The sequence below is a fragment of the Macaca mulatta genome, chromosome 1 (assembly GCF_049350105.2).
Source record: "Macaca mulatta isolate MMU2019108-1 chromosome 1, T2T-MMU8v2.0, whole genome shotgun sequence".
NCBI classification, from domain to species: domain Eukaryota; kingdom Metazoa; phylum Chordata; class Mammalia; order Primates; family Cercopithecidae; genus Macaca; species Macaca mulatta.
Window position 1 is genome coordinate 209,109,136 of NC_133406.1, and position 66,584 is coordinate 209,175,719.

Below are 66,584 nucleotides of genomic sequence, written 5' to 3' on the forward strand. Positions count from 1 at the left end.
ACACTGAGTGACTCAAGGCTGCCTTTATTCTCTGGGACTTCTGAGTCTTGGCCTTCTTCACCCCACAGGGTCCAAGACCCAGGGAGAGGTGGAGTTGTTCGAGTGTGGGGTGTGCACAGACTTGCTGAGTCTCTGGGTCAGGGGGGTGTGGGTGTGTGCACTCCTGGGTGTGCACTGGTGGGCTTGTCCATGAGCCCGGTGTCAGGGGCCTATCCCAGACTCCTGTGCTGGGTCATTTGTGCCGGGCAATGTGGTGTGTCTGAATTATGGCAGTGTGTGCATGCATCTGCTCAGGGATGGCGCTGCCTCGGACCCGGGTTGTCCCTCCTGCGCTCTAGCTTGAGTCTCCAGCTCAGCCACAAGACAGCCAAGATCTCACAGTGAGCAGGCCCATTGCCGAAGACTGATGAACTGCCCCCAAGCCCTCAGCAGAGCGAGAGCGTGAAGCCAGAGCCACTCGGTCCCTCCCGCTAACGGCCCATTCTCTCCAGCCATTGCCTCCGGAGTGCCCATTGAGTGCCCGTGGGTCAGCGAGCGGGACCTCTGGAGGAAGGGGCGGGTGTGCCCAGGGCTGGCGGTGGCCCGGGGTCTCTGGGAGGAGAGGGCCATTCGCTCAGCTCCCTCCTGGCGCCCAGAGAGGGCCCCTGCTGGCGCAGGCACACAGGGGCACATAGCCTCAGGCGGGGGTTGGGGGGTGGGGGCGGCACCGTCCGTGGAGGGCGTGGGCTCGCTTAGCCTTCCGCATCTGCACCCCCTCGCGCAGTGCCCCTTCCGCACACTCACACACACTCATTCCTACAGCTACACACTCTAGCACCTGCAGGCGCAAACGCTTGCAGGGACACGCCACGACACAGACACCCAAGCACACACACGCATCGGCTGGAACACAGACACACAAAGGCACAGGCAGGTTCATAGACTCGTCCCTGAATCACACATTGCCCAGACTCAGATGCACACACACAGATGGGAACGCTCGCCTGCACGTGCACAGACACACGGACACACCCGCACACCCCCGCGGGGGTCCGAGCACACTCGCGCCCCGGCAGACGCTCACAGACACACGCAGGGCCGGGAGCGCACACACACAGACACAGGCTCATATAGACAGACTCGGTCCTAAAAATACCCACTCGCAGAGGCAAAGACTAGCACACAAGCACGCAAAGACACACCGACAGGCGGCCCACGGACACCGCGCTCCCTGCCACACAGCCCACGCAAGAGCTCACACACGGCCTCACGGAGGACAGTCACAAAACACCCAGACACACGCCACACACGCAGGCGCGCATTCGCGGACACACAAAAGCGCCGCACACACAATCGGGCAACGCAGACGCACGCACTTGGGCGCCGGCTGCCTTTGAAATTCAAATTCGCGCTCTCTTCCGCCGCTCCCGCCCAGGCGGCCCCACACCCGCGCCGCCACCGCCACGGGCTCGGGACTCAGGACATGGCCTGCCTTGAGCGGAAATTAAAATTCATTTCAGGGGAGACCCGCACAAGGTGTGGGAGCGCGGGCGGCTTCCGGCGGTGGGGCCCTTTGTGAGGGTAAGGGGTAAGGGCACCATAGGAGTGGGAGCCTCTGTCCCCCAATATGTGACCTTGACCCGGCGGCTGTGCAGCCTCAGGGTTCCCTCCGGAGGGGGACCTCCAGTGGAAAGTCAGGCTTCAAGCTGGCCAAGCTGGTTGTAAGGGAGGGCCCGATGGAGGATTCAGCCTGGGAATAGGAGGGGGTGGCGGGCTTCCAGGGAAGGATTAGTTGCCAAAGTCTCCAAAGACAAGAATCCCAGGGCCACAGGTACAGATCTGCAGACATGCACCACAGTGGATCCAAACCCCTCATCCAGACACAGATATAGGACACCCAGAGACACACACCCAACAGTAACACACAGACCTCACTGGAAGTTGAGGGCCTGCCAGCACCGCCAGGCACACACAGAGACACGCACGGCAGGCTGGCATAGACACATACCACTGACATGCAGACGCGGTCACATTTGGGCCTGCAAATGCCAGGCACCCTGACTCACCAAAGGCACAGACACACACAGGCCTGCAAACACTTTCCACACACACACGTTCAAGCACACACAGAACACAAGGAAACATCGCACTCTGGTTGCACACAAACTCCAATAACACGCAAATGCTGCCCTGTCAATACACCTCACATTCGTCCAGACACTGAGTGGATGCCAAACCCCAGCATCGTAGGTGTGTATGCATTCTACGCCACACACAGACAGAGAAAGAAATGCACGAACACACCGCACACCCTGCAAACAAAGGCACACACACGCACATGCAGCAGAGATCCCAGAGCCAGGTCCAGGCTTCTGACGTACAAAGCCTAGGCAGACAAACACGAAACCTGCACACAGGCACGCCATATACACACACAGACTCTCCCCCTACACATTGACGCACACAACCACCCACACGTGTACCGGAGCTCAGCCCCACTCACTCCCACTCTGACACACAGAACACTCACTTGGCGAGGTGCTCCAGGGCCCTCCCCTCCAACTACAAGGCTCCGGAGCCTGACACCCCTACCCCCGCCCCATCCACAGGCTTCACCCCCAAGCCTGGGACCCTCTGAGGTGAGAGTTGCGCCAGAGTTGGTGGTGAGCCAGAAGCAAGCCCCGCAACCCTGCAGTGATTGCTTTATTGCCAGCATGAGTTGGTGTACTTTCCTCTCCAGCAAGAGGGACAGATGTCCTCCTGGGGTGTGTCATCGTGTGCTCCTGTCAGTAAGGAGTGTGGTTGTGCCAGCCAGAGAGGCATATAGGTGTCACTGGTCCTGCATTCCGTCCTTCTCAGCACCCTCAGCAACTCTGGTTGCCTCCCCCAAAACCTAGGTGTCCAGCCTCAGCCTCTTCTAGCAGGTGTCAAGCTCTGGGAGTCAGACCCCCACCAACCAAATCTCTCACCCCGAGGGAGCTGGTCTTCTTTAGATCAACTCTAATCCCGAAATATTTTTTTTCAAAAGTTGGTGCCTGGTGTGTCCTCTGGGAGGTGGCAGGGAGGACCAGGCCGAGGCAGGATGAGGCAGAACTGAAGCAGGGCCTCTAGCAAACCCTGAATGGGGTAGAGGCCTGGCTTTTGTCTCAGCCTCTCTGTAAAGCAGCTTCCTCATCTGTGAAATGCGGGTGACCAGACTGATTGCAAGGGTTGTTCTCAGGGCTCATTTGAACAATAGGTGAAGAGCAGCTGGCACAGTGTCTGCCTACAGAAGGGCTTGGCTGGATGAGCCAGTGCCTCCAAACCTCTAGGTCCCTGCACCCCTGCCTGCTAAGCCCATGTGTCCTGCTTGGCACAAGCCCAGTTCAGCAGGATCCAGGTGGCACAGAGCCCAGGAGAGAGGACCTGGGGCATCCCAGGCAGTGGAACACACTGGCCTTCCCCCACTGCCAGCGTGCCCCATGCCTGCTGAGCGTGTCCCAGCCCCTCCCTGAGGGATGCTCCTCACCCCTGCCCATGGCAGGAAGCTGGGAGCAGCTCCTCAGGCGCCTCTGCCCCCTGCATATCCACCAGCCTCAGGGTGTGGGTACAGGGTATGGTGCTGTCATCCCCGGCTGTCTGGAATGGCTGCCAGGGCTCATTGACCTTAAGGCCTACAGCAGGGGAGTGTGGGATTAGACCTCAGAAGAATTTACCAAGGGGGAGTGCCTGGGCTCCCTCCTGTAAGGGACTGTGTCTGACCTCAGTCTAGAGCCAGAGGTGATGGGACTAATAAATAAGCCAGACGGATCCCCACTGGACCAAAAAAATGGAGGGGGCTTGTGTCCTAGAGTTGTGTGTACGTGGTTATTTATATACTTGTGAATCCCAGTCCAGTGTATATGTTGATGGGCCAGCAACTGTGTCAGTGTGTAGATATGGCTTTATCTGTACATGCAGGGGTGTGTGTGTGTGTGTGTGTGTGTGTGTGTGTTTACACAGACATGGAAGGCTGAAAAGGAAGAGGAACTTCCAAATAAGGAGAGGAGATGCTGCAGAGAAGTGGATCCAGATTCAGTTTCTCTGCAGGGATTCCCCCCCTGCCACACTGTCCCCATCACACTGGCAAAACCTTGGCTCCTGCCTCCTTATCTGCAATGATCTCAGCAGATAAAAGCTCCTCCTGGTACACCTCTCTTCCTTTGGGGGATGTGGGGGTTGCTGGAAAGGTGTTAAGGTCAGGGCCCCAATTCTGAGTGATCTCCGTGTCCCCAGAATCTGGAACAGCCCATAGCCCTAGTAAGTCTGAAAGGGGCCCACATTCATGCAGATAGCGTCTACATGCAGATGACATCTGGGCATAGCACTGTGTGAGACACTTCCTCTTTTTCATCTGACGTGACCCGCATCAGCTCTGCTAAATTGGGATCATTGTTTCCATTTTACAGAAGAGAAAACTGAGGCTTGGATATTATAAGTGATCTGCCCAAGGTCACACAACTGGTGAGGGACAGAAGTAGGAATCCAGATCTGTGTGGCCTCAGAGCCTGAAGTCTTTTGGTTCATCACATGGCAAACTGTGAACCAGTGTTTTACTGCACAAACATCAGTCAAGAGTTACAGATCAAAAGCTCTGTGAGGGCAAGGTGTCTGCTTGCCATTTCACCATTCATTCGCTCAGCAAATATTTGCTGACTACTTACCTTGTACCTGGTGCCGGGTGTCACAGACCCCAGCTATGAAGGGATGGACAAGGTCCCTGACTTCACAGAACTCACAGTCCAGGGGGGCAACAGGTGACATGTGTGTAAATAAACAACATATTTTCAGAGCAATGAGTATTGCCAAGGAAATGTAACAGGGGTATGGGATGAAGCAACTGGGGGTGGGGTAGGGCTATTTTAGAGGTGTGGTCAGGGGAGGCTCCCTGGAGGAAGTGATGTTGAAGGTGAGACCTTCTTGATAAGGGGTCAGCCATGGAAATTGCTGGGGGAAGGGTCTGGAGTTTTCTAAGAGCAGCAAGGAGAACTGCGTGGCTGCAGCATAGTGTGGGGCAGGGGGAGGGGACTGGAGATGGGTCCGAGAGGCTGCTAAGGGCCAAGCTCTGCAGGGTCTGGAAGGCCACATTGTCAAGTGCAGTGGGAAGCTACTAGCAGGCTTAAGAGGTGCCCTGATTTACACTTTTAAAGAGATGGCTCAATGGGTTCCAGGAGAATGGACTGGGGTGGGGGAGGTAGGAGTGGAAGCCCAGAAATTAAGTAAGGGAGAATCTAGGCATTGGATGATGGTGGCGTGGACTCCCCTGTTGGCAGTGGGGATGTAAAGAGTGGATAGATTTGGGATATTTTGGGAGGTAGAAGCAACAAGACTTGCTGATGGCTGGGATCCCAGTGCCTAGAACATAGTAGACTCAATAAATATTTGTTGAATAAATGAATAAAGGCGCCAGGCTCTATATATACTTGTGTGTACCCTCTGGTATGAGGCATGTATGTAAAGATCACCCAAGACCCTAAAGGGCTGCTCTATCCTCTGCCCTAGGGGCCAGGGGCCAGAGAATGCAGGTGCTGCTCGAGGAGTTGCACACAAACCAGGCATTTCGGAAGATTTGGCTAGGGAGCAAGGCATCCTCCCTTCTTTCCCCAATCTGCAACAGCAATAAAATGACAAACACCCAACCTGGGTTGCCCCAGGCTCCTAACCCCTTTGGCATCTGCAGCAGGAAGGATGGAAGCTAGACATGAAGTATTTCCCACAGGCAGAGAGGGCCAGTCCACCTTTTCCAGGATGGCCCCCAGGATGCATGCCATTCAGAGCTCTCAGGTGCTGGTCATAGGAACTCTGGGGCAGAAGATTGTCACATGGATATAGGTGTCTTTAGGGACAGGTTATGAGCGCCTGATAGGTGTCTGGGGTAGGGGTGGGACTGGAAGGAGACCTTGGCACCCACAGCTTTGGGTGGCCTAGTTGAATGGCAGTGGTGAACAGGGCTGAGTGAGGGGTGCTCCTAGGTCCCACTGGCTGGAAGGAAACCTGCCTAGGCTCTGGGCCAAATAAATCATTGGGAAGGGAAGAAGAACATTTTCTCATCTGTTTAAAGGGCAACGAAGCATAGCAGCGGCCGGCCCAGCGGGAGGCAAGGCTGAGGCCAGGCGGGTGAGGCCAGGGCAGCTCCCTTCCTCCACACACCATCCTCTCCTGAGCAGCCCCACCGGCTTAGGCCTTGAGGGTTGTCTGCCTTCCAACTGGGCCATTGATGGTTGCTATTGTTGACAAAAATATTCATTAATTAGTAATAAAATAATTACTGACAAAGGCCCCATCAGGGACATAACCCTTGCTAATCCATCTTTTATCTCACTGGATCCCAGGCTGAGATCATTTATACCATTTCCCAGATAAGGAAACAGAGGCCCAGAAAGCTGAAGGGACTTTCTCAAGGTCACCTAGCATGGCAGGGTGACAGCAAGGCAGTTGCCCTTGTGGGGTGGGTCCCCATAATCCCATCAGAGGTTCCAGAGGGGGCCCCAATGGGACTAAAGGGCTGAAGTCATTGTTCTTGGTCCAGCTTAGGGGGTTCAGGGGGATGTCCCTTTATTCTGCTCAAGTGCTCTGTGCTCAAGCTCTGGCCAGTGCCCCTTCCCATGCCCAATCTCTGCCCCAGGCTCCCAGGAGGCCCCTCCTGGGGCTAAGACTTGCTCTCTTCACCCCCGCCTGAGCTTCAGAGAAGTAATTTCTCTTCAACCAGCTGGATTTGAATATGGAAACGATTTGTAATTACACCAAGTCCTCCTGGGCGGCCTTATTACCAGAGTGAGTCTGGAAGGGCAGGAGCTCATGGGAAAGGAGGTGGGGAAACCCTGATGCGGAGAGGTGCCTCCAGGGAGAGCCTTCCAGAGGTCAGCCTAGTCTCGCTTGCTCACTCCTGTACAACCCCGGGGAGGTCCTGCTGTCCCCACACAGCTCCCACAGCCCCCTTTGCCTTGCTGACCTCCCCACCTTGCCCCTAGTGAGCCCCCAGGTATGGGACACCATCTCTGTCAGTCCCTCACTCTGTCTTCCTATCTTTCCTTGGGCGTACATTTTTGTGGCTGATGAAAGGGGTCAAGAAGTCAGAGGGCTACCGAGGAACAGAGAGAGACAAAAAATGCTGCTGTCCATCTGGAGCCAGTCCCTCCCATCACCTCTCACCCAACTGCATCCTGGGGAAGAAGGAGGGGGTCCTCAGGGATCCAGCTGCATCACATCTGCAAGAGACCTGCCTGGGTTTCTCTGGGCTCCAGGTCTCTAATATGCTAATAGTCATGAATATTCATAGAGAGGGAAGCAAGCTCCCTGTGGGAGAGGAGGGGGCTGGAGCTTTGGACAGGGTCCTGGAGATTTCTAAGGGGCTTGCATCCTTGTGGGCAATCCATGTCTGCACCATTTTCCCCACTTTTGCCCACCTCCTTGAAGCCCCAGTCTCAGCTACCTCATTGCCCCTCCCAATGCCCATGTAAGGAGGGGGTCCAGATTTCTCACTGCCCTGGGGTGGCTTTCAACACACTTTGCAGCTGGCAAGGCCTGCCTGGCCTGGCTTTCACATAGCAGCTGAGCCTTGAAACCCAGAGATGTCTGAGTGTGTTTGAGGGTGCCCAGCAAACCCTAGGAGCCTCGCTTGCCAGTGCTAGGCCCAAGGCATGGGTCTCTTTGGGCATCCGCAGGGAAAGGGAAGGTGCCGGCCCAGCCCTCCTCCCTGCCTCATAAGGCCTCATAAATTCTCTTAAGGTGACAGGTGATATTCCTTCGTCGCCCCTTATTACCTCCTTCCATTAAAGTCGATAATCTCTCACAATCACTCACAACAAATGTCACTGAGGCTGCTGGAGGTGGGAGGGACAGAAGGAGGGAAAAGAGGGTGGTTCTCTGCCTCTTCTTGGTACTGCCCCTGGGAAGAGGTAGGCTTTTCTCTTCTTGCCCCATCTCGAGGGCGACACAACTCAAGGAGCATCCATGGAGAGGTGGGGTTGTTATTTGCTGGAATGAGGACTTCTTTGCCCTGAAAATTTGGCCCTTCCTGGCCAGTGAACCTTCAAAGAGTATGGTCCTGAAACCATCCCATCCTCATTGCAAAGCTGAAACCATCCCACCCTTATTGCAAAGCTGCCCCCTGCTGGTTTCTCCTCTGACCAAAGTCGTGGGATTAACCTACTTGTGTTGGCTGCAGCGGTATATTAGCCTACCTTACTGAGGGCATCATGCTCAGGCCACAAACCCCCTGACTGGGGCCCTGAGCCATGGGCATCTCCCTGTGTACCGCCTGAACCACGAGGGCTCAGGCCCCACCCAACTGTTTCTGGGCACAGTGCCAAGATGGGGAAGGGGTGGGTCTGTACATCTCTGCTGCTTCTACACAAGCAGATGCAACATGGGGGCGCCCCTGGCACAGGGAAAGGCACTTGTGGGAATAGACAGGGACTCAGGAAAACATGTAACACACTGCACACGTGTAGCATCCCCGTGCCTAAGGACGTGCAACATTGCAGTTTAAGTATGCATCAAACATGTCACATTGCAGTATACATATGTGGCTGCTACATATGAGTTACCCACAGTCCTCAGCACACATGTGGCACCTGTAAGCTTGCATACATATAGCATCCCTGCGCACAGGAACAAGCAACATGCATTCAGGACTTGGGCACATGTTAATACACCGTGCATGTGTGTAGCACTTGCATGCACCTACCCAGGCAACATGGTAGTGCACACTTAGGGCACCTGTATGCATATGCAAAGTTCAGTGCACATGACTGGCACCTGCATGCACAGGGGCATGCAATATGCAATGCACATGGGAAGGTGAGCAAATGCTTCAGCCCGCAGGGTCCAGGAGACCCTGGCGGCGCGACAAGACTCCGGCATGGGTATAGCTGGAGGGGCGTCGCGGATCGCCTCATTCTGCAGTCCAGGAGGCAGCGGGCGGGGCGGGGGCTTACCCAGGGCTTCTCCCGCGCCGGCGCCTGGGGCCCAAAGCGGGGAGGTGGGGGGCGCGATCGGCTCGGCTGGCGCTGTTCCCCCTTTAACAGGAGGCGGCGCGCGTCGCCCCCGCCCCCCGCCCCTTCTCCCGCGGCTCCTCGCGCCCGGCCCGGCGCGCGCCCCCTCCCGGGCCCGGCCCGCGCAGGCGCCGCGTCCCGCCTCGGCCGTCACTCGGCCCGGCGCGCGCTGCGGGCAGCGGCCGGAGCGGCCGGAGGAACCGGGTTCGGCGGCAGCGGCGGCGGCGCTCAGAGACCGAGGAGGATGCGGCACCGGCTCTCAGAGCTCGGGGCTGCGGCCGCCGCCCGCAAATAGGAGGCGGCGCGCGGCGCGGGCGGTGCTCGGGGCGGGGGAGCGGGGGGCGGCGCGGCAAGGAGGCGGCGGCGGCGGCGGCGGCAGCAGCCCGCGCCCGGCCCGGCGCCCGCCCGCCCGCCCCGCGCTGCTCCACGGAGCCTTTTCTGCACCCGCTGCCCGGGAGAGCGGGAGCCTCGGCCCTCCGCGCGGCTGCAGCTACCTGCCCTGCGCCCGGCCCGGTCCCCGACTTAGGGATGGCAAACTTGCGCCCCGTGGCCGCCCCCGCCAGCGCCGGCCCCCGCTCCTGCTGCTGACGGCGCCCAGGTGAGTGCTCGGCCCCAGACCCCGACCTGGCCTCGCACCGAGCCCTCCCGGCGCGGTCCCGAGTTTCCGCACCGGCCCGGACTCAGGGCGCTCTCCCAACCCGTCTCTGCTGAATTCTCCCCCAGCCCGAACTGAGTTCGTTCAGCGTTCGCCCACCCCCATCTTCTGGGGGACTCCCAAACCTGGGGCCGAGGCCCCCTTAATCGCTGGTGAATCTCTAATCTCGGCCCCCCTTCCCCCAGCCTGGACCGACCCTCTTACCCATCTATGCTAAAGTCTCCCCTTCCAGAATTCTGACACAGACCGTGGTTGCTGTCTCGAGTCTTTCCCTATCTCGGCCTGGATCCGGGCGGTGCGCCCCCCACCTTTATTAGAGGCCCCCCCACATTAACCTGCAGCTCAACTGTGTCTCCCCCTCCATCTCCCATCACAGTCTGAATGCCGGACGCTGCTCCTCTCCTCCACTTCATCTCTGCCCAGAGTGTTTCCTGTCCCCATCCATGTCTGCCCATAGTTTCTACCCTCCCCCGCGCCCGTACCCTGACCATGCTTCTTCTCTATTTCTGCCCCTAGTGCCCCCTCCCCCATATCTGCCCAGAGTCCCGCCTTCCCTCGCCAATCTTGCTGCAAGTCCCCTCCCCCCAGCTTGAAATTGGGGCCGTGTCCCCCGTGTCTGCTCCGCGCCCCCTCCCCTCCAGCTGAGATCCCGACTGGACCCGCATCCCTGACTCCTGTGTCCATCTTTGGCCGGAGTCTATCTGTCCATCCCCCATCCCTATCCTCCCACCCCTGGTCATAGAGCTGGGCACCAGACGCACCCTCCCGCAACCCCAGGGCCGGCATGATCCGGAGGGGGTTGTAAGCTGTGAAGTTGGCGGCCACTCCCGCAGTCAGCTCGGTCTGAGGGCACAGCCGGGGGAAGTCCTCCGCGCCACGGCCCGCGCAGAGCGGGCGACGGGTCTGTTGTCCGCGGGGGGGAGGGGCGCCCGGGCCGAGAGATGCCGCCTGCCTGCCCGCCTCGCCAGCTGCCGGCCGGGCCCCTGGGCGTCCTCTGGCGCCCCCTGCCCGAAGCCTGGGAGCCGCCACCCCTTCTCCCGTGGGCAACCCCGGGTTTCCGCAGCCAGAGCATCAGCGGTGGCTGCAGGACTGACGCTGGGAAGTCCCTGGGGAGAGGAGATTGGTGGGCCAGGCCAGGTGCCTCCTTGTGCTAGCCATGCCCAAACACTGCTGGTTGTCAGGCCATATGTTCTGGGGGGTGGGATGGGTTGGGGTGGAGTGGAGGGCTCACCCCAGCAGCAAGTCAAGAGTCCTTTGAGCCTTCACGCACAGACCAGCAGGATTGGCCGCGGGCTCCAGGACGCCTGGTTGGGCTTGTTTGTGCTTGGTCAGGTGTTGCCAGGGAGCCTCTACCCCATGGCATTTCCCATGAGGTAAGGGCTGGCTGGGGGCAAAGGTGGGCTGTGCCTGGCTTGTGCATGGAGTCGGTTGTGGGGGAATCCACCTGACCCTGGGACAGAGCAAGCACCTGGGGAGTATCCTCTGCACTGCTACTGGGGTGAGGGGCAGTGTGGACTCTGTGCAGGATATGTCCTGGTGATGGTACTGGGGAGGTTAGGGAGGGTCTTCTCTGGACCAAGATTGAGACAAGAGATCTTCCCCTCTTCTTCCCTCTCTCCTCCTTCCGCTCTCTCTTCTGCCCCCTTTCTGTATCACTCTTCAAAAGGACATGTCTAGTCTGGGGTGTGCGTGCGTGGTCTGCATTTCTGTAACACAAAGTGAGGTTCCATCTGGTCTCTGCCCCCATCCCTCCCTCCCTCCCCACCCCCAGGTAATGAAGCTGAGTAAGTAGTTAGGAACTCAGCTTTCAGTCAGACAACCTATGTTCAAAAGCTGTGTGACATGGGCAAGCTACTTAATCTTTCTGAGCCTCAGTTGACCCTCTATAAAATGGGTCATTGATCACTGCCTCATATAGCTGTTGGGAGAATGAAGTTAGGTTGTTTGTATAGAGTGTCTGGCACCTAGCAATGTTCAATAATGATAGGGGTGTGGGGCTGTTTCTGTTCAAGGCCAAGGTCAGGCCCCTCTCCACTCCACTCCTAATCCCAAAAGAGAAAAATGAAAAATAGGTTCCAGTGCCTTCACTCCAACCCCCAGTATAATAAAGACAGAAACACCTTTAGCCCCCAGTCCCCTCTTCCCCCACAAAGTATGGGTGCAGGGGGAGCCAGTGACTGTCAGTTTCCCTCATCTCCTCCTTGGTCCTGCAACTTCCCACTATATTTCTCTGGAATCAGCTGTGACCAGAGGGATATTAGTGAAAGCCAGGCCAAGGTCTCTGGGGTCTTGGTTCAAGTGTAGAGGCTGCAGAGGTGGGAGAAGTAAGAGAAGAAACCCTAGTCAGAGTCCCAGAAGGCAGGCAGCCTGTTAGGGGTAGCCAGGTGGGAAATCACTCAGCCATAGAAGAGCCTCTCCCCTCCCCCAGGAGGTCAGACACCGTCAGGAATTTCCCAGGGCCCTTCGCCTCGGGTCAGAGTTAGCAGGGCCACCGGGCCTGAGGGCCTGAGGGCCTGAGGAGTTTGAAGAAACCTGGCTTTGGCCTGAGTGGCTTGGGGGAAGAGAAGGTGGCGCGGAGGAAGGGGACTCGAACCTGTGATGGCTGGAAGTCCTCTGGGCAGTGTGGCCGGACCTGGGTCCCACTGGGGAGTGGCAGCCTCCTCGTCACCCGCCTGCCCCGGCAGCCCTGACATTGGGGAACAAAAGCATTCGGTTCCTGTAGCAACGGTGGCTCCAGCTGCTGCAAAGTTCCGGGGAGGCGGGCGGAGGGCGGCTGAGTCACCGCCCCCTCCCTCCGCCGCCCGCTCGGCACCGCCCCCAGGGGCTGAGGGCTGCCCCTTGTCCCCCTCCCGGTTCTGCCCGCGTTTTCCTGCTCAAGGAGGAACCCCCTCCCCCAAGAGAGCGACCCTCTCTGGCAGTTGGAGCGGCAGGGCTGCACAGAGGGGGTCGCGCCCTCCCCTCGGCCCAGTCCCCCAGCTCCGGAGGCAGGATGGAGGGTGTGCGCCCCCCGGGGCGACAGAGCTCTGGGAGAGCAGCTCCTGAGGACCCTGTCCTCGGGTCCGAGCACTGGCAGAGGACCCGAAGGCATCGAGTGGGGGTCCCCGCCTGCGTGGCGGCCTGGGCAGGGCCAGCGGCGAGCGCCCGGGAGGCGGAGGGTGAGTGACGGGCAGGCGAATTGGAGCTGCCAGGTGGATAAACGCGACGGATGTGCGCATCGCCGCGCCCCCTCCCCCGGCTCGCCCCTCCCCCGCCACCCAGCGTCAAATGGGAGTCATCCCGGGAATCCCCGACCGGCCCTGGCCCTGAGACACCCCTCTCTTGCTGCTCTGCCCCTTACCCCACAGTCTTGCCTTGGCCCTTTCAGCTGCCGAAAGCCTTGAATTCCTTTATTGGTGCAGAAGGGAAGCTGGGGAGCCCTGAGGGGTTGAAAGAAAGGGGATTGAGTGCGTTTGGGCAGAGTGGGATTCTTGGGCTTGCTGGGGTCAGGGGCATGTGGTGAAGGCAGCCCCCAGCCCCCTAGAGGAGGGGTCTTGGGTAGGGTTAAAAGTGAGAGGGAGACTACTCCAGTCAGCTCCTCACCCATCTCTCAGGGAGGAGGCCTTTTGATCCTCCTATCAGCCACCTCTGGCCCAGGAAGTTCTTCCTCAGAGCTGACCTTAGTACCTCTCCTCTCTAACTCTTGTGCAGGGATTGGTCTGTGGTCTTCCTGGGTTTGGAGGTAGCCAAGCCACTTAGGGTTCAACCCAAAGAGCCTTCCCAGAGGCAGTGCCCTGTACCTCAGCAGGCAAGAGGATAGCGTTTATGAGGTCCTGAATAGACAGAGAGGAGACAGGGCTGTGGGCCAGGCTCTGTGTTGGGAACTTGTTGGGAGGCTGATGAGGTGTCTGCCATCCTGAGGGCAAGGCTCACGGTCTGCATTGCACAGAGAGGGAAACTGAGGCTCAGGGAGGTTAATCATGACTAAGAGCCACTTGGGCTGCCTGTGGAGACAAGGATCATCCTTCTAGGTCCCCTTCCCGGGGTGGCTCAGGGAGAGGCCTCTGGGTTGTCAGTGCTCCCAGGAGGACAGGCCTGGCTACACACAGGCAGGAGGGTCTTTAATGAACCAGTGGCTGCCTGTGACCCAGCTTGGAATTGGGTCTTTGCCTTATTTTGAATGATGGGGAGTGATATAAAAAGGTGCCCCAAAAGGTCTTATGCCGCAGCCGACACAGTGAGGGTCGCGCATGTCCAGGATGAAATCCCAGAATGAGCGTGAAGGTGTCTGAAGGAGACTGAGGGGAGGGGGGGTTTGGGTTGGGTTAAAAGTGGCTCCGTTCTGGAGAAGCCAGCCTGTGGCTGTGAAGGATGTGGACCTTGTGCTTCTTGATGGGGCGGGGCTGTGGAGTAGGGAGCAGCAGCCCAGGAGCGGGGTAGGGGAGGGAGCCCCAGCTTCAGACACGCAAAGGAAGGCCCCGCAGAGGATCCTGCCTGACACTTAGCTGTCATATGCCGAGCCTCAGAGGGCCAGATACTCATGTATGTTCTCACTTGAGAATGCGTGTGCACCTCTGTGCATGTGTACACGTGTGAGCCTCTACACCCCTGTGTGTGTGTGTTCACTCCTGAGTGCACATGACAGCATGAATCTGTGGGTTTCACCTGTCTGTCTGCATGTCCGTGTGCATATGTATCCGTTCGTATGCAGAACTCCTGTGAACGTCTGTGCACTCATGCTTTGGTGTGTCCTCAGGGCACAAGGGTGTTCAAACCCACATGTGTTGGTGTGTGTGTGAGGGGAGGTTCCCTGAGCTGCTGTAAGTGGGGGAGGGGAGGCCGGCTATAATGAGCCCCCACCTCCCCTCCACTGAGCAGCAGCCATGGCCTGAATTTTGCAGCCTGCTTAAAAATAATTGGGGGCAGCAGGGGGATTGGATGTCACTCATCATCAGCCGCTGGCTTTGCTAGTGCTGCAGCAGGTGGGGCGGGCTGAGCAGTTTGGGACAGGCATGATGTAGGGTGGGAAAGACCAGAGGTCTCATCCCTTTTTCAGCTCTAAGGAGGAGGGTGGGTGGGTGGGGGCAGAGGCACAGCCTGTCTGGCTTCTGCCGAATAACTCCATGCGGGTCTTGGGAGGAGGGTGAGGTGGCTCCTTTGCAGTGAGTAGGTCTTCGTGGAGCTACTCCACCATCTCCCCCAGCCCCTGTATGACTGGGAGGGGCAGATGCTTGCTTGGGCCTGGCTTGGAGGTATAGCACGAGGGGATGTGGCATCTGGGGCAGTGGGGAGCTCCATGGCTGCTGCACAGGGACTGGAAAGTTAGGGTTCTAAATCCTGTCCCCCCTCTGCCCAGTGTTGATACTCCTAAAGACCCAAGGGGAAGTCTGTTCCCTGGGAGCAACTGTGTCTTGGGAAAATCTAGCCGTACCTGTGAATTGTCCTGTGTTTCTGATTCAGTCCCCAGAGCTAATAGCTGCTCCATCTGGCCTGAAGCCTGAGCAGCAAGCACAGGGAAGGAGCAGAGGCTACTGGTGGAATAAGAAGGGCCTGGGCTGGGCCTCAGATCCTGGGCTTGAGTCCCCTCTGGCCACCTTTGTGTGATCTGGAGCGGGTTGTCTCCCTTTTCCTAGCCCCATCTTTTCTCCTCTGATGTGGACCAACTGGGCTCTAGGGGCCCGTGCAGTGCTGTGAGCGATCCTGTGGCATGGAGGAGGGAGGCCGTGTGGATTACTTGGGGGGTAGGATTGGAAGTGGGGCTGATTCAGACCACGCACTAGGTTCCATTTTCTGGGTAGTTGGATAGAGGCTGGGCAGGCTGTGGGCAGTGACACAGCCCTGGCCTGAGGGGTGGGAGGGCACCTGCAGCTCTCCCCATCCTCAGCCCTTACCCACTCTGGCCTGACTGCTCTGTGTGTCTGTAGGGGTAGGGCTTGGGTCCTAGGTGCCCACCCACACCTGGAGTACATTCACACCTGTTGGGAGCTCAGCTTGGTGCAGCACTTTAAGGGAAGGTAGAAATCAACAAGTTCGGGTCCCCACTCTTAGGAACTGGAAGACCCATGAGCTGAATGAGCGAGTCTTAGGGAAATAGTATAGGAGAGAGGTCGCGACTGGCTGGTGGCTTCACAGGGCAGGGGGTAGCAGGCCCTGAACCAGACCTTGGAAGATAATCCCATGGAGCTGGAGGGAAAGAGGGAAGTAAGAGGGGGAATTTCTGCTCCCATTTTACGGACGAGAAAACTGAGGTTCATGAGGGTCACCCAGCCAGCAGGCAGCTGGCTGGGTTGGGGCTCAAGCCCAAAGTCCCCTTGCTTGGTGCCTCTCCCCCTTGTTCCAACCAGGAAATCCACGGCAGTGATACACATGACATCCACACTGACAGTGCGCTCCTGTGGGCATGGCTCAGGTTGTGCACAGTTCCTGGCACACTGGCTGTAACTCCGCCCCTTTCTCTCCCTCTCAGTAAAGCAAGTGAGAATGACATTGTTCCAGGAATAACCTCAAATTGCTCTTAATTTATAAAAAAGCAAATCGTAGTCAAACATCACCGCTTTGACAATTACCGCAGGTTACGTGTGACATGCCTCACAGCTGATCATGACACACTGGGACTGAGAGCAACAGTTATGGAGAATACAGGTTGGATGGTGGGGCTGGGGCTTGGATCTGAATGTCAGGCAAATACGCTTGTAGTTGATGGGCTGACTCTGAGGAAACAGAACAATGGCAACAACAGCTACTATTTCTTCAGGGTTCACAAGATTCCAGGCACTCTCCCAAGTCCTTTCCCTTACTTATCTCATTTTACCCTTGTAGGAAACCTGTGAGATAGGTACTATCATTGGTCCATTTTACAGGTAAGGAAACTGAGGCTCAGAGAGGTCAAGTCCCTTGTCTAAGTTCACACAGGTGGACCTGGGTGACACTCCTCGAAAGACCATGGTCTTAACTATGAGGCCCACTCCACAGCTCACCATAGGAGGTTCAGAGCCCATGCTGGCTGTGCTGGGGGCCCACTGACCACTGTCTCTCTCCACAGGGCAAGGGACATAGGATGACCCCAGCCTGTCCCCTCTTACTGTCTGTGATTCTGTCCCTGCGCCTGGCCGCCGCCTTCGACCCCGCCCCCAGTGCCTGCTCTGCCCTGGCCTCAGGTGTGCTCTACGGGGCCTTCTCGCTGCAGGACCTCTTTCCTACCATCGCCTCGGGCTGCTCCTGGACCCTGGAGAACCCTGACCCCACCAAGTACTCCCTCTACCTGCGCTTCAACCGCCAGGAGCAGGTGTGCGCACACTTTGCCCCCCGCCTGCTGCCCCTGGACCACTACCTGGTCAACTTTACCTGCCTGCGGCCTAGCTCCGAGGAGGCAGTGGCCCAGGCGGAGTCAGAGGTGGGGCGGCCAGAGGAGGAGGAGGCGGAGGCGGCAGCGGGGTTGGAGCTGTGCAGCGGCTCGGGCCCCTTTACGTTCCTGCACTTCGACAAGAACTTTGTGCAGCTGTGCCTGTCGGCTGAGCCCTCCGAGGCCCCGCGCCTGCTGGCGCCTGCTGCCCTAGCCTTCCGCTTTGTCGAGGTCTTGCTCATCAACAACAACAACTCCAGCCAGTTCACCTGTGGTGTGCTCTGCCGCTGGAGTGAGGAGTGTGGCCGCGCTGCCGGCAGGGCCTGCGGCTTTGCTCAGCCAGGCTGCAGCTGCCCTGGAGAGGCGGGGGCCGGCTCTGCCACCACCACATCTCCAGGCCCTCCTGCTGCCCACACCCTGTCCAATGCCCTGGTGCCCGGGGGCCCAGCCCCACCTGCTGAGGCCGATTTGCACTCGGGGAGCAGCAATGATCTATTCACAACCGAGATGAGATATGGTGAGTCTGAGCAGGGCCTGGGTGGGGCGGGGTCTGCAGGGGCTGACAGTGTCCTTGGTGTCCATCCTGGCAGATCCTCGGCCATGCATGTAGCTGTTCACTGATGTCACCCTTCTGCTGAGCCTTGACCAAATGTTGCAGTCACCAAAATGCATGGCAGTGAGACCTCACTCTTGAAGAGTTTGCAGACTGGCTAGAAGAATGGGGGCACAGATCAGATAATGCAGGGTGATATATAAACCCAGGGAGGGACCTCCTAACTGGGCGGGCAGGAGAGGCTCCCTGAAGGAAGTAATGCAGGAACAGAGACCTGAAGGACAAGCAGAAGTGAGATGAGGGCATTGTAAGCAGAGGAAGAAGCGTGCACAAAGGCCCAAGGCTGGGAGTGATCGTGGCAGGCCCTGGTGCTGCAAGTTGACAAGTTTGCCTGGAGGCTGGAGTAGGCAGGGAACAGGGATGCATTCCTGTCCACACAGGTCAGTGAGTTTTGGCAGTTGCCCCAGGGTCAGGGCAGAGAGAGGCAAGGAAGAGTGTGCCTAGGTGAAGAGGCCTGAGCTTCCAGGCTGCCTTGGAGGGTTGGGCTGGCTCAGCTCCCGGTGTCCCCTGTCTCCCCCCTCAGGGCCCATGTCTTCTGGGACTGAGGCCGCCAGCTGCTAGAGCTTCCTGCTGACTGGGCAAAAGCTCTGCGAGCCCTTGAGTCCTGCCTGCTCCCACTCCCACCCCAACTCCCTCAGCCACGGCTGCCTTCTGCAGACCCTGCTTCCTGCAGCTTCAAGGGCCTGAGGGCCTCAGCTGGATCCTGTGTGCCCACTGAACAGTGCTGGGCCGGGGACTGACCAGGAGACCTGAAGGGAATAGGGACTGATGACATGGGGATGGGAAGGAGGCAGGTCTGGGGTCTGTTCTGCAGCTCTGGTACCGACAGGGAGGCCTCTCCTCTCTCTGGGCCTCAGTTTCCCCATTTGGTATAACAGGTGCTGGCCTATCCTCATGAGGATCAAGGATGCAGGGATAGAGGATGGAAAGGGCATCTGGATTTCACTGGGAGAGTGTTTACAAGGAGACGGAGTATCGTGTGAGGGCTGCTAGGAGCACTGGAGGAGTGCAGCCTGTCCCCAGCCCTGCTTTGCTGGCTAGAGCCCTGGAGTTGGCCTCTACCTTTGACTGTTACCTTGAGTTGATCCCTTTATTTATGGTGGGCAATGATTTCTTTGTAGAATGGGGAGGTATCCCTGAATTAATTAGAGGGGGTAGTCATCTTGAAAGTAGCCTGACCCAGTACTTTGGATGGGGGCCTTCTTGGCCTCTCCAATGAGACATCTGGCATCGTGCCCATCCACAGCAAGTGCCCAGTGTCCTTGCTGTGGCGTCTCTCCCAGGCTAGCCTGGCCTCTAACGGCGGTCAATGAAGCCGTCCGAGTGACAGCCAGGCCGCGGGCAGGTTACAGGCCCCGGAGGCTGGCCTGGGATTTAGTGCCTGTAGGAAGAAATTGAATTTCGCTTCTTTGTTGAACATCGGCGGAGAACGCCAGGCGTATATCAGGAGGTTTATGGCTCTTCCTGCATGGCCACCACTGCCTGTCACTCTGTGGGGGTCTCCCCCATCGTGCTCAGCTGCAGGCGGGTTCTTTTGTCTGGCTTTCCCTGCGGTCCATCGGCCCAGTGATCTGCAGTGGACGGAGCAAGGCTCTGCCCTCATGGGCGGGCACCATCTGGGCAGGCTGCCATGTGGAGCACAGAGCCAGGAGCAGCCAGCTGGGCTTGGTTGAAGCCGGAAGCAGGAGTTGGTTGGTAGCTGGGGTGTCTTTGGGGATCAGAGAGGGCCGGCGATGGGAAAGGCACCATCATCAGAACCTCTGCAGAGGCCTCTGGGGCTAGAGATGGGTGGAGATTGGATGCCTGATTATTCCTGGGCATGAGGCCAGGTGTCTCTTTGAGCAGGGAGCCCTGAGCTAGGGCTCCCAGCTGTTCCCAAGCCTGACCTCTGCTCTTGCCCCTTGTCCTACTTGGCATGTTTCCTTGGGGTTGCTTTTCAGGGAGGGCCCCTGTAGGGAGTTGGCATGGGATGGTGTGGCATCAGCTGTCATAAGGGGGCTCACATGGCACACTGGTGCCCAGAGCTGGGCTGGCACAGCCCCTTCCCCTCCCTTGGCAGGCAGGAAGTTCTTCTATTCTGCCATCTCCTCCCTCCTGCCCAACCTTTCTGGTGCGAGACACAGCGGGCACATGACTGTTTATTCCACATGTCAGGGCATGTCTGAGAGTCCGTGGCACCGTCTGTGCCTTGTGGCAGCACCACCTTTGCCAAGCCTTTGGTCCCCTCCATTCCTTCCCTTGTCTCCTCCCCACTGGGCTTCAGGAGAATGGACTGGCACCTGCAGCTGCCAGACTGAGAGCAAGATTCATGGGGATGGTAGTGAACAGGAAGGGTGAGACCCTTGTCCTGGCCCCTCTCCCAGGCACCAGGGCAGGGAAGCTGTGTTCATCCACTCTGGGACACCGCTGAGGGGAATCCACAGCAAGGCCTAGCAGGGTGGGCTTGGACTGGTACCGGAAGAGCACTGGGCTGGGGGCTGGTGGGCAGTGACTGGGCGGAGTGCCTGGGACGCCTCAGAGCCGAGTGAGTTTGACAAGAGGGTACAGGCGCCTGTTAATTTCACGCAAACTGCCTTTGATAGATCTCTTGTTATTTTTGGTGAGTTGAGCCATAAATTTGTGCCATCTTGCTGCCGCAATCTGTTAAGTGGGGGGAAAGGAAGAAAAGAAAGGCAGGCAGGAAGGAGCTTGGTGGAGGACTGACACGGAGGCTGGGTGAGGCCAGGGCTGGAAGGTGGGCTGCAGAGGTAGTGCCAGCTGCAGGGCTCAGCCCTGAGGGCTGGTGCCAGCCTGCAGTTCCTGCCCACTGACCCTCTAATCCTGAGGAGGCATTGGGCAGTGGGAATGGCTGTGCCCAGTGACACTTGGGAGAAAGAACCCCACCTCATGCACGCCTCTCTCCTTGGCCACAATCCCTACCTCCCCTGTGGGCACTGGCCTGCCCCTGGCTGCTTGCTGCAGGCTCGCCCTCCCCATCACCAGGCTCCATTCTTGGGGTGTGGCCACCAGGTGAACCTGGGGTCTCCTGGGAGGCAAGAGTGGGTTCAAACCCCCACCCTGCCACTGCTGCTCTGTGACTTGGTCGAGGTGCTGCCCATCTTGGGGCCTCAGAACCCCCAGTTATCTGTGTGTCACTCCCTGATCCAGTCCCCAGCAAATCCCCAGTGTTACCCAAACTCCTCAGCCTGGTGTTCAAGGCCCACCAGGGACTTAGCTAACACCTGCTTTTCAGCCTTCTTCCAAATTTTCCCCGACGCTTTCAACCGAGACTCCTCCCCTGGAATGGTCTTTGCCCTTGGTTTTCCAGAACTCCTGCCTCCTTCTAAGCACTGCTCAAGCCCTGTCCCCTCTAGCAGGCTGCCTCTGATTTGCCCAGCCCTGTCCTGAGACTGGCATTTCCTTCCCAGCGCTCAGACCCTGCTGCTCTCTTTTGGCCATCCTGGTCTGGCAGCAGGAAGTGGGGACCTTCCCTGCCTGTTGGAGGCTCAGGCAGTGAGGAGGCAGAGTGGGGGCGGGGAGACCCAGCACGCACGGTGGTGGTGTTTCCTGGAAGGTCCTTCCAGCCCAGATCTGTGCTGGGGGAGCTCTGTGTTCTCTATCGTAGGCTGGGGAGTGGGGCCCAGACGTCCCCAGACATCTCAGCAGGGACTGAGTTCCAGCCAATGCCTCACACACATCTTCATGTCTTTATCAGAGTGGAGTTTGTGCCAGGCCTAGGGCTGGCTCTGAATGAGATAGGAGGTGAGCTGGGCACACTGTCTGCCCGCTGGTGGGGGAGAGAGAGCACTAACTAGGACAGTGGTGGTCAAGGCCACAGACTGAAGTTGCCCAGTCTGGGTTCAGTTCCGGACCATACCACTGACTAGCTGAGTGACTGTTGATAAGTTCCTTCACCCCTATTTCATCACCTGTAAAGCAAAGGTAGTGAGAGCTATTCCACAGAGCTGTGGGGTGGGTTCAGTGAGAGGATGAGAGTAAGTGCTCAGTGCCTGGCACGTGGTAGATGCCTAACAAAGTAGTAGCTGGGTCATCATAATTTAGTGTAATAGGTACGATTGTGACCCTGCCAGATGTCAAAGGAAGAGGAAGAGGAAGAGAGGGGAGGACGGTAGTGTAAAGGTGATTTGGAGTTGGGTTTTAAGGAATGAATAGGAATTCACTAGCCTGTGAAATTTCTCTTTCAATCATATCATTTTTAAAATTTAATATATTAAAAATAAGTTTCATATCTTAAATGGAAAGAGTATCATTTATCTGAAATAGAAGATATCCAAAGAAACAACCACAGTGAAAACAAAGCACCATTATTAACTTCTAGCTAGATGCTTTTCCTACCTCTCCGTTTGTTAGAGAGAGGAATTAGCACACATTGGGGATGTGTTAAAGTCTGGGACTGCACAGGCTTTATTTCTCATGCAGTTGGAAGGATTAAAGTGACCATGTAATTTATCATCTAAACTATGGCACATCTGAGGTTATGAAGGGGAAGAGGTGGGTACCATCAATTACATCAGGACAACAGGCACAAACCAGACTATCCCATACAAACTGATGAGACCTGGGAGAGCCTGATAGCCTCAGTCTAGGATCCAGTGTTATTTAATGGCACATTTGTGAGCCACCCCAAGTCATCTTCCGCCCCATGCTTTGGGGAAGCTCTCAGGAGGAAGGGCTTTTGAGGTAGAGGAAACAGCCTGTGCAAGGGCGTGGAGGTGTGAACCACGCTGGGGGTAGGAGCTATAAAGAGACTGGAGGTGCTGGATGGTAGCCCTAATGGAGGGAGACGGGGCCAGGACTTTGACTGCCATCCCAGGACACTGGGGCCTCATCCTCTTGGCCAAGGGCTTTATGGCAGCAAGAAACTGGGCGTCGCGGGGGAAGCAGGCTGAGTCAGACACGATCCCTGCTCTCGAGGAGCTTCTGGCCACATGGGGGAGGTGGCAGGGACCCAGCTATCTCTGATGGGAGGCTGAGTAGATAGGTCAGCAGCCTGGGGAGGAAGAATTATTGGAGGCAGGGGTCTGGCATTCTGGCTAGGTACATGATCTCATAGGGGTACCCAGTTTCACTGGACTGCAGAGGTGGAGCCTGTGCCTTTCAAAAGCCACCTCTTTCCCCCACTGCGCCCTGTGATTCTGATACACTGTGGGGTACAAGAAGCACTGCTGGGGATGGGGTGCCATGGAGGGACATGACAGAGCATATGTCAGGGGGATCAGTCAGCTCCTGCTCAGGGCTCTGGGGCCAGCCTCAGGGAGGAAGCAGGGAGCCCCGGGAAGGGATGATTGCTTTGTAAATCACAGCACTCTCTTCCCATGGAAGTGATGATTATTGTGGTTATTTTTAACACATTCATACCATAGTAGGCTGAGGGCACAGGACTGTGTGGAGTTTGGGGGGCGGGGTCTGTGAAGCACAGCATAGCAGGTATCTGCAGTCCTGTGCAAGTGGCAAAGAGCCTGTGCTTACCCCGCCTGCTGGCACCAGGGGTGAGGCAAGAGGGTCCTCTGTGGTTGGGGTGGAGGAACTCCCAGCAATATCTGGCCCATGTTTGCTGAATGCCTGTCTTCCCGGAAGCTAGGCCCTCTGGGCAAGAGAGTGGCATGGGAGACTGAGACCCCTCCTCAGGGACCACAGAAGGGATGAGCCCAGGATCCTCACAGCTATAGAAGAAGGTGACCTGGGGACTAGGCCATAGAAAAGGGGACCAACATATCCAAACCCCAGTATTGTCAGTCTAGGAAGGCTTCCTGGAGGAGGTGGCAACTGACATGTAGATTGATTTTGGCAGATTACAACAGAGGGAAGGGTATTTCAAGGGCAGGGAATAGTGTTAGCAGATGTGTGTAGGGAGGAAAGCATTTGTACATTCTAGGGATAATTAAAAGTGGTGATATCTCCTTTTCTTTTTCTTTTTTGTTCTTTTTCTTTCTTTCTTTTTCTGAGACAGGGCCTCCTCTGTCTTCCAGACTGGAGTGCAGTGGCACAATCATGGCTTACTGCAGCCTCGAACTCATGGCCTCAAACAATCCTCCCACCTCAGCTTCCCAACTAGCTGGGACTACAGGCACATGCCACCAAGCCCAGCTAATTTTTTTGTATTTCTTTGTAAAGATGAGGTTTCACCATGTTTCCAAGGGTAATCTTGAATTCCTGGGCTCAAACAATCCACTCTCCTCGGCCTCCCAAAGTGCTGAGACTGCAGGGGTGAGCCACCGCATTCAGCTGACATCTCCTTTTCATTGAGAGTGGATTGTGCTCCAGGCAGTCCACATCTCTGGTTTCACTGAATTCTCACAATGAAGCTATGTGGTAGGAAGGGTCCTCCTTACCTTCAGTTGAAGAATCTGAAGCTCAGAGAGGTGAGGTGCCTTGCCCAAGGGTACACAGCAAGACGGTGGCAGAGCTGTCAATCAAACCCACATGTGTCTGGCTCCAGAATCTGTGCCCTTCCCACAGGTCCATACGGGTTTGCAGTGTGTTTGGCTGCCCAGTGGGGTGAGGGAACCAGGATTGGACAGGTCAGCAGGGGCCGGAGCATGCCAGGCTCAGAGTTTCACACTGGCTGTAGCAGTGGAGGAGCCACTGAAGATTTCCTCAGTTGGGAGTGGTGTGGTTGAGGCTGGGATCCCCAAGGCTCACTTTGGAGGTTACACAGAGGAGAATCAGGCTTACGTCAGGGGAAAGGGGAGCAGGTGTGCAAAGGAGCAATTAGACAGTAGCACGAAAACAGGATAAGAGGGGCGAGGACTAGGGGCTTAGATGGAGGCGGGGAGTGACTTGGGGTCCCATGCAAATTAGGGAAGGTGTCTCCAAGGAGGTCCAAGTTGAGTGGCATTTTGTCAGAGCCAGTGCAGTACAGTGGAAAAAGCACGGCCTCTGGAGTCAGGCAGGCCTGGGTTTGAATCCCACCTCAGGCTCTCTCCAATGTGAGACCTTGGAGCCTTCTTTCTCTTTAGTAAAATGGGGGAAACCAGCCCTGATGAGGATGAAATGGGGTGATGCCGAGTGCATAGTGACTGGTGTGTAGGAGTTGTTTAGTAAACGTTGCCTTATTCAGAACAGAACAGTTATGAAGTCATCAGGTGGTCGAGTGAGGAAGCCTGTCCCAGGCAGCACATCTGTGCCCACGACTGGCAACCGGATGGGAAAGCTGATAGATTGCAGGACTGCAGGCCTTGGGGCACCTGGCCCACAAGCCGCTGAGCTCACTGGGTGGAACACTCGGGAGTTCTCGGGGTACTCACGTCCCTTCTGGGGGCCCCTCCTGTCCTCTTGGACCCTGCCTGGCTCAGCTTCCTTGTGGCTTGCCCTGTTCTGGCCTCAGGGCTGGCTGGGGCCTGCACACAGTGTGTGCTGCCTAAGTGTGTGTTTCAGTAGATGATACCTCTGCTCTTACCTGTCTTCTTCCCCGTCCAGGGAGAACCAGCCTCCCCTCTGTGGGGATAAATTGCTGGCCTGTCCTCTCCTCTGAGTGGGATGGGTGGGAATGGAGGGGTGGGCCGGCAGTGTAGGGCCTGGTTGTGTGGCCCTGGGCTTGTACCTTCCCCTCTCTGGTCCAGCTCAGGAGGCCAGAAAAGGGATCCAAAAGCTGAACCTCGGACATGTTCTGATTCTCAAATAGGGTGGATTCTGGAAACCACTGACCGCCACCTGCTCCCTGCTTGCCCTGCCCCTCCTGTGACATTGTGGGGCTGGCCAGCAGATGGTCCGTGAGCGGTTAGAAGAGGAGCAGGGACCACAGGAAGCGGTGTGAGTCCCCGACAAGCAGGTCAGGCTGGTCTCTCACGTGTCCACATTTGGTGGGCACTGGATGCCAGACTGGTAGATGCCCCAGACATGATGATGGGCAGGAAGCCCACACAGGAGCTGGATGGGAGGACTCTCAGCTGGATTTGCACCTCCAAAGTGTTCGTGAATAAATAGGGGCCAGAAGCTGTGTCTTTGAGCCTGTCTTAGTGGTCCCTTTGATACAGGCTGGCATATCAAATCTGAATGCTGGTGCTGTGGGAAGGAGCTCATACTTTGCATGGGGAGTCAGGATTACAAATGACCATTCCCCGTGAGCCCCATTGTGGGGGAAACTGGGAACAATGTATTCATTGGTGCTTATTTCTTGGTATTTCGCTGGGCTGAGTTTTGTGCTGGCATTCCCTGGGGGTGGAGGAGAGGACTCAGCCTTCCCTCAGCGGGCTTATGGTAGAGATTGGGGGGTATTTCTGACAGTCAGAAGATGGACCCATCTGTGATGAGAGGGCACATAGAAGAGCGGGTGGCCGACTCTGCCTCGGGAGTTGACAATATGGAAGTCTCCATAGATGAGAAGTCATTTGAGGTGGGTTTTGAAGGTCAAGTAGGAGTTTTCTAGGCAAAGAGGGTGGGGAAACAAGCAGGTAGAAGTTTGAGAGGGGCCTCTTGGACATGCTGAATTTGATGGTCAGGAGAACTGCTCAGGAGGCAGGAGGATATCCAGGAGTGGAGCACAGGAAAGGCAGGGCCGGGGGATGATGATTTGGGAGCATTGGTTCAGAGGGGGTTAATTAAGCCTGCGGGGAGCGCTGGCAGTGAAAACAGGACAAAGCATGGACTCCTGATATGGGAAACAGCAGGAAAATAGACCACTCAAGGAGATGGGGACAGAGTAGCTAGAGAGGTGGGAAACCAGGAGAGTGCTTCAAGGCAGGACGAGTCAACAGGACCAAATGCTGCTGAGGGGTGAAGCAAGACCAGGTCTGCAAAGTGTCCACAGGATTTAGCAACACAGAGGGCGCTGATGACTTTATCAAGAGCACGTTCAGCAGAGAGATGTGGGCAGAAGCCAGACTGCAGTGGATTAACAGGGGAGGTGACATTTGAGCCAGGAAGTGGTGTGTCAGGTGAAAAACCAGAGTGCCGGCTGCGGACCAGTCACTGATGGTGGGAAGCAGAGGGTCAGAGCAGGGCCTGTCCAAGAAGGGAGGAGGCCTGGATCCGTTCCTGGGCTGCTGCAAGGGGAGAATGCTGATGGGTGCTGACGAGAGGGGATAATGGGTGGAGCCCTCCTGAAGGCAGGAGGAGGGGGATGCAGGCCCAGGCCACAGAGCTGGCCTTTGTGGGGAGAAGGGCTGCAGGGAAGTTGGTAGTTGGAGAGGCTGGGCAAGAAGTTGGGGGCTCCCGATGTCGAGGTCATCGCTGAGAGAGTGGGCAGAGATGGGTTTGAGGAGAGAGGACAAGGTGCAGTATGGCCGCGGTGGGGAATGAGGAGGGAATGGAGCCAAGAAGGGCCACTGAGAAGCCCCGGGTGCCCAGCGGATGTGGAGCCCCTGAAGCTGTCACGGTGCCAGTTGGCACAGCCATAGATTTCTTCAGCAGCCTGGGGGTGGGCGTGGAGAGGGTAGCTTGTCACAAGGCTCCAGGGCTGGGGACGGCTGAGCGGGCATGACGGAAGGCTGGGGGAGGGGATCAAGGAGCTGGCACGCCTGGCCCTGCCACCTCCTCTGTGGTCCCAAGAGAGGCAGGGGCCAAGTGGAACTGCAGATGCTATTCAGAGGGAGTAGGCTCGGGTAGCACACGAGGGGCTGGAAGGGGTGGAGGCTGTGAAGAGAAGGGAGATGATAAAAATAAACGAGAGCGACTGTCTTCTGAGTTCTTGCCGTGTGCCAAGCAGGGGGCTGAGGGGTTCAGGGCCCTCCTGGCAGGGGGTCCTCACCAGTCCTGGGGACGGAGTATAATGAATGTTGTTCTCCAGAGGATAAAGCAGGGTCAGAGAGGTGAAGAGACCTGCCTGAGGCCACGCAGCTGGTCAGTGTCAACACCCCGTTTGGGATCCAGGGTTAACTCACTCCAAAGCTCTTCTGGGAGTCCAGGTTTCAGAGATGGAGAAATTTCAGGGACCGTGTGGCTCAGGCCCTGGGGCTGGTGACTGACATGGAGGGAAAGGCCCCAGAGTGGATGAGACCAGAGGCTGAGCTGGATGGCAGTTCCGAGCCCCCAGGCAGCGGGTTTGCTCAGGGTGGCAGCTCCTCATGCTTGGTGAGAAAGAGCTTCCTCTCGGCTGCTGTACCTGGGCTGGGCAGCAGGGGGCAGGAAGAGGCAGCCCTGGTGGCTCTCTTCACACTCAGAGCGCCTGTCACGTGCTGCCGGCTTTTAGGATTAGGAAGGAGCCTGGAGGTGGGGGAGAGGAGTACCTAATACTCTGGGGACAGCGTGGGGTGAGCCCATCCTCAAAGGCTCTTCCAGTCCCACCTGCTCATGCAGAGGCTGCTGGGCCTTTCCCTTCTGCGCCCATGTCTGCCCCTCCCTGACACCCCATTGTGAGAGAGGGCCCTGATGAGCGCATGTCTGTGCAGGAGGGCCAGGCTTTGGAGAATGGAAGCCACCAGGGCTAGTAGTGCTTCCAAGGCCTAGACCAGACACATAAATCAGGACAGCTGAGAGCCTGGTGAGGCCAGGGTGAAGGTAGCCTGGCCTCCTCAAGCACCTGCTGCTCTCCTGGCCTCAGGGCCAGCAGGAGAAAGGTCTGTTGCATGTGGGCACCTGCCCTAGGCCCCTTGGGTCTCATGGGGTGGCATTCTGACCTGTGCCTCCAGGTCATAGTCCAGTGCTGCTTGAGGAGCATGAACTGTATCTCAGAGATAGGCTCGGGGCCAGGGTTGCCGCAGCTCAGCTTGGATGTTTCTTCAGTTCCTAGAAGTCAGTCCAGTGGAGGAGCAAATGCAGCTGTGTGCTCTTGGACAAGGCACTTCCCCTTTCTAGCCCTCAGTTTCCTCATCTGTAAACAGAGATGATGGTTCTTCTTTCCAGTGAGAGGACTAAAGGAGAGGGGTATGGGCCGCACTTGGCACAGAAGCGTTCCCAGAGCTTTTTCATGTGGGTGGCCGTGCCCCTTAAATCTCCCCCACATCTGGCTGAGGCAAGAGGTGGAAAAGATGACTGTGAGGCCAGGGGCTAGTCCTGTGTAGCCTTCTGAACCTAAGTTTCCTTGTCTGAAGCAGTAGTGGTGGGACCGAGGGCAGGATGTGATCCTGAGAGAGCATCATGCAGTTGGTTCCAGGCCCTCAGGCGGAGGGCAAGCAAGGCTGCCTTCACTGTGCCACTGTGGCAGGACCTAGCTGGCCTTTGCTGAGCCCCTGCCACCACCTCCGTGTTCCAGGTGAGGAGCCGGAAGAGGAACCGAAAGTGAAAACCCAGTGGCCGAGGTCTGCAGATGAGCCTGGGCTATACATGGCACAGACAGGTAACTCGGGCCCGCCTCCCTTCCTCTGCGGCGGGGGCCCGACTGTGTGTGTCTGGTGGCGTGTGTGCTTGGTGTGTGCCTGTCTGTCTCTGTCCTGGAGTTCAGTCGCATCTGTGCCACATGAAGCTTGTGGGAAGGGCTGGGTGGCCTCCTGAAGAGTCTGTTACTTGGGGTCAGGGTAGGAGGATCCCTCTGATGCCTGCCCCCACCTTACTGCCGCTCCCCCTATCCCTATGAGACTGAGTGCTTGGGAGGTGCCCCCTGCCGCCGACGCTGTCCCTCTCTCGTAGGCGACCCGGCGGCTGAGGAGTGGTCCCCGTGGAGCGTGTGTTCCCTGACGTGTGGGCAGGGTCTGCAGGTGCGGACCCGCTCCTGCGTGTCCTCCCCCTATGGGACCCTGTGCAGCGGGCCCCTGCGGGAGACCCGGCCCTGCAACAATTCAGCCACCTGCCCAGGTAGGCCCATCCTCCTCCCCACCCCATCTGCCTGCAGGGTTAGGTCCTGCCTGGTACTCGGGCAGATTAATCTCCAAAATGGTTGGTTGCCTCCTCCTTTCATTCAATAAATGTGGCTGCTCCCCACACCATGCCCAACTGTGCACCATGCCAGCCTGGCGCAGGGCACTGGGGGCACAGATGGATCAGACCAGGGCCCATGCTACTGGGTCCGGTTCTGGGCACATCATTCCCCCAATGCCTGCATCCTGGTAACCAAGGCTCATGTTTTTACCCACTCCGCTCTGGCCATATCGGTAGCTTGCGCACTTTCCCACCTCCCTGCATTTGCTGATTCTTGTCCTATCCTTCCTCCCCTACCTTGGCTATTCAAATTCAGCCTGTCCTTCAAGATCTAAGACAAATGCCACTTCCCTGACCTTCCCCTCCCTCCTTTGGACTCCCCCTCTCCAGGGAGCCTCCCCCAAGCCTCCCTCAGTTGAGTGTGTAGTTGTTAAGGAAATGCATGTGCTTGCTTGAGACAGTAAGGGCAGGGCAGCCTCAGCCAGTCCTGCTCCTTGCTCCGTGAGGGGGTGAAGTGGGGCCTAGGCCATGCCAGTGGTATTGTGGATTTAGAGCAGGGCCTACCTGGGAAGGGCTCTTGGTACCTGGGGGTGTGGCAGGAGTTTGCAAAGCCCTGGGGCAAAGCTGTGTTCCAGAGTGTGAGCTCGGTGTGTCGGTGTCTGTGTAGAGGTTCATGTTTATTTGTGTGTCTTTGCGCTTGGGGCTGGGAAGGGCACTTCTCTTGTCCCCGGACTGCTGTGTTGTATTGAGGCTCTGGGTCTAGGGGTGGGGTGGGGAGGGGTGGAATGGCGTGGGTCCTGGGTCCTTTCCTGAATTTTCCTGTGCCCTCAGGAGAGGACCCCTGGTTCTCCTCCTCTGTTGGTCCTGGCCTCCTTGTCCAGGCGTCCACAGGGGCTATCCTATGTGAATTAGGACCAGAAGCCTTGGTCTTGCACATCCCTTCGAAGGGTCGTGCCTTGGTGGGGCCCTGGGAGATCCCCCTGTCAACAGAACCCGGGGCAGAGCCAATGAGGAGCAGCCGCAGAGCTGCGGAGCTCCTGATTGGTGGGCGGATGGGCAGGCTCTGGTGGTGGGCGGGGCCATGGTGCCGCCCAGCCACCGGCCACGTGCTTCCTTGCAGTGCACGGCGTGTGGGAGGAGTGGGGGTCCTGGAGCCTGTGCTCCCGCAGCTGCGGGCGGGGGTCCCGGAGCCGGATGCGGACCTGCGTGCCCCCACAGCACGGCGGCAAGGCCTGCGAGGGTCCCGAGCTGCAGACTAAGCTCTGCAGTATGGCTGCCTGCCCGGGTCAGTAGCGCCCGTGGGCTTCCATGAGGGCGCTGGCCAGCCCGGTGGGGGGTTGGGAGACCTGGGGAGGCAATCAGGTCCAGTGACCTGCCCCTGGGAGCCCCGTAAACTTTGACCAAGCATGGGGAGACTGGAGAAGTATGCCTGCCTGTGTGCGAGGTGACCCCCTAGCCCTGACTTGAGTTAGTATCCTGTGACTCCATCAAAAGGGGACCACTCTTTCTCCAAGTCGTGGGCTGCCCTTGCATTTTGGTGCATGGCCAGCTGGACTGTGAGAGGACACAAAGTTCGGCTGAAGTACTGGCAAAGATCAGAAGACACCCCTGCAGCCCCTTCCCTTAGCCAGAAGTGAGTTGTGCCTGGTGCTAAGAGGAGAGATGTCCTGTATTTCTGGAACTGGTGGCAGGCAGGCAGCATGAGGCCCAGGCACTACCTGCTCACTCCAGCCTCCCTCATAACCCCCTCCCCTCCCCACTCCAGTGGGTCTGGCCTGGCTCAAATCTGAATGCCTAGCAGGCTCTGGGTCTCCCTCTGGTGCTCCACACCACCAGCCCTCACACATCCTGCTCAACAGCCACCCCTGCTTGTGTCTCCCCATGCAGTGGAAGGCCAGTGGCTAGAATGGGGTCCCTGGGGCCCATGCTCCACGTCCTGTGCCAATGGGACCCAGCAGCGCAGCCGGAAGTGCAGTGTGGCGGGCCCAGCCTGGGCCACATGCACGGGTGCCCTCACTGACACCCGGGAGTGCAGCAACCTCGAGTGCCCAGGTGAGTGCTTGGCCCAGGGGTGGCAGGTGGCAGCTCTGGCCATGGGGGCACCTGGGCCCACTCATGCCTCCCCTCTCCCACAGCCACTGATAGCAAGTGGGGGCCATGGAATGCATGGAGCCTGTGCTCTAAGACGTGTGACACAGGCTGGCAGCGCCGCTTCCGCATGTGCCAGGCCACGGGCACGCAGGGCTACCCCTGCGAGGGCACCGGAGAGGAGGTGAAGCCTTGTAGTGAGAAGAGGTGTCCAGGTACTGCCCTAATGACCCTGGGGGCTGGGGGCCCCATGTACGGGCCCAGCTGAGCCTTACTCCTGCACCCACAGCCTTCCACGAGATGTGCAGGGATGAGTACGTGATGCTGATGACGTGGAAGAAGGCAGCTGCTGGTGAGATCATCTACAACAAGTGCCCCCCGAATGCCTCAGGTAAGGGGCAGGTGGCTTTCCCCGTTCATTCTCATTGCCCCCCTTCTCATTGCCCCCCTTCTGCACCCCCAGCCTCTCTGAGGTGTGGAGGAGTGTGGGTGAGAGCTCAGTGCCCATGCCCAGACCTCTGTCCTATTGCCCTGCAGGGTCTGCCAGCCGCCGCTGTCTCCTCAGTGCCCAAGGCGTGGCATACTGGGGGCTGCCCAGCTTTGCTCGCTGCATCTCCCATGAGTACCGCTACCTGTATCTGTCAGTGAGTGCGCCCTGCTGGGCTGGGGCACCGCAGAATCTGTCTCAGACTCTGCTAAGGGGTGGAGGGAGCGTGATTCTCACTCATTCCCACGTGCCTTGGCATATGCTGTGCCCACTTCTGCCTGGCTGTGCCTCTCCTTGTCTGGCAAACTCCTACTCATACCTCAAGGCCTGACTCTCAAGTGTCTTCTTTTATCCCTGGTGCCTACCTCTGCACTCCTGCAGAATGAGCTCCTCAGTCATTAGGTGCTCATCCAAGTATCTGTGTGTGCTGCTAGACTGGGGCCTCCTGGAAGGCAGGGGAAACATTGAATTTAGTTTTGTGTCCCCAGCGCCCAGCCCAGGGCCAGTCATAGGGTAAGAGCAGTGTCAGCAAATATGTGTACATGTTTGACTGTAACTGGGTATTAATTGTGTGAATGCATTTAGAGCTTGTGTTGAGAGAGAGTGAGAGAGAGAAAGAGAGAAAGAGACTGTGTGTGTGTGTGTGTGTGTGCGCGCGCGCGCGCGCGCGCCCACACATACACACTCATTACACATGACCCCTTTGGGATGGGGAGGTACCCTGTTCCCATACTGTGCTTATATCTTTCATATGTACATCTGAACACCTTTTTTTCTCTAGGTGTTTCTATTTCAGTCTTTTTTAAAGTACCCTTTGGGATTCTCTCTGTCTTTATGAGTCTCTTTCTCGGATTCTGTCTCCCCTGTGCGCCCCTTTGAGCCTCTTTGACCCTTTCCCCCTTTCTCTCCCCGTGGATGCAAGCAGTGGGTGGACTGGAGTGGGATGGGCCAGGGTCTGGTTCCAGCTCCTGACACTTCAGTGACTGTGGCCCCCTCATCACCTACAGCTTAGGGAGCACCTGGCCAAGGGGCAGCGCATGCTGGCGGGCGAGGGCATGTCACAGGTGGTGCGCAGCCTGCAGGAGCTACTGGCCCGGCGCACCTACTATAGTGGGGACCTGCTCTTCTCTGTGGACATTCTGAGGAATGTCACTGACACCTTTAAGAGGGCCACCTACGTGCCCTCAGCTGATGATGTGCAGGTACCGCCTAGGAGGAAGGAGGGCGGAGGGTGGAGAAGGCCCAGACTGAAGGGGGAGGCCAGGCCCCTAGGCAGAGTCTGCTGCAGAGGCAGCAAGTTTGGCTGTAGTGGGGGAAACCCCCTGTTCCCTGGGGCTAGGACCCCCTGCCACTCATTGCTCTCTCCCCAGCGCTTCTTCCAGGTGGTGAGCTTCATGGTGGATGCGGAAAACAAGGAGAAGTGGGACGATGCTCAGCAGGTGCGGGGCACAGCTGCCAGCTTCTCCTCCCGTGACCCACCCTGCCTTGGACCCTTACACACTCTCTGTCCCCAGGTGTCCCCTGGCTCTGTGCACCTGCTCCGTGTCGTGGAGGACTTCATTCACCTGGTGGGCGATGCTCTCAAGGCCTTCCAGAGCTCTCTGATTGTCACGGACAATCTAGGTAGAAGGAGGCAGGCAGGGGAGGGGGTCCTGAATGTGCCAGAACTCAGGAGGTTCCGTCTTTCCTCTACCTAACCCCATATTTGTGTCTTTCTCTCCACATTCCACCCTCTCCTTCTTCTCTGTGTGGTCTGTTTCTCTGTGTACATCTCTCTGTCTCTGTGTTTGTACCAACTTCGGTGTCCTCATCTTCCTTTCCTGGTACGTGTTTCCCTTACATCTATCTCTTCCCCTGGTCTGCCACCCTTTGCCTCTGCCCCTCTGTCTGTCTCTGCCCACCCTTCTCCCACTGCAGTGATCAGCATTCAGCGAGAGCCCGTCTCAGCTGTGTCCAGCGACATCACGTTCCCCATGCGGGGCCGCCGGGGCATGAAGGACTGGGTGCGGCACTCAGAGGACCGCCTCTTCCTGCCCAAGGAGGTGCTCAGCCTCTCCTCCCCAGGGAAGCCAGCCACATCTGGGGCAGCAGGCAGCCCTGGCAGGGGGAGGGGCCCAGGAACGGTGCCCCCTGGCCCGGGCCACTCCCACCAGCGCCTCCTCCCAGCAGACCCCGATGAGTCCTCCTACTTTGTGATTGGTGCTGTGCTCTACCGCACCCTTGGCCTCATCCTGCCGCCCCCCAGGTGAGTCCTGGGGATGGGTGGATGGGGCTGCTGAGGGTCCAGGAAGGCCCAGGTAAGGGAAGGAGGACTGAGCCAGTGCTGGCTGCAGAGATCCACGGCAGCCTCCTCCGCCTTCAGGAACCCCTTGCCTGGCTCTGGATACGTGCTTCTCAAATATATCCATGCTGCTCCCAGAGGCTGGGCTGCCACCCAGGGCGTGATGGACAGAGCTCTAGACCTCACCCGAGGTCCTGGACCCCACTGAGCTAGGCCTTCCCCTAGGTCTTGGCTCCCTGGAAACCTCTGCCCCCCCAATCCAAAGCGGCTTCAGGGTTTCTGATGGGGGCTGGCACCCGCTGGCAGGAGCTGACTTCAGTACCTGTCCCCCAGGCCCCCACTGGCCGTCACATCGCGGGTGATGACAGTGACTGTGCGCCCCCCTACCCAGCCTCCAGCCGAGCCCCTCATCACTGTGGAGCTCTCCTACATCATCAATGTGAGTGGAGATCCACGCAGAAACCCTGGGTGCACCCCAACCTGGGTGGCCAGAGGCCTGCCTGGTGGGATGCACTCTGTCCCTGATGGTGGGCTGAACCTTGGACCTGTGTGGGAGGTGCTGTGGCCCCCATGGCATGGGCAGTGGTGGGGTGTGGTGAGCTTCCCTCTTTAGACTGCACTCATGTCTTCTGCTCCCTAGGGCACCACGGATCCCCATTGCGCCAGCTGGGACTACTCCAGAGCGTGAGTTGGGTGGCTCCTCTGGGTGAGGAAGGGAGCAGCCCTAGGGCCCCTTGTCAGAAAGGGGTCTCCTGCCTGAAAGGCAAGAGGGATTTTTGGTGCCATCCTAGCCTAAGGGGTCAAGAACATATCCTGGGCCTCCCTGCTGTTGCCTCGTGGATGTGGCCGTACTGTGGATTTAGCCTGTCCTTGGGCAGTGGCCAGGACTGGGGGCAAGGCCATGTAGCTGGCCTGGGGCTCACTGAATCTCTCCCCTACCCAAGAGATGCCAGCTCAGGAGACTGGGACACTGAAAATTGCCAGACCCTGGAGACCCAGGCAGCTCACACCCGCTGCCAGTGCCAGCACCTGTCCACCTTTGCTGTGCTGGCCCAGCCGCCCAAGGACCTGGTGAGTGGAACAGAGGTGCCTGGGCTGGACAAGGGAGGAGGCCCTGGGCTTCCAGCAGTCATCAGTGATGGTGTTGGCAGGCACCTGGGTGATCCTGAATGTGCATCTGCAGGTGCACTTGCGGGATTGCACGTGGAAGTCTGTGTCCCTGGGATTGTGCTGACAGCAATGATATTTGCCTGGGGGTATGCAGCAGTGGCCAGTTGTGTGTGTGTGTGTGTGCACATGTGTGTGTCTGGGTGTGTGGAAGAGTGCAGGTGACTGAGCGTAAATATGTGTCCACATGGATACCTGGGTCTGTTCTGTGCATGCATGAGTACAACATCTAGAAGGTGTTGCCCTTCTGCCTATGGGTATGCCAGTCTGTGGTAGATGAAGGAACGGGGCACCCCTGCAGCTCCCCTCTCCCAGCAACCCATCTGACCATCTACCCATCTGACCGTCTGCCCATCTTCTCCAGACCCTGGAGCTGGCGGGCTCCCCCTCGGTCCCCCTGGTGATCGGCTGTGCGGTGTCGTGCATGGCACTGCTCACTCTGCTCGCCATCTATGCCGCCTTTTGGAGGTAGGTCTGACACCTGGCTCTGGTGGCTGGTGAGGGGGGAGGGGCGCGGGAGGTGGCCAGCCACACCAGGTCGGGTAGGGCAGCCAGCGCCTCTGTCTCTGCCTGCTGTGCCCCGGCAGGTTCATAAAATCTGAGCGCTCCATCATCTTGCTGAACTTTTGCCTCTCCATCTTGGCATCCAACATCCTGATCCTCGTGGGCCAGTCCCGGGTGCTGAGCAAGGCAGGTGCAGGCTTCCAGGGCTGCCAGGGTGTGAGCGGGGTGGAGGGTGGAGGGGTGAGGGTGGAGAGCACAGTGTGTGTGTTTGCTTGTATGTCCATCAGTGGTGGCGTGTGCGTGCCCCATGCTGAGATTAGAGTGTGTATGAAATAGTGTGTGAGACCGTATGTGAAGACGTTGGAGAGGGGGTGTGTACTCAAGTGAGGAACGTCTGTGAAATCAGCAAATGTGTGTGTGAGCTGAGCGCCGGGTGTGTTTTGGGCAGGTGGCATTGGGCCTCCTCGTGTCTGTGAGCGTGTGGGAGCCCGAGTGAGGCCTCCTTTGCCACCTACCTGTGGATGACCTGTGCAGACTGTTCCCTATGCCCCCTTGGCCTTCTCTGCACAGCGCCAGGCACGGGGCCTGCCCGGCTGTGATGTGGCAGGTGCTCATGTCTGTCCCCCTCCCTGCCAGCCGCGTCTGTGCGTGGGCGGCCTGCCCACCCGCCTCTCTAGATGCCGAGTGCTGTGTGTGTGTCACCAGGCCCGTGTCGTGCTGTGTGTGGGTGCAGGAAGGCGGGGGAGCCTGGCAGGGCTCTGTGGGGGGCGGGGCTCAGGTGGGCGGCTGTGGCAGCGCCCAGCAGCGGGCGTGGGAAGCCCGGCGCCTCCTGCCCTGGCGGCTGCTCAGGGCCACTCCCTCCCATTCCCTCTCCCTGCAGGGCGTGTGCACCATGACGGCTGCCTTCCTGCACTTCTTCTTTCTCTCCTCCTTTTGCTGGGTGCTTACCGAGGCCTGGCAGTCCTACCTGGCTGTCATTGGGCGGATGCGCACCCGCCTCGTTCGCAAGCGCTTCCTCTGCCTGGGCTGGGGTGAGCAGGGCCAGTGCTGGACTCTGCTGCTGGGCCTTGGTGGGCAGGGGCAGCCAGAGAGGTTCAGCTTTGGCCCTGGCCCAGCTCTCTGGGCACAGGGGTCAGCTGGGCTGGGAGTCTGGGAGAACAAGGGGTCCCTGAAGACCAGCAGCCGTCTCACTCTGGCGCCCCCACTCCCCCAGGTCTGCCTGCCCTGGTGGTGGCCGTGTCTGTTGGCTTTACCCGAACCAAAGGATACGGTACATCCAGCTAGTACGTGGGCCTCCCGTGGTGGGTAGTAGGGGTTAGTGGATCTGTTAGGGAACTGGACTGGGCGGCCAGCTGAAATCCTGGCCCATGCCTGTTGTGGGTCTTTGGACAAGTTCCTCCCCATTTCTGAGCCTCAGTTTCCCTGACTGAGGGAATGTGCTGGGACTGGGTAATCCCTAAGGGACTGTTTAGCTCAGGAGTCAGCCTTGTGTCATCCCCATGGGAGCCCTGGGGGATGAGCCTAATGTTCTGGACCTTTGTTGGAGGGGAAACCGAGGCTCAGCAGGAGCCAGTGGATCACTCTCACTGTGTGGGGCTCAGACTGCACTGGCCATGCGGGCATGGCAGCCTGGGAGGACTGAGGGGTGGTTTTTGAGGGTGGGGAGGGAGGCTGCCGGGGGTCTGACACCCTTCTTCTCCCCCACCCCAGCTGCTGGCTCTCCCTGGAGGGCGGCCTGCTCTACGCCTTTGTGGGCCCTGCAGCCGTCATTGTCCTGGTACGTGCCCGTTCAGCATCCTGGAAGGGGCGTGGCCCCAGAGGGTCATCCTGTTTCTCCCTCTACCTCCTCCCTGCACTCCAGCTCCCATGTGGGAATTTCCCTGCCAGGAGGGCACCTGGTGATCCTATCTCCCCCACTCCACTCCACTGGGCCCCCAGGTGAACATGCTCATCGGAATCATCGTCTTCAACAAGCTCATGGCACGTGATGGCATCTCCGACAAATCCAAGAAGCAGAGGGCCGGGTAAGGGGAGGGCCTCTGAGACTTGGCCTTTCTGGAAATGGTGCAGGGAGGGAGGGACATGGGTGCTCTTGGAGACTCAGGGCTCGATGATGCGACCGGGGCTCCCCAACCTTGGTTGCATCAAGGTTGCAGGCAAGGTGGGCACCTGGAATGCTCAGCCGCAGCCCCTCACCCACCCTAACCCAGCTCTCTCTCTCTCGTCTGCCCTCCCCTCCCACCCCACTCGGGGCTCACTCTGCCCCATCTCCCGGCTTCCCATGTGTTTCCCCTCCTTCTCCCATGTCTGTGCCGCCCCCGAGGTCGGAGCGGTGCCCCTGGGCCAGCCTGCTCCTCCCCTGCTCAGCGTGTGGAGCGGTCCCCAGCCCCCTGCTCAGCTCAGCCTCGGCCAGGAACGCCATGTTAGTCGTGCCCCCTGGGGGGCGGTGGGGGTGGGTGGGGCAAAGGAATTGGGGGGGCAGTGCCCATGGTGGGGGGAGGAGGAGGGATATCAGCCCAGTGCCCTGGAAAGCTTACCCTTTCCTGCCAGCCGCCACACACTCTCAAGGGCTCGGCAAGAGGTGGCCAAGGCGATGAGGAGTGGATGTCTGTGCTTCCCACAGGTGCCCGGTTCCTTCGCCCACCCTTGGATCCCGCCCCTGCCCTCACTCCCAGCTAATGTTCTATCCTGCACAGCCCCACACCCCCAACCTACAGAGACTCAGACAATCTTAAGCCTTAGAATTTTTGAGCTATAGAACCTTAGAATTAGAATGATAGAATCTTAGAATAAGACAATCAGAAGCTAAGCATGTTAGAATGAGTGAATCATTGAGTCTTATCATCTGTCATAGAATCTGAGACTTAGCATTTCAGAGGCATTGAATCTCACCCTCAGTTGGAGACAGAGAATCATGTAGGTAGAGAATTAATTCACTGAGACCCCCGCCCTAGCATCTGAGAATCTTAAAATCCCAGTTATGCGAGGGTGAGACGAATCCACAAAGACCGTAGGCCCAGCCTCCCACCCAGGGCCTGAAATCCATCCGAGCCTCCCTGCTTAGTGAGGTCCAGCTTTATCTTGCACACCTGCAGGGTCAGGGAGCTCAGAGCCTCTGGAGGCGGCTGGCACCGTCACTGCGAAGCTCCCTCTGTCTTGGGCTGCCGTCTGCCTCCCTCACCCTGTCTGCACTAGCTGTTTCAATGCTTGGGCTTTGGAGTCGGTCAAGCTGTGTTTGTATCCCAACTGTGCTTCTCCCTGCCCAGCTGGGCACACTCCAGTTTCCTCATCTATAAATTGGGATAATAATCCCATGCCTGTTAATTGGAGTTATTTTGATCACGATTTGAAGTAATATATGTAAAGTGTTCAGTGTAGGGCCTGGTAGAGAATTGGTGGTTAATCAGCGTAGCTCTTATTACTGTGATTAGACCCTCTCTTGGTCTTGGCTCCACCTCCAGGGGCTTCAGAGCCCATTGTGCCCGCCCCCTGCCAGGCTGAACAGCCCTGAACTGCTCTTCCTAGGGCAGGTCTTGGCCCCCTGCCCATCTCTCTGCCTTGGCCTCCCCCGGCTGTCTCTGTGGAATGGTGCCACCCTCTGCCTTGCCCAGAGCTGTGCCTGACTCTCCCACTGGGGGTGTTTGCAAAGGAGAGTGGGCTGAGTGTGGCACCTGGCCCGGGAGGGTATGGTGGCCCCGCTGTCCCTCGTGTGCTGTAGCAGGTTAGGGAGGGGTGGGAATGGCTCGGATGCCAGGCCCCGTCTGCTTTTTTTCGGCCCTCCCCTGGCAGGGAGGCCCCAACCCCAGCTTTCAGCCCCAGCTCTGATCCTTCTGCCCAAGGCTCTGAGCAGTGCCTGGGAGCCTGGCACCTTCTCTGTGTGTGTGGGGAGTTCTGCTTCACTGGTCCTGGCCCCCGGTCTTCTCCCTGAGGATTCATGCTCTGGATGTCCCCGGCGTGCTCTGCCTCTTTAATCTTTCTGTCTGGGTGTCTCTGTCGCATGCGTTCTCTCACTGGTTGTTGTCTTTTTGTCCCTCTTCCAGTCCCCCTCCCTAGCCTACCCATTTAGGCTCTGGGGATGCCATCCAGGCCCTTTGCATTTTAAAAAAGCTTCTCAGGTGATTCTGTGCAAGTTGGGGCTGAAACAGCATCTGCTTCTGTCTACCTCCTCTTCTTTCTCCCCGTCCCTTTCCACTGTCTGTGTCTCTGTGTCCCTCCCCACCTTCCTGGTCCCTGCTCTGACCCTGTAGTTCGCTGCTTTCGGTCTCTGTTCTGTTTCTCTGGCTCCGGCTCCTCAGCCCCTCTCTGCTTGGGGACATTACTGAGGCCCTGGGGTTTGGGGCCCTCCCAGTCTTGGGCAGCTGAAGGGCTCCAGCTGAGTGGAGGCCTAGGCTCAAGCCATCCTGTCCCCTGGAGTATCACTCTGATGGGCTCTGCCACTGTCCCCTCAGGGCCTCACTCTGGAGCTCCTGCGTGGTGCTGCCCCTGCTGGCGCTCACCTGGATGTCTGCCGTCCTGGCTATGACAGACCGCCGTTCCGTCCTCTTCCAGGCCCTCTTTGCTGTCTTCAACTCTGCGCAGGGCTTTGTCATCACTGCTGTGCACTGCTTCCTGCGCCGAGAGGTGGGGCTGGGCCTCTCCCGCCCTTGTGTACCCACCACACCTGCCAGGCCCCTGGCTTCTTCCCCACCGTGCAGACCGGGAGGGTCAAGGCCCTGACCGGGGTGTTCCAGGCCCCATCTGGGCAGCCCTTAGTGTGGAAGCTGATAGCCCGGGGTACCCACAACTGTCCCCTATGCTTATCCTTGGCATCCTGGGTCTCCTCCTCCCCTTGCACCCCACCCAGGTGTCATCACCTTCCCCAAGGCTGGATGTGTTTGTTGCCTGCTTTCCACACTTGCCTGGGCATCTGGGGTGGGAAGCACAGCCAGCTGTGGTTGGGGGCCCTGCAGCGGCCGCAGGCCTAGCAGGCGCCCTCTGTCCCCAGGTCCAGGATGTGGTGAAGTGCCAGATGGGGGTGTGCCGGGCTGATGAGAGCGAAGACTCCCCTGACTCATGTAAGAACGGGCAGCTGCAGATCCTGGTGAGTTAGGGGCCTGGGCAGGGCCTGGGCAGATTCTGGGCACCCCACACCCCAGGCTTCCTGCCCTAGACCATTTACCTTCCCCATCCATGGCAGGGTTGGGATAGGGATTGGGTTTGATTCAGGCTCAGCCACTAATGCATGGGTGGCATTGGGAAATCCTTCCCCCATTCAGTTTTCCCAGCCATCAGGTAGGGCTGGGGTAGACCATGCCTGGGCTCTGCTGGGCTGTGGACTGGGCCATGGGCAACCCTCAGGCAGGCAGACTGGGCAAAGCTGGCTGGGGAGAGCCTGAGCCTCCTCCCACCCTGTTACATTAATCCTCCCTCTGCCCACCTGCCCCTCCCTTTCCGCCTATAGTCAGACTTTGAAAAGGATGTGGATCTGGCTTGTCAAACAGGTGAGTGTGCCGTGACAGAGCTGAGAATGGCCCTGGGGTTGGAGAAGGGGAGGCCCCGAGCCCCATCATGGGAGGCCCTGATGGAGTTCTGGCTGCTGGAGTCCAGCTTCGAAGTTAGACAGCCCTGAGTTGGATACAAGGCTGCGAATGTCCCTTTCTGTATGACCCTGGGCAAACAACCTGCCTCTCTCAGCCTCAGTGAACACACCTGTAAAGGAGAGAATACTGTCCTCCCAGGGCAGGTTGGAGGCTCAGGGGCATGCCTGAATCACGGAACATCGAGTCCTTAGCAGGACCCCGGTACAGAGTGTTACGTTATTATATGATTTCCAGATTCTTACCAGAATCGCTTTCCATTTCTGTCTCCTGGGGAACTGCTGCACAGGGAGGTGGGAAGACAAAGCCCTTTGACAGCCCTGGGGCTATGGGGTCAAAGTCGGGACCTGCACCAGGACATTGGGAGCTGGGCCTTGCCTTTGTTTCTTGCCCTGTCTCACTGTGGGGACTTTGGGGCCATTGTCTTCTTAACCCCTCTTGTATGTGAGAGATTACCAACCACCCAGCCATCTCTCCAGAACCCAGTTTCCTTTCCTGTCCAAGCGCAGGGGCTTGGTACCTCCCCAGCCTGGGCAAGGACATCTGGAGGTTCCTTCTCCTCAGGACTCACCCCCTCCCTCCCACTCCTGCCCCCAGTTCTGTTCAAGGAGGTCAACACTTGCAACCCGTCCACCATCACGGGCACACTATCCCGCCTGTCCCTGGATGAGGATGAGGAGCCCAAGTCCTGCCTCGTGGGCCCTGAGGGCAGCCTCAGCTTCTCACCACTGCCTGGGAATATCCTGGTGCCCATGGCAGCCTCACCAGGGCTGGGGGAGCCGCCGCCCCCGCAGGAGGCCAACCCTGTGTACATGTGTGGGGAGGGCGGCCTGCGGCAGCTGGACCTCACATGGCTGCGGCCCACTGAGCCGGGCTCTGAGGGGGACTACATGGTGCTGCCTCGGCGGACTTTGAGCCTGCAGCCTGGCGGTGGGGGTGGAGGCGGTGAGGATGCCCCCAGGGCTCGGCCGGAGGGGACCCCCCGGCGGGCTGCCAAGACAGTGGCCCACACTGAAGGCTACCCCAGCTTCCTGTCCGTGGACCACTCGGGCCTGGGGCTGGGCCCTGCCTATGGGTCTCTCCAGAATCCCTATGGAATGACCTTCCAACCGCCACCACCGACACCCAGCGCCCGCCAAGTGCCCGAGCCAGGGGAGCGCAGCCGGACCATGCCTCGCACCGTGCCTGGCTCTACCATGAAGATGGGCTCCCTGGAGGTGAGGGGCTGTAGGGAATGGGGTGTGTGTCTGAGACTCTGTGTCAGAGACTGTGTGTCAATCACAGGCTGCAGCCAGGAAGGGACAGCCTCAACCTCCCCAGAGCAGCCTTTTGTAAAAGTCACTGGGGGTGGGTACACGGAGCATTTCTCCCTCTGTTTCTGCTCATGGCAGCTCTGTGGGGTCTGTGAATCCCTCAGACACGCTGGGACTTCATGCACTGGAAGTGCGCTTCTCGACTCGTTCGTACTTGCTTTAGGGCCTACTTGGGGTGACTGGTTGGGATGAGTCCTCATTTCAGGAGACTGTGGCTCAGGCAGTGTGCTATGCTGTTGGGGAAGCCACATCATAGGGTGTGAGCCTGAGCTTCTGCATCACGCAGGTCTGAGTTCCAGTCTGGACTCTGTGATTGGCAGTGAGATCAGTGAGCCTTAGTTTTCTTGTGTGCAAAGTGGGGATAATGTAGCAGTCTCTTCGTGGAGTAGTTTTGAGGATTGAATGATGCATTTATCTTCGTGTGGAGCAAGTAGAAAGTGCTAGATAATTGGGGATTGCTGCTGTTAGCGTCCCTGAAATCAGCTGCAGGCGCCGCCCACAGGCCTGTGATAACTGACCATCTCTTCCTGGGAAAAGCAAACCCCTCTGGGTCCCTGCCTGTGTGTGTTCTGTGAATGCTCCACCTTCCGCTGGCCTCCTCAGGTCTGCTCCCTGCAGAGGATCCCTGGGAACAGACAGACAGTAGTGACCTGCTGTGGAACTCTAGAACATTCTACAACTTTATTGGAGTCATGAAGTGGGTGTGGTTAAGGAAAGAGGCCAGAGTCATGGCTTAGCCACAATTGACTGTTCCTGCTCGGCCTCAGAAACCCACTCCCCATCCTCCACACAATGAAAATTAAGTTAGTAGCTAGGGGGCTCGCAAGTTTAGTTTTTCTCCCCAAATGCTTCTGGAACATTTGGTGCCTGCTCCTGCCACAGATGGCAAAAACAGGAAGGCGTAACAAAGACAAAACACAACACCAGCGTCGGAGAAGGGCACGCTTGGCGTCATGGCGGGTTTTGTTCTGTGGACACCTGCCTGCTGGCCACTGATGAGGGCGGACGTCAGGCTCCTTGTGTGGGAGGCAGCAGTAAATGCAGCAGCACTTTGAGGGGTCAAGGATGACATCCAGAATTCTGGCGTGGGCAACTGTGATGCGCGGAGGAGCAGGTTTGGGCAGGGAATTACAAGTGCATTCCATTGGTGTGAGCTGCATGTGCAGTGCGTGTGGGGCGTCAGACAGGGAGAGGTGCCCTGTTGCCCCCAGAAAGAGAGATGCGGCCAGGATGAGGAGGATACACAGGATGATGTGTGGTAAAGGCAAGATAAGGTGCCAGGCCAGAGCGTGAGTGCCTAGTATTAGAGAAGCCAGGGTGGGCAGCAGGGAGAAAGCAGGTAGGGAGAGGAGAGGAAAACCAGGAGAGTGGGTGCCATGGGCCCATGGTGGTCAGCACGTCCACAGGCCTGGGAGATCCAGATGGTGGTCCTAGTACCACCTTCGAAGGCCTGGGAGCGATTCCCTTCACCTCCCTGGGTCTCAGTTTCCCCATCTGTAACCTGGGAAAGTTGGCCTTGGCTTCATGGGTCTTCCTGTGCCAGCATTTTAAGACTGTCAGGCCTCTTTCTTGAGTGGCAGTGGGTGCGGCACAGCGTACCGGGGCCTTGAGAGTGGTCTGGGGCAAGGAGAGCCAGCGGTACAGCGTACCGGGGCCTTGAGAGTGGTCTGGGGCAAGGAGAGCCAGCGGTACAGCTTACCGGGGCCTTGAGAGTGGTCCGGGGCAAGGAGAGCCAGCGGCACAGCTTACCGGGGCCTTGAGAGTGGTCTGGGGCAAGGAGAGCCAGCGGTACAGCTTACCGGGGCCTTGAGAGTGGTCTGGGGCAAGGAGAGCCAGCGGTACAGCTTACCGGGGCCTTGAGAGTGGTCTGGGGCAAGGAGAGCCAGCGGTACAGCTTACCGGGGCCTTGAGAGTGGTCTGGGGCAAGGAGAGCCAGCGGTACAGCTTACCGGGGCCTTGAGAGTGGTCTGGGGCAAGGAGAGCCAGGAGAGGCATGAGGGAGCAGAGAGGCCAGGGAGGCAGTGCCTGGTTTGGCAGGAAAAGGGGCAGTGTGAGGTCAAAGGAAGGTTTCTGAAAGCCTGAATCCCTGTGTTTGCAGGACAAGTGGAAGATTCCAAGGGGAGGGGTAGCTATGGCTGGCAGAGAGAATGGGGCAAGATGGGGAAGGATGCAGGGTGGGCTCTAGGGCACAGAGAATGAGCATCGGCTCTGATTCCATGTGGGCATCGCAGCCTGCCATGTTGGAAGTTCGCACCATGCCATTTGACCCGTGTATGTGTGTCTGTGTATGTTCAGTGAGGCCTAAAAAGCTGCCCCATGAGGGTCCCTAACTTCTGGGCCTGGGCTGGGGGAGTTGCAGCGGGCAGACCCCTGGGGTGCCAGGCTTCCTGTCTCTAAAGCCCCTGCATGTGGTAAAAAGCTTTCTTCTCCTCCACCGCCTCCTTGTTGCTCCTTCCCAGCGAAAGAAATTACGGTATTCAGACCTGGACTTTGAGGTAAGGGCTGTGTGTGTGCTGGGCGGTGGGACATCTGGCTGCGGTGTCTGTCCCTGGAGGGCCCACTCCTAAAAGTAGTCCAAGCTCTGTTGCAGAGCCTGACCCCAGGAGCCCAAGCCTGTGGGTTCTGTGGGATCTTCCCATGATTCCCTCCCTGCCCAAGCCCATAGCACCGATGTGAAGAGAACCAGGGCTTGTCCCAGAGGGGCTGGCAGCAGGGAGGGATGTAGGGGGCCCGGGGTGCTGAGTGCCCTGGGTAGGGGGGATCATGGTTCTGCCTCAGGGAGCAACCCTCTGATGCCCTGTGTCCCCTAGAAGGTGATGCACACCCGGAAACGGCATTCAGAACTCTACCACGAGCTCAACCAGAAGTTCCACACTTTTGACCGCTACCGCAGCCAGTCCACGGCCAAGGTGAGGGCTCCTCCCATGGCTGCCCCTGCCCCGAAGCTCAGGGCCTGACCTGGTGCAGCAGCCCCTGGGGTTGAAGCCTGACCGGTGGCCCCCGTTGCAGAGGGAGAAGCGGTGGAGTGTGTCCTCGGGTGGGGCGGCCGAGCGGAGCGTGTGCACCGTGAGTCCCCCCGGGCTGGGTGTGGTGAGGTGGGCCTGAGGGACCCGTGCCCTCCCTGCCCTCCTGCCCCTCCCAGGCATCCCCAGCCTGTCTCACCAAGGGCCTCCCCCATGGCATGGGCAACAGTCTGGGGCCGTCTGGGGGTGGGGAAGGTGCCGCAGATGGCGAACAGGGGTGGAGGTCCTCCAGGATTGGGAGGGAGAGTGGTCAGCAGGAGACATGTCCCGGGGGCCACTGAGAACAGGCAGGGGTCAGGAGCCCCACCCTGGAACCAGGCAGGTCTGTATTTGAACTCTGCTTTGACACCTGATTGCTCCATAATTTTGGGCATTACCAGCCCTCTCTGGGCCTCCTCAGTTTATTCTTCTGTACAATGGGTGAGGATACTGGACCATCTCCACGGCCCCTCCCGCTCCCTCCACAGGATAAGCCCAGCCCCGGGGAGCGCCCCAGCTTGTCCCAACATCGGCGCCATCAGAGCTGGAGCACCTTCAAATCTATGACACTGGGCTCGCTGCCCCCCAAGCCCCGAGAACGGCTGACTCTGCATCGGACAGCAGCCTGGGAGCCCACAGAACCACCGGATGGTGACTTCCAGACAGAGGTGTGAGTGCCACGCTGGACTGCCCACTGCATATAAATATATATATCTCTCTATTTTCACACTCCACTTTGGAACTACCCAGGAGCCAGCACCCTCTCCCCTCTCCCGAGGGCTGGGCAGGGAGGCGCCGTGGACTCAGCCAGGCTTGGGGAGCCAGACACGGCTTGGCCTAGGGGCCCAGGGCCCTTCCTTGTTTCTCAGAGGCCCCTCAGCCACTGGAACCCCATCTTCAGCCCAGCCTGTCCGTCCCTGTCCCGGGCTGGGGAGGGGGGAGGGGAACTTTGTTGGGAATAAACTTCACTCTGTGGATTTTGCTGCTGAGCTGTTTGCTTCCCTCAGGTAAAGGCCCAGCTCTGGGACCCTGACTTTGTTCCTGTCTCCTGGGTTGAACTCACTTGATCTCATCAGATTATGTGATGGGGTTGGGCCAGCCCTGCCTGGGAGGGGGCGGCCTAGGCTCTGACCCCATCTTTGTCCCTGACTCTCTGGGTGACTCATCCTTTCCCCGATCTGGGTTGGGGAAAGCAGATTGGGAGTGTGGGAGAGGACCTCTTATGGCTGGCCTTCCCTGGTGGCTGTGATGGTCATGGCTGCCATTCACTGGGGCTCAGAGGCCAGACTGCCTGGGCTAGAGCCAAGACAGAGCTTAGTGACCTCGGTTCCACATCTGTGAAGTGGGGATGGTAACAATGCCCACCTCACAGGGTTGTTACGGGGATGAAACAAATTCCTATGTATAACGTGCTCAGCAAATACCTGGGACAGGATAAGCTCTTGAAGGATTAGCTGTTACCACATGGCACCAGTCTCATGCAGTGCTCTAAGCTAGGAGCTTCACACACGTCCCCTGGCCCCTCATAACAACCCTGTTGTTGGCCCATTTTGTGGATAGGAAAATGAGGCCAGAGATGGGAAGTGCCCTGCTCAAGGCCACAGTCAGGCAGAGCTGGGACTTCAAACCCATGCTTGGTGGAGGTGGGGCTTCAGCTCAGCTTCCTGGAACTTGACCATGGCTGCAAGGGGGGCCTCAGGCGCTGGGTTGTGGTGGAGCTGCAGGTGTTGGGCCAGGCCAGGGCTAGGGTGGGGTGGGGTGCGGGAGCCAGGCTGGCTTGGTGCCGGGGGCAGGAGGCTTGTGCTGAGTTGCATTCGTTACGTGCCTGAGTGAGCAGATCCTTGCTCAGTTCTCAGGCCCCCGGAAAGAGGGGGCACAGGATGACATGTGGGAACATCTTCTCGAGTCAGGCAGCAGCTGGAGCAGAGGCACAGTTAACAGGGTCAAAGGTCCTTGCTCGCCTGGTCATTTAGCAACATGGGCGCCTCTGGGCCCCTTCCCACGGACTCAGAGACACAGACACAGGTCCCTGGAGAGCTGAGGGAGGGCTAGGTGCTGTGGCAGCCTGGGTGGGAGTGACAGAAGTGACTGGCTGCTGGGGTAGGGGGTATCACAGATACTGGCCTGCCCAGGGGGGCTGGAGGAGGGGTGGAGGCCTCTTCAGAGTTTTGCAGGCCTTGATGGCACAGGCTTGCTCTCGGTCTCATTCCAATCCTGCCTGCTGTGAGACCTGGTCAGAGGAGCCGTGCAGGCAGAGTCCACTCAGGACTGTGCTCCTAGACCCTCGGAGCTCCTGCGAGTCACTCCTCTGCCTCCCTCCCTTCGGGCAGCCCCAGCACTTAAGTGTACACAGAGCTCACTCAAGCACTACCTCATTTGATTCTTCAAGGTAGGTATTGTGACTGCCCCATTTTAGAGATGAGTAAATCGAGGCTCAGAGAGGGGACATGACTTTCCCAAGCTCCCACAGCTTGTGACTGGGACTTGTGGCTGGGAGTGGCAGAATCTGATACCAGCCAGCTTAGGTACCTGGGAGCTTTGTTCACGCAGGAGCATGCTGTGGCAAGGACAGCAGTGGGCAAGTGCGGCCGGCCTTGGTGATAGGACCTGGGATCAGGAGTGCCACCGCATGTTTCATCCTTTCCTGGCATTCTCTGGAATGTGTGTCAGCTTCATTCCTTAAAGCCTCTTCCCCCAGGACCCACCAGGCTTCCTCCTCCCAGCTCCATCACTCAGCATTGCCCCTAGAGGGGAAGGAACTTTCTCTCTTGAATCCCAATTAGAAAACCCTCAAGGAAGGAAGAGCTCGGGCTGGCCCCAGGCAGGAGGCTGGGGCACTGTGATTGGCGGTCCCATCAGGAACCTTGGGGGAGAGGGAGAGGGGGGAGAAAGGGGGAGCCTGTTTGTGGAAGGGGGTTTGCACAAACAAAGCCCCCATCCCGGACCGTGTACCAGCAGACCCTGCTCCACATCCTGGGCCATTCCTTCCTCTGACCATCACCTAAAGGCCTTCTTAGTGCCTTGTCCTGTGCTCTCACCTCCCTCCTTCGTGGTCTTGGGCTCCGCTGGTCACCACCTCTGGGGCCCTCTGGGGCTGAGGTGCAATGTGCACATCCCTGCCCTCCTGTCCATTCCTGCTTTGCATCTGGTTGAAGAGGAAGTTTAGTATTTACCTTGTTGATTCTGCTCAAACACAAACCACAGCTGCCAGCAGAGGCCTCTGCTGGTTTTGGGACCAGCCACTTAGCATTCCTGGGTTGGGGGCTTTGTCCCTTCCTAGCCCTCAGTCCCTGCTCCCCCAGGCACTGACTTGCTATGTGACCTTGGACAGGCCACTGGATCCTGTCTGACTTGGGTTTCCCTATCTGCAAAATGAGTTGGTCCAATATCCCTTCCATTTGAGCTAATATCTAACAACCTGTCATTTCTTTTCTGGACTCAAATTTCTCACATCATTGCCCTCATTTTCTCTGCCTCCAGTCTCCAGCCCTTCATCCACATGGCCCAAGTGATCTTTCCAAAATGCAGATCTGGCCAGGCCACTGCTCAGACGCCTTCCGTGGATCCTGGAATTAGCCTAGAGTTCAAGGCCCTTGGCAATGTGGCCCTTGCCTCCCTCCTCTGGCCCATCTCTCTGACCTCCATGCCTATGCATGTACCATTCCTTCTGCCTGAAATTCCCTCCTTCTCACAGAGGGGAAACTCTCCTTCAGCCTTCCAGACCCAGCCCAAGTAGCCCGCTGTGTGATGCTGTCCGTGAACTGCCTGGCCCAGCAATCAGCACTCTCTAGGCCCCCACAGGCCTTGGCAGCACTGTCACTGCTGCACTGATCACACAGAACTGCTGTCATCTGTGTTGACCTTACTGCAGTTTATGCACTCAGAGGCCCACATGAAGCAGGCATCAGTGGATCTTTAGTGGGTGAAGGGTGGAATACACAAATCTTCCTGAGCATTGATTTCCTCATCTGCAAAATTGGGATAATGACAATCCCTACCCAGTCTTCCTCACTGGATATCCGGAGCATGACTTAAGATGATTCATGGGAAGCATTTTGTAGGTGTTAATCTACTCCTCCCACAGTTATTCTTTCCTCAACCCCAAGTGGGAAGCCAGCCCTGGATGCTGTCCAGGGTGCTGAAAGGGACGTGTCTTCTCCCAAAGGATGAGGAGACAAGACTGAGAGGCCCACACAAGCTCAGCTGCAGCCTTTCCTTGCTTTCCTGACTGGCAGGGTCAAGGGTGAGCAGACCGTCCCTACCTTCATGAGAAAAGACCCTGCGAGATGTCCAATAAAAATACAATGTAAACGACATATGTAATTTAGAATTTTCTAGTAACCATTTAAAAGTTTAAAAAGGTGAAATTCATTTTAATATATTTCATTCTATATATTAAAAAAGATCATTTCAACATATAATCAATATAAAAAATGACTGAGATATATTTAACATTCTTTTTTATACGAAGTCTTGGAAATCTCGTGTGTTTTATGCATACAGTGTACCTCAAGTCAGTCTCACCACCTTCTGACTGCTTAGTACTCCCATGAGGCTACCATGTTGGACAGCACAGCTCTAGGAAGAACAAAGGCAGTGACCTTGAGCAAGTGAACTCAGTGCCCTCTGTGAAAAGGAGGTACTTCCCCACAGCCTGCCTTATGGGGCCATGGAGAGGGCTTGAGGAGGCGAAGGAGGGAAAGTTGCCAGCACAGTGCCCGCACAAGGGAGGTCCAAAGCCAGGGTTCCTGGACTCCACATATCCTGGGGATACCGGTGGGCAGGGAGGAGGTGTTGGGGAAGTAGGGGAAGGTCCTGAGGAGACCTGTGGACTGGTATCAGGCCTCCCTCAGCAGCTCTGGGGGAAGGGTGCACCCTCACCCTCACCCTCACCCTTACCCTTACTGCAGCCACAGACTCTGCGAGAAGGGAAGCAAGTTGAGGCTAGACTAGAACAGACACATTAAAACTCAATTGGGCTTAAATCACTTCCATTAGGTGCCAGTTTAAAGGAAATTAGGTGGCCTGAGGGAGGACCTGGGTGCGGGATGCTGCTGACTTCTGCTTCTCAGGACTCATTTCCCTTTAGGCTTCCTCATGCCTACCCTGGAACCTCATGGGGTCGCCCAGTTGGGGCTTTTCTAATCCAGTCCCCAGTACCCACCATATTCCTCCCTCCACTCCTCCAAGGCCACCTACTCCAGGAAGACTTCCACACTCTCAGGCCCTGAAAATACATGCTAAGTGTCCAAGGCAGAGGAGACTCCATTGGGGGTTTTGGCCCTTAAGGAGAGTGGGAAGCTATGGAAGAGTGTTGAGCAGGGGACTGGCATGATCAGATTTCTATATCAACACAATTTCTCTTGAGTAGATGAAAAATGGATTGGTGGGGGCAGGGACACTGAAGAGTGAGGGTGGATAGAGAGAGACCAGCAAGGAGATGACCTGCATTAAGGAGACTTTAGAGGGTGTTGTGGAGGAGGAATGGAATTTCTATATATGTAGTGGGTAGAATTGTCAGCACTCAGCACCTGGTGTGGATTGGGTATCAGAGGATGACACCTGGGCTTCTGTCTTACACACCTGGATGGATAACCGGGTCATTGGCATAGGGGTACAGGAAGAGGACCAGCTTTGGGGGAGACGGTCATGAATTTGTCCTTGGGCATTGTCTTAGTCTATTTTGTGCTGCTATAACAATACCTGAGACTGGGTCATTTATAAAGAACAGAGATTTATTTCTTGCAGTTCTGGAGGCTGGAAAGTCCAAGGTTGTGGAGCCATCATCTGGCAAGGTCTTTTTTTGCTACATCATCTTATGGCAGAAGGCGGAAGGGTGAGAGAGAGAGCAAGAGATTGAATTCAAAGACCCGAGCTCTTTTATAATCAGTGTTAATCCATTCATGAGGGCGGTGCCCTCATGACCTAAACACACCCCTCCATTGACCCTATCTCCCAGCACTGTTGCATTGGGGATTAAGTTTCCAACACATGCTTTTTGGGGGACACATTCAAACCATAGCAGGCATGTTAACTTTGAGATGGTCAAGGGGAGATGTCAAGTAGAAAGTAGGTAGTTGAACACACAGGGCTGGAACTCAGAATGAGGGGCTGGGCTGGAGTCATTACTATGGGAGGAACCAGCATTGAGGTGGGTTGTAGAGTGGGGTGGGAGGTCAATAAATCAAGGGACTAGAGACAGTTCTCAAAGTGGAGCTTTGAAAAGAGGGAGACTCCCTTTGTTCAGGACAGGTGAAAAAAAGAGTAAAGAGGGAGAGAAAGCTCAGGGCCTACTGTAGTCTCTAAAGGTGAGTTAGCTGGAGAGGATGATGGGAGATTTTCATGAATAGAGAGGCTGTCCCTACCTCTTCCCCAAGATCCTACATAATGATCAGAAATAACCAGCCCTACCACCTTGGGAGACCAGGTCCTGAGACCCAGTAATGAGTATCATCACAGAGATTGATTCTGCTCATTTGTTGCACTTCAGGTTAGCCACAGTTCCTGGAGATGGGAATGGGGTGGGGGGACACTCAACAAAGCCTGAACTCCAAGACCTTCTGGAAGGATGGGACTCTGGACTCCATGGGAAAGGTGGAGATGCAGGCACTGTGCTCCAGGCTCCCTGAAGCCCTCACCCCTACTCCTCCTGAGCAGGCAGAAGCAAAGGTGAGCCCCTCCTCTCCAGGCCTCAGCTTCCCTATGGACCTGCTCCAGGCTGTTATGTCCCCATCCCCTGTGGTGGCATGACAAAGCCTCAACCATCAATCCAAGTGTCCCTAGAGTCAACCAAGAAAGTCAATATTTAATTTGGGCACCATGTTAATGCCATCGATCGTCAGCTCCCCCCTCCTTCCTCAGGCTCATTTGTCACTTCCCACTCACTGGGGGTGGGGTGGGGTGCAACCTAGTAGAGGCAGAGCTCAGCCTGGACCTGGCCTGGGAGAACTGGCCTGGATGTGGAGGTGCTCCCCTGAACCACCCAGCTTCTAATCCCCCAACAATCACTGAGCTGCTTTGTCTGAGTTTCCTAAGTGCCATCCCTGGGGAGGTCAGTGAAGTGGGGAGGGGAGGTCAACTTTTCTCCCAGGCCCCCACATTGAGTCTAATTCCCTTCTGGGGCCATACATAGAGCAGGTGTGGTTGGGGTTGACTGAGTGAAGGAGGGCTAGCACCTGCCACATATGCCACTGGGAGAGAAGTGAGAGCAAATCTTGAGACCCGGCTTCTGGATCCTTCCTAGGTGCCCGGTTCTGTAAGTGTGATGCTGTGGAAGTGGCATGGGAGCCCTGAGATGAGGTCATCTCTAGGACCCAGAGAGGAGGCTGAGGGAGCATTGAGCTTAGAGGTTTAGAGCTCAGCTGGGTAGCAAAAGAGGGGCTGGGGGAAGGGCAGTCCCCATTCAAATACTTGGCTGGGTCCAACTTCCAGTTTGTTCTTATCAGTTCTGTGGATCCAGATAAGGGCCCCTCAGCATTCTTCCCCAGCCCGGTTCACCCAGGGAGAGAATGCCTCCAGTCTGCTTCGGGGGCCAGGCTTTGGTCCCAACTGCAACTCCATCTCCAACTTGCTGAGTGACCTTGGACAAGTAACGTAACCTCTCTGAGCTTTAGGTACCTTCTCTGAGAGATCTCTTGGACCTTGGTCACTTTGTACTGTTTTTAGAGGGTCAGGGATGGGCAGGAGCAAGCCTTGATGGTCCAAGGAGGGTATTTCCGAGTTCTCACAACGAGCAGCTCCCAAACCTGCTGACAGTGCTACTGCCTTCTTCCTACCTGTAGGGCCGCTTGCTGTCAATTAGGCCTGGGCCACAACGGCACCCTTGGTTCTCCTCGTTATCCAGAGTGCACAAGCCAAGACCATGTCACTGAGGGGATGGTTGGGCAAGCCCTGCCATCTAGCACTGGGTGACCAATGGGCAGACTGAGTTCAGTTTGGGATGCCAGCAAGACAGTAACATATGCACACACACATAAGCAGAAAGAAATTCTGAGGCCAGGCGCGGTGGCTCACACCTGTAATCCCAGCACGTTGGGAGGCCAAGGTGGGTGGATCACCTGAGGTCAGGAGTTTGAGACCAGCCTGGCCAACATGGTGAAACCCTGTCTCTACTAAAAATACAAAAATTAGCCGGGTGTGGTGGCAGGTGCCTGTAATCCCAGCTACTTGGAAGACTGAGGCAGGAGAATCGCTTGAACCTGGGAGGCAGAGGTTGCAGTGAGCTGAGATTGTGCCATTGAACTCTAGCCTGGGCAACAAGAGTGAAACTCCATCTCAGAAAAAAAAAAACCAAAAAAAAAAAAAAAAAACGGAAATAAAAGAAGTTCTGCTTTCATGAACTAATCCAGAATTTTGCAATTGAAAATCCAAAAGGAAGTGGTTTTCATTCCAGCATGTGCGTAAAGAAGTATGCACCATGGATTAATATTATTTCTGTTATGAATGATGTATGGGAGTGCCAGACTTTTCCCAATGGATGGCATGTAAATGTCTTAATCTGGCCCCGTTGACCTACTCTGAGCCACTGAGTCAAGCCTTGAGCCAGGAGAACTTGATTTGGTCATTTATTTATCAGTAAACGGTGTCTGATGTCAACCCCATGCTGGGCCTTGGGGTGGGCACCAACAACGTAAAGATGAGGAAGGCATAATCTCTAAGAAGGCTCCCAAGATGGGGGAACTGGGGGAAGGGATGGATATTGTTTCCAGGGGCTTCGCATTGCTCTTTGACTAAAACAAAGTCTCTCACTGTGGCCCAGGAGGCTCGGCACACTCTGGTCCCTGCCCATTACCCTGTCCGAATGTCCTGCCACTTGCTGTCACTGACTGAGCAGTTCCATGGCCTCCTCTCTGCTCCTCAAACACATTTCATGGCTTCTCCCTTCCCAGGGCCTTTGTGTTTGCTGTGTCCTCAATTTGAAAGTCTCTTCCCTGGCTGTCTGCTTTGCTGGCTCTCATCTTTTGATAACTCCTCCAATGCCACCTCCTCAGAAACGCCTTCCTTGACTACCCCTTTCCCCCACCAAGTCATGTTTTAAAAATCACATCACCTAATGCTTTCCACAGTATCATTTCTCCTGATCTGAGTTTATATCACTTGTTTCCTATTTATTGTCTGTCTCCCCCACCGGACTGTGAGCCCCTGAGGGCAGAACAGGGTCATACCTTCATACTGTTGCTGGGACAGGATAGGAACTGCATAGATATTGCTGAATGAATGAATGAGGAGACATTGGGAGGGGGCTGTCCAGGAAGCAATTAGAGCCGAAGGTCTAGTTTTCAGTACCCTGCCGCAGGCAGACTATCTATGTCTGTGCCTGTGGTGGGGTGGGGAGGGCTTTGCCTGTGCAGGCCTGGGAAGGGGAGAGCCCCATAGGACACCAGCCTCAGGGCATGCATATTGCAGAAGGCTCATTCCTTGAATATTAACTCACTGCCAGACTGGCATCCCTGACTGCTGCTGAATTTTTCACTGTCAGAGCCAGTGGTTCATGGGGGATGGGGATTGGGAGGACAGCACATTCATGTCCAGAGGGTCACATGCACTTTTGTGTGACAGTGTCATGTGCAGCTGTTTAGGTAAGGGCTTGCTCCCAGGTGGCCATGCATGGATGCTATGGGCAGCTCTATGTCTGAGCATGTTCTGCTCTTAGCTGGTCTGCTTTGCACACAGGTGAGTTGTGTTTTACATGCTCTCATTTCCAAGTTCAATTGAGGGAAGAAAGGGCCCTTAGAGAACATTCCGTTCCACTCCTCCCATTGTGCAGAAAGGAAATCTGAGGCTCAGAAGGGAGAGGTTGCTCGAGGTCACACCATGAGTCCTTGGAGGATCAAGGCTAAAGCCCAGTGAATAGTGAGCATTTATTGAGAGCCTGTCGTGTACCTGACACCATGCTGGGCACGGGGCACTCACTCTACTAGAGAAGCCCACAGTCCAGGAAACCAGGCTTGGGGAAGAGAGAGACAGACATGGGCCTGAGCATTAGGCTGCAGAGCAGGAGGGGTTTCCTCTGCCTTCAGAAGAGGGTGTCAGGGAAGACAAGGAAACACTTGCACTGAGCTCTGAAGACTAATTGAAAGCTCAGCAGGCAGAGAAAGGGGAAAGGGCACTCCAGGCAGAGGGTGCCTCATAAGCAAAGGCACGAGGCATGAAACAACTTGGCAAGTTTGGGGAATTGCAAATAGTGCAGTTCAGCTGGAGAGGATGGGCTGCGGATACGGGGCGGTGAGATCACAGTGGCTTTGTGGGCCATCATCAGGGTTTGGATTTTATTCTGAGGGCCAGAGAGGAACCACTGAAGCAGACTTGGGTTTTAGAAGGATTTCTGTAGTTACAGAAGAAAAGTGAATTCAACCGATATATTTTGAGCTCTCAATATATGCCAGGTACCACGCTGGGTGCTGAGGATACAATTCTGAATGAGGTACATACAGTCTCAGCTCTGCAGTGTATTAAGAGACACACAGGTGTAGTAGGGAGGAAGCTTGGCACACAAATAAGAAATACCCCATTTCTGTGTTCACTTTAAACCAACTCCAGTCTGACTCACTCTAAACGTTTTCCTATGAGTTGGCAAAAAATTTAATCTCAACCATCACTGAGGCTCCCTACCACCTCTCCCACTGACGTGTGCAAGGAGCTGCTGGCCCCCCTGAACATGGGCACAGAAGAAGTGCCTCCTGTATTCAGTCTACATTGATTACACAGAGATGTCCATTGTCCTAGTAGTCCATATGGTCTCTTGAGGCTCAGTGACTAAGGTGTTCCCCTGCTACTTTGGGGCACTAAGGCTGGTTCCCCAGTGTTCGCACTCCAGCCACCCCAGGTGCGTTACCACACATCCCCACAGCTCCTGTCACCTGTCAAGGGAGCTACCACCTGTCAGGGGAGCTAGACACAGGTCCCTACCACCCAAAGGACCCCCAGCTTCTGCACCCTCTGCAGCTAGCTTTCGTCCCTCATTTCTCTGTCCTCTTCTCCCCATCCCTTGGGAACACCTGGCACGCCTGCTTCCAGAAGTTTAGCTCTTTCCAAACGCAGGATGAGCCATCAGACTTCAAGCAGCTCTTTGCATTCAGGCCTGCACAGTTCCCCGAGGCTAGAAAAATCAAAGGGCTTCGCTACCAGCTTGCAAGTGGGAGGGGAAACTACAGGAGAGCAAAGCAATTAATATCTCAATCAATTGTCCTGCCACGGGAATGAATAAGCCATTAGAGACCCAGGCAGTGACTGCTCTGAGAGAGGCAGGCACATACTGGGGGCTGTGGGAGCTTAGACAAGGGGCACCTAACTTAGACCTGGGGTTCAGGAAAGGCCTCCCAAGAAGGGGAGTCTGCCAGACTAAGCCCTGAAGACAGCAAGGATTAGGCCAGGGAGGGCGTTCCTGGAAAAGGGATGAGGAGCTGACAGTTCCCCCGTATGGGTGGAACGTAGAAAGCCCCAGAGAGGGACTGGGGCTGAGGGAGGTGGAGCTGGATGGTGAAGAGCTCAAGCTCCAAGTGTTTGGAGTCTATTTGGATCATGAGATGCCATTGAATGATTCTAATCAAGAAAGTGACACAACCAGATTCCTGTTTAGAAATGCCACATGGCAATGAAAAACGGATGGGGGAGAGGGTAAAACTGGTGGCCGGAAGAGCAGTTTTCAGGTGTTCCAGGGCCTAGAACGGACAGAGGCAGCTCCCAGGGATAACTGCAAGGAAGAAGGGAAGGGGATGGGACCTGGAGGTCGGAGGAAGAAGGGAAGACAAATGTTAGAATGACTCCCCTTTCTATCTGGGGCGAATCCCGGGGATGGAGCAGACTGGGCAGGATGGTGGTGGGTAGGCGCCAGTGGGACCTCCAGGGAGAAAAAGGAGCCCGGCGCGGCGGTGGAACTCTTTCCCGCACCCCACCTCTGCACTCCGCGATTCCCAAGCTTCCCGCTAGGTGGAGGGCTGGTGCCCCGGAGACCGGGCTCCGCCTCCCACCCTCCGCCCCTCACCCCAGAAGGATGGACCTTGACATGGGCCTCCCCAAACCCTGCATCCCTGTACTCGCCACCAGAGCTCATGTGTCTTGAGCCATCAGCTGCCCCCACTCCAGGGTTCCGTGGCAGGGGCATCGTCCTAGATAGACACTTCTGCCCAGGCGCCTCCCTGGGCCTTTCTGTTCCCACGTATACAAAGTTGTTTCTATGCTCGGGACGGCCTCGGCCACTCCAGCCTCGCAGACTGCCGGGTCCCCGCAGCTACGTCCTGCCGCCTGGAGGCTTCCCGTTCGCGGCGCCAGGAACGTTTCCTCACCCCTTCTTCTCACCCTCAACGCCCCCCTTCTCCCTGACCCCACGCGGGAGGAGGGCTCCATGCCTCTCAGAGGCAGACTACCCCTCATCTAGGCCTCTCTGGACCTTGGGACAGGATCTAAGGTTGGCCAGGGCTGGGCGGAGCCAGATAGGAGGCAGGGCCTAGGGCGGAGTCAGGGAAGGCACCCCGGCCACGAGTGTGACCCAAAGGCAGACCGGGGGCGTGGCCAGAGTGGGCTGGAGGCGTGGCCGTCGGCGGGGTGGGGTCGGGATCCCCAGAACCTGGCAGCTTCCTCTCCTCTCCCATCCTGGCCAGTTCTGTCGCCCAACGCCCCGCCCGCCCTGGCCCCTGGTCCAATAGGCAGACAGAGCGACCATCAGGAGGCTCCTGGTCCCACTTAACAGAGGTCGTTATTTGGGAGGCCGCGCCCAGTTCTCTGGAACTGCCAGGCCTTGTGGGGAAGGGGGGCGCATTCTCTGGGCCTGCGCCGCACCCCGTGACACCCACCCTCCATGTGCTTTCATCCTTTTCCAGGTAGACAACTGGAGGTCCTGGGGCTTGAACCCCGAACTGGAGGAGCTGGTCAGGCCCTTGCGCCTCCCATGAGGGCCCCCTTCCCTCCAGTCTGCGCTCAGGCCCAGAGCCGGCTCTAAAAGTAGACCAGGGCGCAGGGACGTGCCCACCCAGGAGGGCCTGAGTCACCGTGTCGGGAGAGCCTTCTTCTTCTCCAACCCCGCAACCTCCCACCTCGGGGGCTGAGGACTCCTGGATGGCCAGGCATCAATCCGGCTCTGCTGGCCCGACTCTGCACCCTTGGCAGGGCGGTGCCCCCCTCCCAGGCGGGGCAAGCGGTAGCAGCCACAGCCGGGAAGGATTAGGAGTTCCTGGGTCTGATTTATTTGGTTGTTTTCGTGCGTCTGGCGGCGGCGCCCCCGCCTGGCAGGACAGTCACGTCTGCATTGCCCTTCTCTCCCACCCAAGCTCATGGGGCTGTCCTAGACTTCAGGGTGGGGACCTGGGCTCACAGCAACACAAAGTCCCGACCTGGATATTAGAGGTTCTGGAGCAAACACTGCTATTCTGTAGATGAGAAAACCGAGTTCCAAAGACAGGAAGAGGCCTATGGCACAGCGGAGTACCCTGTGACAGCTCTGGATTTCACTCCACTTCCTAGGGGCTGTTTCCTACTGTAGGTGCTCCACCCGAGGATGACACCCAGGTTTATGGCCCATTCCCCTGTCAATTGGGAATGAGACATACTTGAGATTGTCCTAATGATTGAAATAATTTTTTTTTTTGAGACAGAGTCTCGCTCTGTCACCCAGGCTGGAGTGCAATGGCGTAATCTCAGCTCACTGCAACCTCCACCTCCTGGGTTCAAGCGATTCTCCTGTCTCAGCCTCCCAAGTAGCTGGGATTACAGGTGCCCGCCAACACGCAAGGCTAATTTTTTTGTATTTAGTAGAGACGGGGTTTCACCATGTTGGTCAGGCTGGTCTTAAACTCCTGACCTCAGGTGATCCACCCGCCTCCCAAAAGTGTTGGCATTACAGACGTGAGCGACTGCAACTGGCCGAAATAATTTTTTAAAAAGCAGTGGTGGCATATTGAGAATCACACAAATCTGGCTTCAGTTCCGCTCAGCAAGTTACCATCTCTGACACCTATTTTTCTCCTCTTCCAGAGGAAGATTAATGGGTGTGGTGTGGTGAGCTCCTTTCCCTGGAAGGACTTAGCTGAGGTGTTATGGGGAATGGTCACAGGGTACTTGGATGGATCTGGAACACCTGGTAAACTGAGGCATGTAAGAGGCCTGAATTGGGGGTGAGGGAGAGGGTGGCACCCTGGCCCTCACACAGGTCTGTCTCACTTCACCTCACTCCCGTTCCGCTTCCCCATCCCAAAGAGGGGACATGTTTGGATCATTACAGGTTTAAGACCCTCAGACTTGGGAGGAATGGAGTGGGCTCAAGAGTCTCCAAGTTCAGCCTTCCCTTGTTTCCCAAGGGCAAGAAGCCTCCTAAAGCCAAACAATGCATCAAGGTAGACCTCGGCCTTGAACCTAGGCCCCCAGGCCCCCAGTCCCAGGCTCTTTCTCCCATCCTCCCACCAGCTGTCCTATTTTGTTCAAACACACCAGTGTCGGGCCTTTTCTGAATGGTCAAGGCTGACAAACAAATACTCCAGTTGGTTTTCTTTCTTTACATATTATTGTTTAGACCGCTTCATGGAAAAAGGTCTTATGTCTGTCAGAAATGTCATTGAGCTCTTAAAGCTACATGAAACCAGCTATGTAAATAATAAAATGGGGGATCAGGAATGTCAGAGATGAACATGGGTGTAAGATGCAGGACAAGAGTCTGCTCCCATAAAAATAAGGTACATAAGAATAAGCATTGTTGAATGTTCACTATGGACTTGGCGTAGTCTCATGCATTATCTCATTGACTCCTCACAATTCCATGTGGTTAGTGTTATTACTATCACCCGCTTTTACAGATATGGAAACTATGCCTCACAGAGGTGAAGGAATTTGCCCAAGATAACAAAGCCAGGAAGTAGCAGAGCCAGGATCGCACCCTTTCTTGTTCTCCGATTTATTTTCTGCTTTGGTGAAACAGTGGGGGTTTCTCCCTGAACTTTCCCTTAGCCTGATCACTCCCTTAGCCTCCTTTCTAGCCAGGTCATCAGGCCTCTCCCACCCAGCCCCAGTCCAGGCACTGCTGGGAGGAGGAGGAGCTGGGCAGCTGCCAGAGCTTCTCTCCACCCAGAGATTCCAGGATTCGAAGAATTTATGAAACCAACTGTCTGAGTTTCTTGCATGCAAAGAAAGAATCTGGGAGTCCCTGAATACTCCCCTCATCACCAAGTATCCCCCAGGAGACTCCTTGGTTTGTACTTCATGGAGGGGAGTTTGTCCTCAGAAGGAGCTCGACACCCTCTTTCATTCATGCAGCAACTATTTATAAAACACCTAGTCTCTGTCACAGGCTCTAGGGAGAAATGGTAACAAAAGCAGCTCCTTCTGTGGCTTCCGGTTTCGCAGGACACAAAGACGCTCAAGCAAATCAATGGCCCATAATTGATGATCCTCCTCCCTCCTCCAAGCTTCTGCCCAGATCTACCCCCTCTGGGGGCCTGTTCCCAATTTCCTTCTCCACCTCCAAGTGGGAAGGAAAGCGAAGATAGCCTCAAAGTTAAACGTTGAGGGGAGGGAAGCCCGCCAAGGCACTGCATGTGTTGTGGTGGTGAAGATTACACACTCTCTTTGTGGTGGCAATGAGAGTTACACACTCTCATTGTACGTCTAGAATGGCTGGCATTCACTGAGTTCCAGGAAGCAAGCTCAGCACTTTAAATGTCCTGTCACAGGTAACCCTCACAGCATCCTTGTGAGGTAGGGACAATTCTGGTTCACCAACGAGAAAACTGAGGCTTACTCCAGAAAGATAGGATAGTTTGTCAAAAGCCACACAGCTAGTAAGTGGTACAGGCGGGATTTGAACCCAGTTCCCCTGGAACTAGAGTTCCTTCACCCCTTCCTTTAGCCACTATGCTGAGGTTTTTGTTTTTTTTTTTGTTTTTTTTTTTTTTGTTTTTTGTTTTTTGTTTTTTTTTTTTTTGTTTTTTTTTTTTTTAGAGGGAGTCTTGCTCTGTTGCCCAGGCTGGAGTGCAAGGGCGCAATCTCAGCTCACTGCAACCTCCGCCTCCCAGGTTCAAGCAATTTTCCTGCCTCAGCCTCCCGAGTAGCTGGGATTACAGGCGCCTGCCACCGTGCCTGGCAATTTTTGTATTTTTAGTAGAGACAGGGTTTCACGATCTTGGCCAGGCTAGTCTTGAACTCCTGCCCTGTGATCCACCTGCCACGACCTCCCAAAGTGCTGGGATTACCTCAGGCTTATCTCAGATGGCATCTCGTGCCTTGCTCTGCTTAGGCCTGGAGAAATATCTGATAGGCAGGAGAAGAGGATGTTTTAGTTCTCTGCTCTCTGGGAGCTTCCGTTTGGAGAGGGTGAGCATTGCCTGGGTTGGGGATCCTAATGCTGGTGAGCACTTCTGAGAGTTCACTAGGTGCCAGCATCCTGTGAGGGGCTTTCTCTTTGTCACTATCTCCCTTAATCCTTCCAGCAACCCTAAGTGATAGGCACTGCTGTTTTCTCTGCTTGCAGAGGAAGAGGTTAAATGATATCCCCAAGTCATAGACTCAGTAAGGGCTGGAGTCAGGATTTGAACCCATGTGCAGATAATCAAACATCATACTCTCCTGCAGGGGTTCTCAAATGTGGTCCCTGGGTCCACAACATCAGCATCACCTGGGAACTTGTTAGGAAAGCAAACTACTGAATCAGAAACTCCGAGAGTGGGATCTGCCGACCTGTGTTTAACAAGTCCTCCAAGCTTGAGTACGCCTATCCTCCTGCTTTACAGAACTTGGGGGACTGCAGGTGACCTGAGTAAACTCATGGGTCCTGGGGTTAGGTAGAGTAAAGTTCCAATCTCTGGCCCACCTGACTTTCTAGCCTTAAATTTTTTTTTTTTTTTTTTTTGAGATGGAGTCTCGCTCCGTTGCCCAGGCAGGAGTGCAGTGGTGTGATCTCAGCTCACTGCAACCTCCGCCTCCCAGGTTCAAGTGATTCTTCTGCCTCAGCCTCCCAAGTAGCTGGGATCACAGGTGTGCGCCACCATGCCTGGCTAATTTTTGTACTTTTAGTAGAGATGGGATTGCACCATGTTGGCCAGGCTGGTCTCGAACTCCTGACCTCAAGTGATCCACCTACCTCCACCTCCCAGAATGTTGGGATTACAGGCGTGAGCCATCGTGCCCGGCCCAGAACAGGATTTCTCCCCTTCAGCACTACTGAGATTTGGGGCCAGATAATTCTGATTGTGAGGGACTGTCCTGGGTATTGTAAGATGGTTGGCATATCATTGACCTCTGTCCTCTAGATGCCAGTGGCAACCCCTCCCCCATTATGACAATCAGAAATGGCTCCAAACATTGCCAGATGTCCCCTGGGAGCAAAGTTGCCCCCTGTGGAGAACCACTGGGGTAGAATAATTAGGCTAGTTTCTTTTTTTCTCTCCTTCCTTCCTTCCTTCCTTCCTTCCTTCCTTCCTTCCTTCCTTCCTTCCTTCCTTCCTTCCTCCTTCCTTCCTTCCTTCCTTCCTCCTTCCCTCCCTCCCTCCTTCCTTCCTTCCTTCCTTCTTCCTTCCTTCCTTTCTTTTTTGAAACAGAGTTTCACTTTTGTTGCCCAGGCTAGAGTGCAATGCCACAATCTCAGCTCACTGCAACCTCCACCTCCCGGGTTCAAACGATTCTCCTGCCTCAGCCTCCCAAGTAGCTGGGACTAAAGGGGTGCACCACCACATCTGGCTAATTTTTATATTTAGAGATGGGGTTTCACTGTGTTGGCCAGGCTGGCCTCTAACTCCTGACCTCGTGATCCACCTGCCTCGGCCTCCCAAAGTGCTTGGATTACAGGTGTGAGCCACCACGCCCAGCCTAGGCCTGTTTCTTTTAGATGCTGTAACACACCAGGCTAGGTAGTTTAAGCTGGGATTGTATGACACATGGGGACCAGGGCCCAGGGCCACACAGTGGCTAGAGGTAAGACTGGAATCCAGGGCTTTTGTGCCTGCCACAACTCTCTGTGAGTCATTCAGAACAGGTGGGCCGAGTCCAGGGGCAGCCAAGCTGAGGCTACGATACCTGGAGTGTCTCCCTCCTCCCGTGTCCACCTTCCCTGGCCATTGCCACATCCACACCAGTGCCCATCAGGCTCTGGGCTCACCTCTCTTGCAGCTCCGGGGTGGTCAAACCAAGCAGGTGTCTGGTAACATGAGCTGCTTGAAGTAAGATGCCCTGTCTGGGCCTGGTTGCTGGGGAAGGTTGCCAGGACCCAGGTCTCAGTGAGGAGTTTGCCATGGCCCGTAGCGGAGGTGGGGCATTATCAGAGAGGAGCGCTGGCCTTCCCACTGCGACCACCAAGCTGCCAGTCAGAGGTGAAAGATGGGTCTCCCTGCCACAGGGACGCGAACAGCCGTGAAGACGTGGTGGCCGAGCTGATTTAGGACAAGAGGAAGGAAGAAGGAAAGGCAGAGAGGCAGAGATCTAAAGCCGGCAAGATGGAGACCAGACCCAGAAACAGAGACGGGCAGATGGAGAATGAGACACACACGGAGAGACAGAGACAGGGTGAAGAGAGATGCAAACGCGCAGAGAGAGAGTGACAGGGAAGACAGAGACAAAGAGAGACAGAAACGTAAAGATGCAGGAAGTGTGAGAAAAAGAGACCAGAGACACAAAGACATAGAGACGCCAAGTTAGATACACAGGATCCCAAACACAGAGGAAAACAGAGGGACCTACGAGAGAGAGCTAGAGACGGGGACAGACTCGCTGAGAAGGAAGAAAGAGCCACAGCAATTTCACACAGACAGAGGATAGAGACAATGAGAGACACACTCCGAGAAACCAAAGCAGCCAGAGAGAGTCCTGGTCCTCTGGTCTCAGTCTCTCCTCTGTGACCCCGAAGCTGCACCTGTGTGTCTGCATATGAGGATGCAGGTGCATAATCATGTGTGCTTATGCCATACCTCCTGCAGTGCATGGCTGTGTCTGTGCGCTTGGACGCTGCTTGCATGCATTTAGCCACTCATTCAATAGTGGGTGCCTGCAGGGTGCCAGGCTCAGCTGAAGGACGGTATTAATGGTGGACAGGGACACTCATGGAGCTTTCATGCTTATTATCGGAGAAAGACAACAAACAAACAAATACCAGAGCTATGTAGAGATTTAAAACAGGGTCAGGCTGGGCGTAGTGACTCATGCCTGTAATCCCAGCACTTTGGGAGATGGAGGCAGAAGGATCACTTGAGGCCAGGAATTCAAGACCAGCCTAGGCAACATAGCAAGACCCTGCCTCTACAAAAATATTTTTAAAATAGCCAGGAGTGGTGGTGCCAGCCTGTAGTCCTAGCTACTCAGGAGGCTGAGGAGGGAGGATCACTTGAACCCAGGAGTTCAAGGCTGCAGTGAGCTGGGATCACACCACTGCACTCCAGCCTGGGCGACAGAATGAGTCCCTGTCTCAAAAAAACCAAACCAAACCAACCAAGCAAACGAACCCCAAACCAGGATCATGTGATGGGGAGCAACTAGGGGCTCCTCATATCTGGTGATCAGGGAAGGCCACTCTGAGGAGTTGACTTAGGAGGTGAGACCTGGATATCAAAAAGCCACCCTGGCAAAGACAAGGGGCAAATCCTTGCCGGCAGAGAGAAGAGTTGGTGCACAAGGGCTGAGGGGAAAGTGAACTTAGTGAATTCAGGAATGAGAAAGGAAGTGAGTGGGTGGCTATAGCTTTTGGGGTGAGGTGGCTGGACAGGAAGGCAGAGGCGAGATCATGAAGGACTTGGCAAGGCCAAGGGAAAGATTTGGGGCTTTATTCTAAGAAGACTGATAAAACAGAGTGAAGCCAACGGATATGGGTTTGAAAAGGTCTTCCTGGCCGGGTGCGGTGGTTCATGTCTATAATCCCAGCTCTTTGGGAGGCCAAGGCGGGTGGATTACCTGAGGTCAGGAGTTCGGGACCAGCCTGGCCAACATGGTGAAACCCTGTCTCTACTAAAAATACAAAAATTAGCCAGACGTCGTGGCGGGGGCCTGTAATCCCAGCTACTTGGGAGGCTGACAGGAGAACTGCTTGAACCAGGGAGGCAGAGGTTGCAGTGAGCCAAGATTGTGCCATTGCACTCCAGCCTGGGCGACAAGAGCAAAACTCTGTCTCAAAAAAAAAAAAAGAAAGAAAGAAAAGTCTTACTGGCTGACGGATGGGAAGTAAGTGGGTGGTGGGGCCCCATGGCAGCAGGCAGATCAGTTGGGAGCTCTTGCAACAAACAGCCCAGCAGAAGATGATCGTGGCCTGGGTGAGGGTTGCAGCTGTGGAGGTGGGGAGGAGTAGATGGATGTGGGCTGTATTTGCGGGGTAGAATTGACAGGATTGGATGGGGGTGGTGGGGAAAAGGAAGGAGCCAAGGTTTACAGGTTTTCACCTGAGCAACAGAATGAATTATGGTGGCATTTAAAGGGATGAGGAAGTCAGGAAGGGCATATCTGTGGAAGAGTAATCAATCATGTGTGATGTGTCTGCGTGTGAGCCCATATGTGCATATGCCAGGGCCCAGGTGTGCACATGTACATGTGGGGGTTCTGGTCCACTGTTCAAGCCTCAGACCTTTACACCATCTCTGCCTGAACGCATGGGGGCTCCTGGGCCTGTCCTGGGACCAGGCCCTGGATTGGCTCTTCGCCCTGTCCCAGCCTCAGGGGCTACCCCTGCCATACGGGGATTCCCCAGTGGGGGGCAGAGGGCCCTTGGGCACTGCCAGCATCTGGGCATACTACCAGAAGGCCTTGGTAGCCCCACCCAGCAGCAGCACGCAGGCTCCAGGGCAGCTGGTGGTGATTAGCAGCATTGATTACCTCGTGGTGATGCCATCTGAGGTGAGGGCACTGAGCCCAGCCCCATGGGATACCCAGATTGCTGGCGTGCAGGGCTTTCTGGCAC

At 56.6% G+C, this 66,584-nt stretch overlaps 1 protein-coding gene across 33 annotated transcripts; it reads left to right on the plus strand.

The window, feature by feature from the left end:
• The first annotated feature begins 9,145 nt into the window (after positions 1 to 9,145).
• Positions 9,146 to 46,707, plus strand: ADGRB2 (adhesion G protein-coupled receptor B2). Of its 33 annotated transcripts, none has more exons than XM_015133820.3 (31): positions 9,146 to 9,591; positions 16,667 to 17,483; positions 28,711 to 28,794; positions 29,085 to 29,249; positions 30,433 to 30,597; positions 31,200 to 31,364; positions 31,448 to 31,615; positions 31,690 to 31,791; positions 31,938 to 32,044; positions 32,895 to 33,089; positions 33,258 to 33,326; positions 33,402 to 33,510; positions 33,805 to 34,132; positions 34,502 to 34,607; positions 34,809 to 34,852; positions 35,113 to 35,239; positions 35,700 to 35,803; positions 35,923 to 36,025; positions 36,720 to 36,870; positions 37,053 to 37,122; positions 37,550 to 37,616; positions 37,778 to 37,863; positions 38,163 to 38,261; positions 40,288 to 40,459; positions 40,824 to 40,919; positions 41,280 to 41,319; positions 42,013 to 42,632; positions 45,188 to 45,223; positions 45,539 to 45,637; positions 45,738 to 45,794; positions 46,219 to 46,707. In XM_015133820.3, the coding sequence occupies exons 2-31, from the start codon at positions 16,682 to 16,684 to the stop codon at positions 46,402 to 46,404; spliced, it is 4,722 nt and encodes a 1,573-aa protein (XP_014989306.1). In that variant the 5' UTR covers positions 9,146 to 9,591; positions 16,667 to 16,681; the 3' UTR covers positions 46,405 to 46,707. The 33 variants fall into 33 exon arrangements, with proteins under 33 accessions (XP_014989306.1, XP_014989312.1, XP_077820919.1 ...); XM_015133826.3 differs by having other exon boundaries at positions 45,542 to 45,637; XM_077964787.1 differs by lacking the exon at positions 9,146 to 9,591 and adding an exon at positions 12,452 to 12,803.
• The last annotated feature ends 19,877 nt before the right edge of the window (positions 46,708 to 66,584 follow it).

Coding starts and splice junctions, on each gene's coding strand:
- ADGRB2 (XM_015133820.3), top strand. CDS start 16,682: ATGACCCCAGCCTGTCCCCTCTTACTGTCTGTGATTCTGTCCCTGCGC. Junction 33,327..33,401: donor AGTGGGACGATGCTCAGCAG/GTGCGGGGCACA, acceptor CTCTGTCCCCAG/GTGTCCCCTGGCTCTGTGCA. Junction 45,638..45,737: donor GCAGCCAGTCCACGGCCAAG/GTGAGGGCTCCT, acceptor CCCCCGTTGCAG/AGGGAGAAGCGGTGGAGTGT.